The sequence below is a fragment of the Choloepus didactylus genome, chromosome 8 (assembly GCF_015220235.1).
Source record: "Choloepus didactylus isolate mChoDid1 chromosome 8, mChoDid1.pri, whole genome shotgun sequence".
NCBI lineage: Eukaryota > Metazoa > Chordata > Mammalia > Pilosa > Megalonychidae > Choloepus > Choloepus didactylus.
This window is the reverse complement of record NC_051314.1, coordinates 124,495,308-124,567,396: the sequence shown is the minus strand read 5'-3', so window position 1 is coordinate 124,567,396 and position 72,089 is coordinate 124,495,308. Positions and strand designations below refer to the sequence as shown.

General features: G+C 41.4%; 3 protein-coding genes across 9 annotated transcripts in view; 1 reads left to right on the top strand and 2 right to left on the bottom strand.

Moving 5' to 3' along the window:
* Positions 1 to 1,787, bottom strand: part of NECAP1 (NECAP endocytosis associated 1) — a 12,247-nt gene extending 10,460 nt beyond the window's left edge. Inside the window, exon 1 of the mRNA XM_037845101.1 lies at positions 1,397 to 1,787. Coding sequence (XP_037701029.1) covers positions 1,397 to 1,491 — 95 coding nt within the window. The 5' untranslated portion in view covers positions 1,492 to 1,787. The remainder of the gene's footprint in view (positions 1 to 1,396) is intronic.
* Positions 1,788 to 16,501: 14,714 nt separating this feature from the next.
* Positions 16,502 to 48,937, top strand: C3AR1 (complement C3a receptor 1). Of its 7 annotated transcripts, XM_037845100.1 has the most exons (4): positions 38,208 to 38,346; positions 42,625 to 42,758; positions 45,561 to 47,085; positions 48,000 to 48,937. In XM_037845100.1, the coding sequence occupies exon 3, from the start codon at positions 45,571 to 45,573 to the stop codon at positions 47,047 to 47,049; it is 1,479 nt and encodes a 492-aa protein (XP_037701028.1). In that variant the 5' UTR covers positions 38,208 to 38,346; positions 42,625 to 42,758; positions 45,561 to 45,570; the 3' UTR covers positions 47,050 to 47,085; positions 48,000 to 48,937. The 7 variants fall into 7 exon arrangements, with proteins under 7 accessions (XP_037701025.1, XP_037701027.1, XP_037701026.1 ...); XM_037845097.1 differs by lacking the exon at positions 38,208 to 38,346 and adding an exon at positions 16,502 to 16,707 and having other exon boundaries at positions 45,561 to 48,937; XM_037845099.1 differs by lacking the exons at positions 38,208 to 38,346; positions 42,625 to 42,758 and adding exons at positions 16,502 to 16,707; positions 16,868 to 16,960 and having other exon boundaries at positions 45,561 to 48,937.
* Positions 48,938 to 49,647: 710 nt separating this feature from the next.
* Positions 49,648 to 67,893, bottom strand: FOXJ2 (forkhead box J2). Its single transcript, XM_037845093.1, has 11 exons — positions 66,762 to 67,893; positions 60,686 to 61,032; positions 59,420 to 59,494; positions 58,605 to 58,673; positions 58,278 to 58,418; positions 57,620 to 57,818; positions 55,550 to 55,960; positions 54,762 to 54,863; positions 53,985 to 54,194; positions 53,281 to 53,379; positions 49,648 to 52,409 (listed from the first exon to the last, which is right to left on the bottom strand). The coding sequence occupies exons 2-11, from the start codon at positions 61,016 to 61,018 to the stop codon at positions 52,321 to 52,323; spliced, it is 1,728 nt and encodes a 575-aa protein (XP_037701021.1). The 5' UTR covers positions 61,019 to 61,032; positions 66,762 to 67,893; the 3' UTR covers positions 49,648 to 52,320.
* Positions 67,894 to 72,089: the final 4,196 nt, after the last annotated feature.

Sequence of the window (72,089 nt, the reverse complement as noted above, 5' to 3'; positions counted from 1 at the left end):
GAAAACAGAATGAAGGACGCTGTGATAGGGACAAGCATAGGGTGCTATGGAAGCACACAAAGAGGATACCTAAGCCAGAATGGAAAGGCAAGGAAGGGCTTCCCAAAGAAGGTGATGTCTAAAGTGAGTCATTCGTAGATAGTGCCTGTGTTGACCATCAAAAATCATGTTGATCCCTATTCATGGTCAATTTGGGGTCTGATAGAAAGCTTCTTGAAAGTAGGACCAACTCTCTGCCAAAAGGTACAACCCATGGGTCTAGTGCACATCCACAAGCTCAAAAACAGTGATTCATGATAAATGAACTTCCTGTAAGGAGGCATAATACTGGACATTGGGAAAGGAGAACTTTTAAGCCAAGGAAATGATACATGCCAAGAAGAAAATCAGAGAGGAATTAGAATGCTATCTTATAGTTTACATACTGTTTTAGAATTTCCCAAATCCTTTCACATACATTATATGATTTCATTTAACTCTCCAAAAACCCCTAAGAGGTACATAAGTAAAGCAAGTTTTATTATCATTAATTTTTTCCCCTATTTTACAGATGGGAAAACTGAGGCTTGGAACGGTTAAGAGGTTTGCCCAAAATCAGACAGCTGTTAGGTGGCCAGGGTCCATGCCCATTTCTTTTAATATATAACCCTGTGAGTGCTCTTTTGACCATGTGATATCATCCTAAGGCCCTCACAGATCATTAGATTACAAGGTGGTTAGGTCATACAGAGAAAATGTGCCTTAACTCTGGAGATAATGGTTATAGGAGAGGGGAATAGGAGTGGAATGAAGGAAGGCAGAAAGATACTACATAATCATCAAGAAAATACGATGAAAAGAAACAGAACTGACAACCACTAGAAAAATTATGATCATTGGCAAAATCACTGAAAGGAAAACTAAAAGATGGATGATGATGCTTGGTGGCGAAACTAACAACAGTGCAAAAGACAAATTAGATCGTTCAGAGTGGCCGATCACAATGATTACCCACAAGTGTGCACGTGGTATTCGCAGTGTGTGTTGAGAGAGAAAGAGGGGTGAGGAGGATGAAGATAACAAGCTGAAGGACGCAGGGAAGAGCGAACCGAAGGTGACTGACGACGGAGCAGAAACGACTGAATGTGGATGAATGAGTAGTGTAAGGGTGACACAGAAGGGTAATGGGGGGGGGGGGCGAAGGGAGGAGGCAGGATGGTACTAAAACAAGGGACAGAAACAAGGATGATAATCAGAGTGGCAGAAGAGCAGGGAGACCGGGTGATGACAACCCAGGTGGAAAGGCTAGCAGGGTGATAACCCAGAGATGGCAGTGGAAGGGATGGACAGCGTGCTCCCGAAGAAACTGTCAAGCCCGACCGGGAACACGTGTGCTGCAGTGCCTCGGAGTTCGTACCTGTAGCCGCGGTTGGAGGCCCGAGGCGGAATACGGTAGACGCTGACATCTGGCTTCACACACAGGACGGACTCATACTCGGATTCAGCCGCCATCTTGCTCCGCTCTCCGCGCCACCGGGGGTGGAGCGTAGCTCAGGGGCGGAGCGTAGTCCGGGGGCGGAACACAGGACCGAAACACAGGGCCGAAACACGGAGTCGTGGAATTGCATTCGCAACAACTTCCTATACGCCACTTCCGGTTCGTACATCCTGTACGCCACTTCCGGTTTGTACAGGAAGTTAGTTCTTGAGATTTACCTTAGTTCTTGAGATTAACCTCTTCTGTGGCGCAGGTAGTGGGGGCCATATTGAAACCTGGAAACGATGAAGTTGCTTTCCACGCCATCTTGGGTAATGGCAAAGATCCCATCCCTTTGCGCAACGCACCGTTATGAAAATTCCTGTTTCCCCCGAGGCATTGAGGCTTGAAAGCGCCATGTTGCAGGTGACGAAACCTAGGGGGTGATAAAACTCAAACTTGTCGAGTTTTCTTTTTCAGAGTCACTTCTTAATCGTGGTTTCCTGGCAAAAAAGAGGCTGTCGTCAGTCAATAATCCCAAACTGGGTACCTACAAGAAATGTAATGATCCAGACATAAACACGGCGGATTTTAGCTCCCCAGAATCTAAACATTAAAAATGCCCAGCCCATTGCCTAATAGCATCTTTTTATGTCGGATTTTCCAGAATGGCACCTCTTCTGCTGCCCTTTCAGCGTGTATTCCTATTGTTTTTTGTTTTTGATTTTCTTTGTTTGTCTGGAAATTTTGGTCCTGTTAAACTTTAAATGGGATGAACCCAATTCCTGGTATTCAGGAAGCATAATGAACTATTTAATGGCCGCTAATTGCTTCTGCTTCTATTATAATATAAATCCTACTGAACTCTCCCCATAAATATGTAAACTCGTCATACCCCCTATTTAAGGACGATTTAATTAGCACAGATATCAAGTAGCAACACCGAGATATGAACTCGAACTCGTTTACTTGATTACAGTGGTGTTCTTTACTTAATTATATTGACTTGTTGAAAACCCTGTCTCTACTTTATTTGCTGTACCTGTCAAAGTTGCATCTTAAAATTTAAAAATAACGGTAGTATCTAACCCTGCTGAGGATATAGGGAGTTGTCTTCTCTTGTACACTGTCAGCAGGAATGTAAATTGTTACAGCGTTATAGAAGAAAAATTTAGCAGAATCTATCAAAATATTAATTATGCATAACCTTCAATTTAGCAATTCCATTAATAGCTATTTTAGAGAAATACATGCACAAAGAAGTGTGTAAAATATTACAGCAATGTGTGTAATACTGAAAAATAGAAACGACATGAATGTCTATCAAAAAGAAATGGTAGTAAAAAAAAAAAAAAGAAATGGTAGTGGCATATTCATTACTATGGGATACTTTGCACTAGTTACAGATAGATCTATATAGAGAGGTAGATATTAAGACCATAGAAAGAGATCCAAGATTTAAAAAAAAAAAAAAGGACAAATGCAAAAAACACATAAAGCATTGTCAAGTTATGTGAAAGTACCCAAAAATTATATATATGTGGGTATGTCAGTGACTAGAAAAGGATCTGGAAGGATAATAGGGCTGGGCTCAGGGGAAGAAACTGATATTTTCTGCAGAATGTATGTCACTTTTTAAGATTTTGTAACAAAAATATATTTATTGCTGATGTCATTACTAAATACATGTAAAAAGAGAAGTAAAGACAGAAAAATTGCCTCTTGTTCCATATTTTTGACCCTATAATTTCAGCTGAAGCCTAGGCCATGTGTCTAAACCACGCTGTACCCCATTTCTTCCCTATTGTGTGTGAACATCACTGGCAACCATTTATTTAGGTCTCTGGTTCCTGGTTCATCTTCTTGCTGGTTTACACTCTTTCCTGCTGAATCTTGCCATCATCCTAGAACCTTCAAAGTCCATGTAAGTTAACCCATCCTAGCCATACAGGTCCTTGACCTAAATCTGTACTTCCATTTGATCTCATCCCTCCCTGCCCCTCACAGGACCTTTCATTACCCAAAATAACTCTACTTCTGAAATTTTGGGCTCTTAAATCTAGCTTATCACAAACTCTTATCCTGACAGTTTCTCACTATGATATTTCCTATTACACCTATTTATTCATCATGTTCTCCAAACATACTAGCCTTTCTTTCATCTTTATTCTTCCTCCCACTCCCTGTTTCAATTGTTCTCTTGTGAGCATCCTCAAACAACGCTTTCCTTTTTATCTTTCCATCACAGCCAACTCAAAAGACTCCCTTATTTCCCAAGAGCAAATCAAACAATTATAAAGATTGTTTTCACTAAAAGTTTATGGCTTTTGAATCTCAGCTTTGCTGTTAATAACCACCTTTACTCTAGCTAGTTTTTGTTCTCATTTCCTTCAATGTTTGTTCCAAACATTGCTGATCTTTTCAGTTCTTCAACTCTAAGCCTTCCTCTCTTTTTCCTTAGCAGATAACCATCTTAATATTTCCGTAAGAAAATTAAGTCTAAGTGTTCACTCTCTCAACATAGTGCCACTTTATTCACAGTTTTATTTACATCTTCACCTGTGCTTATCTCCTATCCACTTCTGTGTGTTCTGAATTCTCTTCTGCCCAACCTCTTCAGAGACCTGGCTCTATCAGTTAATTTTCCTGTATCTTAAAAGTCCCATTTTCCATTGACCTCTTTCCTTCAGCATATAAACATATTCGAGTCCTTTCTATCTTTAAAAAAATAAAAAAATAAAAAAATAATCCCTTACTTAACTATCCCATTTCTTCATACAAATTTCATGTTCTCTTACCTCACCATCTCTTAGTACAAATTTAAAGTTCTTCACCTCTCACAGCCAATCGCCTATTAAAAGTAGTCCATGTTTCAAATAAGGTTCCAGGGGCTGAGAGATCTCAAATGGAGTCCAGAGGTTACTCAGAAGGGTATTCTTATGCAATATATAGATATCACTTTTCAGTTTTTAGTGTGTTGTTATGGCTAGGGGGAAATACCTGAAGCTGTCGAACTGCAACCCAGTGATCTTGATTCTTGAAGACAGTTGTATAACTATGTAGCTTGCACAGTGTGACTGTGTGATTGTGAAAACCTTGTGGCTTGCACTCCCTTTATGCAGTGTATGGACAGGTGAGTGGGAAAATGGGGACAAAAATCAGAGGAAGAAAAGGTGGGATGGAGGGAATGGAAAGTTGTGGTTCTTTTTTGCTTTTATTTTGGAGTAAGGAAAAGCTTCAAAAATTGATTCTGGTGATGAACGCACAATTGTATGATGGTGCTGTGAATAACATTGTACACTGTGGATGACTGTAGGGTGTGTGAATATATCTCAATTAAACTACTTTTTAAAAAGTAAATGAACAATGAGGAAGAGGAGGAGACTGGGATGTTTTGGATGTTCTTTTATATTTTAATTTTTATTTTATTTTTTGGAGTAATGAAAATGTTCAAAGATTGTGGTGATGAATGCACAACTATATGATGATACTATGAATAACTGTACACTTTGGATGATTGTATGTTTTGTGAACATATCTCAATAAAATTGCACTTAAAGTCAACAGGTTCAGACCTAATGGACCTGTTCCTAATGGATTCCACTCACAGACCATGTGCAGAAACCATAGTGATAATTGCTGTAATGCTTAATGTTATTTTGGGTAGAGAATAAAGAGGTGAGAAAATTTGAAAAATAATAAAAAATAAAAATAAAAAGTCCATGTTTCAACTTGCTCAATAGCAAGTGCTGGCAAGGGTAAGAAGTAAGCATATGGGACAACTAATGCATTACTGGTGGGAAGTTAAAATGATACAATCATTTTAATATACATTCAGTGGAATATTATTTGACCATAAAAAGCAATGTAATTCTGATACATGTGACAACATGAATGAACTTTGAAGAAACTAGGTTGATTGAAATCAGCCAGACACAAAAGGACAAATATTGTATGATCTCACTTATAAGAAGTAATTAGAATAAGCAAATTCATAGTCACAAACTAGAATACAGGTTCCCAGGGGCTGGGGTGGGGGTAGGAAATGGAGAGTTAATGTTTAATTGGTACAGAGTTGCTGTCTGGGATGATGGAAAAGTTCTGGTAATAGATGGTGATGATGGTAACACAACACTCTGAATGTAATTAACACCACTGAATTGTATATTTGATGTGAAATTTTAGGTTGATACATGTTTCTAGAATAAAAATTTTTAGAAACCATAGTACTGTATAACACGAACAGTGAACCCTAATCTAAACTATGGTCTATAGTTCATAGTATAATTGTAATAATATTGTTCCATCAGTTGTAACAAAGTTACCACACTAATGCAAAGTGTTAATAATAGGGAAAACTGGGGGGCAGGGGCATTGGGAACTCTATACTTTCTGCATGATTTTTTTGTATACCTACAACATCTTTAAATAAATAAGTATAGTACAACCATTTTGGAAAACAGTTTTAAAACTGTTCTTATAAGTTAAACATACATTTATCATATGGCCCAGCATTCCACTCTGAGATATTTCCCCAAGGAGAAATGAAAACATAAACATATATTGACAAAAAGACATTTATGGTTGTGGGAGCAAAACCAACACCTGGCTCCAAGTAGCAGCAGTAGCAGCAGCCGCCGCTGCTGCAACCAATGAGGGGTTTCCCTGGCCAGTGTTGATTACACCAGTCTACAAGCAGGGAGAATCTTTTTGCTGAACTCTTCAATGGCCTTTTTGGCAAAAAAAAGAAACGCACATTCTCATGGTTGGACCAGATGCCACAGGAAAGACTACTATTTTGTACAAACTGAAACTTGGTGAAATAGTAACTACTTTTCCCACTGTAGGTTTCAATGTGGAAAGTGTAGAGTACAAAAACATCTGCTTCCTCATGTGGTACATGGGTGGCCAGGATAAGATCTGGCCCCCATGGCGCCACTACTTCCAGAACACAAAAGGTCTGATCTTTGTTGTCAACAGCAATGACCCAGAACACATGAATGAGGCCCATGAATAGCTCATGAGGATGTTAGCAGAAGATGAGCTCAGGGATGCTGTCTTACTCATGTTCACTAACAAGCAGGATCTTCCCAATGCCAAGAATGCTGCTGAAATCACAAACTGGGATTGCATTCTCTGTTCCACATAAATTGGTAAATTCAGGCCACCTGTGCCACCAGTGAGACGAACTTTAGAAGGACTGGTCTGGCTGTCCAATCAGCTTGGAAATCAGAGTGAACCAAAAATGTATCCTCCTTCCTCTCTTTCTCCTCTCCCTCATTCTTCTTTCTCCTCACCCTAGGCTTTATTCTCACGTGGCAACTGTGCTACTCTGTGGTATTGATCACCAGAGATTTCAGTCAGAGTTTATATTGCACCATGCTGTAAAGGTGGCAGATGTAGTCTGCAAACCTGTTTTTTATTTAATATAAATAGTTTTGGTTTCTAATGAGGCAGTTCCTGGTACCCTTATGCAAAATTACTCACTTTTTTATTGTTAAAAAAAAGAGAGGAAAATCAACTCACTGTTTAGTAGTGAGAAGGGATCTCAGTACTATGCACTGGCACCTGGGCTTCCAGGAGTTACTGTATTAGAAGAGCCATGAGTGCAACCTCTTGGCTTTAGATCTGTTTTGAGATCCATTTTGGTGGTTGGTTTTTAACCTAAACTCAGTGCATTTTTTAAGGTACTTAAAAATAAAAGATAAGAACACTTGAACACACAGAAGGTGTAGGTTTTGCAATAACAACCTGAATACTTGTCTATCTGATCATCTGTGTTTTCCTTTGGGGACATGAGAGAAGATGAAAATCAAACCCATGATCTAATTTTGCATGGTCACAATAGAGACCCCTGTAATTATGCTTTATCTTTGGATGATCCTGGATTTCATAGAGTTTGTGCTTGTACTTGTGCTCGCACGGTTATCTAGGAAACAAGCCTTGAGTCTGTGGTGTGGCCCCAGCCACCCTCTGAGACCAGCAGCCCTTCTACCAGACCACTGGTGTCGGGCAGCTCAGGGATCCACAAGAGGGCCTGTGCATCTGGCCTTGGGCATCAGCGGCAGCCTTTGGCCCTCGGTTTAGAAGATAGCAAGGAACCACCAGCCTTTTATTTTGGTCAGATGCTTTTGTTTGAAACCACTTGCCGGAGCAGAGAGCCTCTGTTATTCCCAGAGTTTACTCAGAGCAGATCTTTCAGGAAGCCCTAGGGTCTCACCAACAGAAACCCATGCAAGTTTAGAGAGTCTTTCCACTCTAAAATGCACAACCCATTTGGAAGCATCCCTGTCTGTATATGTGTGAAGTAGCTTTCACTTTCTCCTCCTGCAAGAGTCAGATTTGCCATCAGAAAAAGATGACCTCTATTCTTTTTTCTTTTGTATTTCGATAAATACTGAAGAAGCTGGAGCTGTTAAACTTTATGTTGGGGGAAAACAACCTCAGAACTGGTTTATTTGGCGCTGTGGAGCATCTTACCACTTTCAATACACAATAATTTAAAAAAAAAATTCATGTAGATGTTCATAGCAGTTTGGTTTACAGAAGCCAAAAACTGGAAACAGCATCAAATGTCTATCAAGAGGTGAATGGAGAAACAAATAGTGTTGTACCATATAATAGAATACAATTGTATTGACATATAATAGTAATAAAATAATAGGAGAACAATAAGGAAAATCAAACTATTAATATTCAGTAATAGCAAAAAAAAAAAAAAAAAAGATCAAACTACTGATACCTGTATTAGCATGGATGAATCTTAAAAACATTACACTGAACAAAAGAAGTCAGGCACATTCCCTCAAACATTGAGGACTGCCAGTTTAGTGGGCCGAGCCCTCAATCTGGGGGCTTTCCTCTGTAAGGCTAGTTGCTGCAAGGGAGAGGTTAAGCCCACTCGGCAGGTGAACTCAACTGCCCTCTCCCCTGCGTGGGACATGACTCCCAGAGGTGTGAATTCCCCTGGCAACGCAGGAAATGACTCCTGGAGATGAGAGTGGACCCAGCAGTGTGGGATTGAGAGGATCTTCTTCCCCCAAAAGAGGGAAGAGAGGTGAAACAAAATAAGATTCCAGTGGCTAAGAGATTTCAAATGGAGTCAACAGGTCACTCTGGAGGGTATTCTTATGCGCTATATAGATATCACTTTTAGTCTTTAGTGTGTTGAAATAGCTAGGGGGAAATACCTGAAGACGTCAAACTGCAACCCAGTGACCTTGATTCTTGAGGACGATTGTGTAACTATGTAGATTACACAGTATGACTGTGTGATTGTGAAACCTTGTAGCTTTCACTCCCTTTATACAGGGTATGGCCAGATGAGTGGGAAAATGGGGACAAAGATTAGATGAAGAATAGGGTGGGATGGAGGGGATGGGAAGTTTTGGGTGATCTTGTTTGCTTTTATTTTTATCTTGGAGTAAAGAAAAAGTTCAAAAGTTGATTCTGGTGATGAACGCACATTTGTATGATGGTGCTGTGAATGATTGTACAATAGGGGTGAGGGGACTGGGATGTTTTGGATATTCTTTTTTGTTTTAATTTTTATTTTATTTTTTGGAGTAATGAAAATGTTCAAAGTTTGATTGTGATGAAAGCATGTGGTGATGAAAGCACAACTATATGACGATACTGTGAACAACTGATTGTACCCTTTGAATGATTGTATGTTATGTGATTATATCTCAATAAAATTAAAAAAAAGAAGCCAGGCCCAAAAGAGTACATACAGTATGACTCCATATTTACGAAACTGTTAGAAAAGACATATCGAATCTATTGTAACAGAAACCAGGTAAGTGGTTGTTTGGTACTGGGAATGGTGGGGGGTTGAATAGAAAGAAAAGCTATTTGGGGGACTGTTCTATATCTTGATTATGGTATTGGTTACACAGATTGTAAGCATTAGTCAAGACTCAACAAAGTATACACTTAAAATGTATGTACTGTATTGTATGCAAGCTATAACTCAATAAAGTTTATTTAAAAATTTTAAAAGCCTACCTGCCTACTCCTCAAGACTCATAGCCTTTTTATTCTCCATAGAATTAACCACTGTAAATAATTTTTTCTGTATTCTTTCCTGGCATTTTCTATGCACTATGCACTTACAAGCATGTGCATGTACCTGGGGTGTATAATTTTGCACAAATGGAATCATACTAAACATAGTGTATACCTTTGCTTTTTATACATTAAGATGCATTCTATGCCAGTACATATAGATGAACATCAAACTTTTTAGTGTTCACAAATTCCATTGAAAGACTACTTCTAGAATTTTTCAAACTTCCTGCAGATTAAATTAATAAGGTCTACTTCTTAAGAATCAGCTAGTAAGAATAGAATTTTTTTATTAGGGAAGATTTTTATAGATTATTTAGTATGGTCCTTTCCAAATCTTTTTTTTTTTTAATATGTCCCGCAGTAAGAATACACTTCGTATCAGAACCCAGTGTACCCAAACATTTGTGAATATGTATCACTAAAACAAAAGTTTCCCCAAATAATACCCTTATTAAATGTGATGGCACTTTTTTGTACTTTTTATTCTGTTCTATTTTTTGTTGCTGGTCTGAACCCACAAAATTAGTTGTTGTTTTTTTTTTTTTGTATGAATTCTTCTAGGAATAATTTGTGAAAATCACCTGTGAAGCCATCTGGTCCTGGGCATTTTTTGTTGGGAGGTTTTTGATGTCTGATCCAATCTCTTTACTTGTAATTGGTCTGCTGAGGTGCTCTGTTTCTTGTAGAGTTAGTGTGAGTTGTTTATATGTTTCTAGGAGTTTGTCCATTTCATCTACATTGTCTAATTTGTTGGTATACAATTGTTCATGGTATCCTCTTATGATCCTTTTTATTTCTCTGGGGTCAGTAATAATGTCCCTCCTCTCATTTCTCATTTTATTTATTTGCATCTTCTCTCTTTTTTTTCTTTGATAGTCTAGCTAAGGGTTTGCCAATTCTATTGATCTTTTCAAAGTACCAACTTTTGGTATTGTTAATTCTCTCTATTGTTTTGTTTTGTTTTTAATTCTAAATTTCATTTATTATTGCCCAAATCTTTTTATTTTCATTCTGCTTTCTTTGGGCACAAAATTGATTTTAATGCACTCTAATTTATCTTGACCCATAATTTATTTTAAAAATCCCATACTGCCCACTATTTTGCAGGTAAGGAAGCCAAGTAATGAAGACAGATCAAGAGTATTTCTAAGGATTAGAAATACTCTAAGATCATTATATTCTTTGTATTCTGCTTTTTGAAAAACTATTCCTATAAGCTCTCTAATCTCCTTATAAGAGTCTTCATTCTCTGACCCCAACTTTTCCTTCCTGGCTCACCTAAAGCCACTTCCCTGCACCCTCTTCCTCACCCCAAACATTCTTAACCACACAATTGTTACTGTGGTGATCGAGTGATTCCATGGCCATAATTTTCCAAACATACCAGGTTTGTTCATGCTGAACTTATTTGCACAGGCTGAAATACCCTTACTATACATTCCTTGGAAAAAATCTTCAGACCTAGTTTAAATATCAATTTCTCTGGGAAGCTTTCCTCAACTTCCCTAAATAAAACTAGTTAACTCCTTTCTATGCTTCCTCAACATTTCTCGTACTTGAGTTATTATAATTCAGTTCCTAACATATTGCATTCAATTGTTTATTGGCATGTCCATTTCCTTTATTACAAAGCACTTTCAAGGGCAAGAAACACATTTGTATTCCCCAGCCCTTAGCACAGTTTCCAGAATATAGTAAGAACTCAGTACATTTTTTTATTAAAAGAATGATAATTTCAGTTTCCCTTGACAGGGGTGATTTGTTCTTTATCAATCAAGAAAATTAAGAATGTCATGGCTGGAATTCACCTCTGCCCCCAGCTGTGGAATAGTAGCTACCCAACTCTTTGAGGTTCTGGACTAGAGAATAGATTAACTGTGTTGGAAATCAAGCTAATTTTCTCATGTGTGACTTTCCAAGTACATGTGATATAGTCAAATTTAACAAAGCACTTTTGTTGGAATGATGGAGGACTCACCCATCTTGAACCTTGAATATTTTTAGGCTTAATTTAAGCATGAAAATGAAATTCATGACTTCATTGACATTTCCCCACCAGTAAACATATTTCCTTGCTCTTCCCCCTTAGCCAAACACAAAAGCTATGTATTATAGTTCTTTTGATTATGACTAATTTAAACTTTGCTCAGTGTACTGTTATCAATCATAAAATGTTACTTGTTAAGCGTAATTTTCCTAACTCCTGAAGTTGCTCCAGATGCAGTGATAATAAGAACTGTAATGAGATTTGATAATAATTAACAGATTTTCTTATCTAAAATGACCTTACTGACCTTGTAGTTTAAATACATTTTAGATATAGAGACTTGAATCCTGAGCATATTTAGTGATTTGTTCAAAGACACAGTTGGTGATGCAATCATATTGGAGCCTCATGTCTCATGATTTATGAACTAGTGCTTTTTTCACTATACCACACTATCCAATACAAGAAGCAGCCAAGGTATTGGTTCAAAAATAGTACAATTGTGCAGTTTTTCAAGCACATCTATATTTTTATTTAGTATGAACTATAGATATGCAAAGATATGTGGAATATTTATTGCAGTGTTTTTGTAATAAAAATGGATATGATGTAAAAGTCCATCAGTCTGAAACTGATAAAATAAATTATGGTATCTCTGTCAAAGAACTATGTACCTGTTAAAAACTGAGATTGATCTATATTTGCTGATATGGAAAGATACATTATTAAGTGAAAAATGCAAGCTGTATGTTACTGCAAAGGAGAGGCTAACTCTGCTTATAATTGGGCCTACGAGTCTCCCCCTGAGTGCTTCTTTGTTGCTGAGATGTGGCCCTCTCTCTCTCTAACTGAGCCACCTCAGCAGGTGAACTACTGCCCTTTTCCCTATGTGGGACCTGACTCCCAGGGGCATAAATCTCCCTGGCAACGCAGGACATGACTTCCGGGGATGAATCTGGACCCAGCATTGTAGGATTGAGAACATCTTCTTGACCAAAAGGGGGATATGAAATGAAACGAAATAAAGCTTCAGTGACTGAGATTCCAAATGGAGTCGAGAGATCACTCTGGTGGACAGTCTTACGCACCATATAGATAACACTTTTAAGTTCTAATGTATTGAAATACATAGAAGTAAATACCTGAAACTAATAAACTCCAACCCAGTAGCCTTGACTCTTGAAGACGTTTGTATAACAATGCAGCTTACAAGGGGTGACACTGTGATTGTGAAAACCTTGTGGACCGCATGCCCTTTATCCAGTGTTTGGGTGGATGAGTACAAAAATGGGGACAAAAGCTAAATGAGAAATGGATGGGGGGATGATTTGGGTGTTCTTTTTTACTTTTATTTCTTATTCTGATTCTTTCTGGTGTAAGGAAAATGTTCAAAAATAGATTGGGGTGATGAATGTATAACTATACAATGGTACTGTGAAGAGTTGATTGTACACCATAGATGATTGTATGCTATATGAATATATCTCAATAAAACTGAATTTAATTTGGAAAAAAAAACACTAAGGGAAGAATTCTAAGACTAGTCTTATAGCAGATAGACAGTCAATCAATGTTTACTACTCAGTATTAACTGTGTCTTTTCCTAGTTGAATAAATGTAAGCAAGTCTTTTAACATCACTGGGTCTCCCTCAGTTCACTATAAATATAGGAATCTGTACTCCAGACTCAAAGGTCTCAAAGGTCTCTTCCACCCACAATATTTATGATCCTATAACTTTTTTATGGAAATATTCTTTAAAAAAATCTATGGTATTGGCAATAATAAACTTTGGAGACCCAGGGGGGAAAAATGCAAGCTATAGATAAAAAGATAATATATCAAATCATTTGTGTGAAAGTGAATATAAAATATATAGGCTTGTGTTCTACTTTGCTAATGCTGCTGGGATGCAAGATACCAGAAACGGATTGGCTCTTATAAAAGGGGGTTTATTTAGTTACACAGTTACAGTCTGTGTTACAGCCGTAAAGGTAAAGCATCAAGAATTGGGTACGTTCACTGGAGGATAGCCAATGGCATCTGGAAAACCTCTGTTAGCTAAGGAGGCACATAGCTGGCATCTGCTCCAAGTTCTGGTTTCAAAATGGTTTTCTCCCAGGATGTTCCTCTTCTAGGCTGCAGTTCCCCAAATATGTCACTCTTAGTTGCTCTTGGGGTGTTTGTCCTCTCTTAGCTTCTCCAGAGCAAGAGTCTGCTTTCAATGGCCATCTTCACAATGTCTCTGTAAACTGCAGTTCCTCTCTCAGCTCCTGTGCATTCTTCAAAGTGTCCCTCTTGGCTGTGGCAAGCTCCCTCCTTCTGTCTGAGCTTATACAGTGCTCCAGTGAACTAATCAAGGCCCATGCTGAATGGACGGGGCCACACCTCCATGGAAATTATCCAGTGAAAGATCTCACCCACAGCTGAGTGATCACATCTCCATGGAAACATCCAATCAAAAGTCTCCAACCCAATCAACACCAGTACTTTCCTGCCCACACAAGACTGCATCAAAGATAATGGTATTTTGGGAGACATAATACATCCAAACCAGCACAGCTTGCTAGGCAGAAAATAATTGTAGAACTATATCTGAAACACTTAAGAGAGACTGTCACTTCTGAAAAATGGAAAGGAGGAAGGAAGGGAAACTCTTTTCCATTTTATACCCTTTTTTACGCTACTCTTATAATACTGGTAATAACAACTTTTAAAAGTAAATCAAGAATCATTCATATAAAAATTTTAAACATGCAAAATAAAATGATATATTGTTTATGAATGAGTTTATACATAATAAAAGTATAAAAACATGTTTGGGAAGAAAAGTGATTATCTCTGGGGAAGGAGGGAGATGAAAGATGTGGAAAGGAGTATACCAGAAATTTCTACTCTATTATGATGTTTCATATCTTTAAAAGATACCCAAAGCAAACATAGGAAAATACTAAGATCTTGATAAAGCTGATTAATTACAACTTGATAAAGATGATGTTAATTACATTATTTTGTACGCTTATTTGTTTTAAATATTTCATAATAATAAAATGGAGAATGGGAGACCAGGAATTTAAAAAATAAATAAATAACAAAGAATGGCCTGTTATATTATTGAGAAATAAAAGTGAGTTGCAAAATTATATGTATAGATTAAAATGGGTATTCAAAAACACACAACATACACCCATATGTACACAGAAAAGTTTTGAAAAGGATGCACACCTTGCAAGCAGTTAATAGCAATCACCTCCTACTAAACAGAATTGTGGAGGAGGAAGTAGAAAAAGAATTTTAACTTTTTTACTCTATACGTATCTGCATGATATTTTTAAAATGAGCATGTATTAGTTTTGTAATTCAAAAAAATAAAGATTTTTAAAAGTTAGAAACACTATAGTGGTCTTACCATGATGGCATAAACTTTTAATTAAACGGTAAATAAAGTCAGCCATCCTAAATTTTGCCATCCCTGCTCCTTGCCCTCCGGTGTGGTGTCTGTAGCTTCTGCATCAGCTTAAACTGGCCCAGCTTGTAAATTTGACAATCTTCAAATCTGAGGGATAATGAATTCTAACTTTGTCTGCTTCATTTATTGCTGTATCCCCAACACCTTGAACAGTGCCTGGCACATTGCAGGTGTTCAATCAATATTTGCAGTTTGAATTAACAATGACCTAGAGATAGATCTAAAGACAAAAAAGTCTGAGAGAGTACAGGACTTGGGATCAGAGTCATCTGCTCACCTGTGGGAAAGTTTCTATCAGGGCCTACATCCCTGAAAAGCAAAATAAATGTCTCACTTGGAGACCCCCTCTTGAAGTTCTAAGGCAGGCTAGAATAGAGCACTCTGGGCAGGCCAGGGGCATCGGTCAGTTCAAATGGAAGGTCAGCATCAAGCTATGGTCGAGATAGCCAGATGGAGAGCAGGAAGGAGAGGCCGAGCAAAAGGAAAACCAAACCCTATCAGCTGACAGGCAGATAGACAGGCTGAGGGAGAAAGGAGGGGCTGGGTGAAAGGAGAAGCCCTAATTCCTAGAATCAGCTGAGATAGCCAGATGGAGGAAAAGGAGGGGTTAAGCTAGGGTGAGAAGAGAATGGGAATGTCCACCCCCAACCCTGGTCTAAAGCATAGCAACAGGCTAACATATAAAACCTGGGCATACCTCTCTCTCTCTAAACTGAGCCATCTCAACAGGTGAACTCGCTGCCCTCCCCCCTACGTGGGACCCAACTCCCAGGGCTGAAAATCTCCCTGGCAACGCAGAGTATGACTCCCGGGGATGAATGTGGACCCGGCATCGTGGGACTGAGAGTATCTTCTTGACCAAAAGGGGGATGCAAAATGAGACGAAATAGTTTCAGTGGCTGAGAGATTCCAAATGGAGTCGAGAGGTCACTCTGGTGGACATTCTTATGCATTATATAGATAACACCTCTTAGGCTTTAATGTATTGGAACAGCTAGAAGTAAATACCTGAAACTACCAAACTCCAACCCAGCAGTCTGGACTCCTGAAGACAAGTATATAATAATGTAGATTACAAGGGGTGACAGTGTGATTGTGAAGACCTTGTGGATCACACCCCCTTTATCTAGTGTATGGATGAGTGGAGGAATGGGGATAAAAACTAAAGGACAAATGGGGTGGGATGTGGGGATGATTTGGATGTTTTTTCTTCACTTTTATTTTTTATTCTTGTTCTGGTTCTTTCTGATGTAAGGAAAATGTTCAGAGATAGATTGTGGTGATGAATGCATAACTATGTTATCATACTGTGGACAGTGGATTGTATATCATGGATGATTGTATGGTGTGTGAATGTATTTCAATAAAACTGAATTTAATAAAAAAAAAAAAAAAAAAAAAAAAAAAAAACGAGAAAACCTGGGCATAGCTCAACCCGGTGCATCCCTTCCCTTGGGGCACACCCACGCTGTCCTCTCAAGCATGTATTTCTTCTTACCAAACCTTTGCTATTTCCTGTGTGTGCCAGCTTTTCAAATAAACTTTACTGCTTGCTACTTTTCTTCTTGTCCCTGAATTCTTTCTTGAGCCAAGAAAACGAGACTGCACCGGAGCTCACCTTGGGTTCCAACCGGGCTCCAGCAACATCTTTCTAGTGGCCGTGGCAGGACTCGAAAAGAAGTCATCCTCCTCACGGGAGGGCACCTGCCCACTGAAACTGCGCTTCGTAAGTCATGTCCCTTGGCACAGATTCGTGCTGTGCTACGTGGTCTTTCGTCCTTACTCTTCTCCTAGCTGCTGCTCTCTTTATTCTGGCGGCCTTTTGCTTTTCCTCAGGGATTGGGTTTGACCTGCCCTAGACCTCCTGTTCCCTTCCCTATCCCCAGAGGAAATTCTTCAGACTAGTCCTGTTCAACCCAGGAGACCATCTCTGGCCAGGAGCCCATCTTTGCTGACTGAGAGTGAGAAGACAGCCTGAGGTATGCCTGTCAACACGGACACTTGCCAAACTGCTGGGCCATGTCTCCTAATCCTTCTCCTTGGCACTGTACCCCTCTTAGTTCTTGCTATTCTTACAGGCATTTGCTTGACTCTTGGGCCACTCCAAACTGCAAGTATTTGCCTCCCTATTCTCCCTGATATATGGACAGACCTCATAGTCCACAGGCAGAGAAAGCATCTTCCCTTGTTATTGACCATCTTCCTCCTCTCTGACCAAAGTTTAACCCTTAGAAAGACAGAAGAGTTCTCTCTCCTTACCCTCTGTCTATGAGGGGTTTTCAAATAAGGTTTCCAGAAAGTGTCCTGCCCCTAGGAGGGATGAGAGCTGAGAGTCTGGCTGGGGACAGTCCCATTGTGCTGTAAGTTCTTAGCTGCTGTAGAATGTAACTGCCTGCTCTTTATTACCCAAATCCTAAAAAGTGAAAGGTTTAGCACCCTTATCTTCCTCCTACTCCAATTTCTCTACTGAGTTCCTTCACACACATACCTTAACTTCCTTTTAATCCAGTATGTTTACCCCATCTGTCTTGTTTTCTGACCCCTGGTGGGAACACCAGCTCCAGATTTTTGTGCTATGGGTCTTTCCATCTCTCTGCTCCCTCCTTGCTCCAAGCAACTCCTTTTGTTTGCACTCATCTGTATACCTTCCCACCCTGCCTTAAACCACTGCCTTGGAAAGAGTAGTTGTTGGGTTTGAGTTTGGTTTGTGGATAGGGAGCCCTACACTTGACCGTGACACATTATATGCCCTCTTCCAGGGCCTGAAGACTATTTAAGGAGCCTCCTCAGTCATTTTTTATTCTGCTACTGGCCTTTTCCAGGGCATTCTCCCCCTCTGGGGAGCTAGATACCTTTTAAAAACCTTTCTTCCATGACAAGTAACTCAGGCAATTAAAAGGAAAGTTTCTCCTGTCTTTAGTAAGTCCTCTCTACTCTTGTCAGTTACCCATCTGTTCCGGTTTGCTAATGCTGCCAGAATGTAAAGCATCAGAAATGGATTGACTTTTATAAAAAGGGGTTTATTTGGTTACAAAGTTACAGTCTTAAGGCCATAAAGTTCCAAGGTAAGGCATCAAGAATCGGGTACCTTCTGTGGAGTATGGTTAATGGCATCCAGAAAACCTCTGTTGGCTGGGAAGGCACATGGCTGGCATCTGCTCCGGAGTTCTGGTTTCAAAATGACTTTCTCCCAGGTCATTCCTCTCTAGGCTGCAGCAAGCTCCTTCTGTCTGAGCTCTTACATAGTGCTCTAGTAAACTAATCAATGCCCACACTGAATGGGTGGGACCTCACCTCCATGGAAATTAATCAGAGTTATCACCTACAGTTGAGTGAGTCACATCTCCATGGTAACAACCTAATCCAAAGATTCCAATCTAATCAACACTAATAAGTCTGCCTTCACAAGATTGCATCAAAGAACATGGCTTTTTCTGGGGGACATAATATAGCCAAACCAACACACCATCCCTACAGGACCCTTCTCATACTCAGTTTTCTTTGCAAAAAACCTCCCAACTTCTCTTCCTAAGAGAGTTTAAAATAATATGTGGAAAGGAAAAAGGAAAATTCCTGCCCTAGAGTTGGAGAAGAAGCAGAGAGATTTGGCTCAGAGCAGCTGGGGTGAGATATCTGGCTCACCAGCCCTCTGGGTCTGGCTCAGGAGTCAAAGGGTGAAACCAGCCCCATCTCCTTGAGTCTATGGTTTTCTTCCCTGTGGGGACACCTGGGGATAGAAGGTATGGCATGGTGAGGGTACTACTCAGCAGCAGACACAGGACACCAGCTACAATGAGTAAGTATCCTCTATCTCTCCTTTCAGAATATGGGCAGTGCATCCAGCATCCTGATTGATAGTCCCCTGGGTTGCATCCTGTATTGCAACTATGCCTGACCCCAGTACAAATTGGAAGGGAGAGAAGAGTGGCCACAAAATGGCACTCTTGGCTTTAACACCTTATGCCAATTAGATTTTTTTTTTTTACAAAAGAGAAGTAAGTGTCTGAAATTCCATAAGTCCAACTTTTCATGATCTTCTATCAGGGCAAGACTATGAAGGGGGCTTGTAAAGTATGTTATCTTAAAGAGGAAATAAGAGATAAATCCTTTTTGTCTCAGAAAGAGAAGGAAGCAGATATTTTAAATGACCTGTTGTTAGTCAGGCCTCCACAACTTGAGGCATCAAAAAGGCTCAGGAATAAAAATCCCCTAAACCTAGCTTTGAGCCCACCAGAACTGAGGCTCCTGTTGACCCTCCTCCTTTACAGGGAAAGGCTTCCAGGCCCACTGGACACACCCCTCCCCCCTTATTCAAGTCCAGCCAGACACACTGCAGTGGAACCCCCCAAAGAAGGAGGAAGAAGGTTCAGAAGGACATGGAATATATCCTCTCTGGGAAGTAGCCAGTGGGGATATGGGAACTATAAGGGTCCATGTCCCTTTTTCTATGACAGATTTAACACACTGTAAGAGACAATTGGGGAAATTTTCTGAGGACCCCTCCAAATTAATAGAGGTGATCAAAAATCTAGTCTTAACTTATGAGTTTATTTGGGGAGACATTCAAGTTAGTCTTTCCTCCTGCTGCACTCCTGAGGAAAAGTGGAGGATCTGGGCAGAGGCCCAAGGACATGCAGATAAACTGCAAGGGGAACAGCCCACATGGTATAGGGCTGGGACTCAAGTTGTCCCTAGCACAGACCCTCTCTGGAACTACCAGAGGGGACAATGGGGTCTGGAGGCAAGGGACCATATGATTGCTTGCTTAATAGAAGGTATGAAAAAATGTGTTATTAAGCCTATAAATTACAACATGCTTCAGAGCATAACCCAAGGACCATACGATTGCTTGCTTAATAGAAGGTATGAAAAAATGTGTTATTAAGCCTGTAAATTACAACATGCTTCAGAGTATAACCCAAGAGGATAAGGAAAACTCTGCTTTGTTTCAGGGAAGGCTAGTAGAAGCTATGAAAAAGTATACCAACGTAGACCCAGACTCTGAGGAAGGATAAGTTACGTTAAAAACCTACTTTGTAGGACAGTCAGCTGCAGACATAAGGAGAAAACTGCAAAAAATATCCTCAGGACCTCAAACACCTATGAATGACTTTATGAATACTGCCTTTTCTGTCTTTAATAATTGAGACTGGACTGCAGAGGAGGAGAGAGAGGAGGGGCCAGAATAAGGCACGGCTCATAGCTTTAGCTGTAAACAGTAAGAAGCCACCTCAGGGCCACTTGGGACAGAAGCCACCAGGAATCTGTCATCAATGTGGAGAGACAAGGTACTGGAAACGAGAGTGCACCCAAGGATGGAAGGAGCCCCGAGGATGAAGAGAGCTTCCATGGCCCTGTCCACGATGTGGGAAGGCAAGACACTGAGAACAAGAGTGCGTCAAGTCCCAAAGCGGGAGTGAGACCTCTCCAAAAGCCCTGTTGGCCACCCCTGACCAGGAATGAAGGGGCCTGGGGCAAATGGTTCCCTGGATCTTGCTAAAGAACATCAAGATCATTGAGCACTGGGTGTCTCTTGATGTGGCGGGTAAGACCGTTAATTTTTTAAATTGATATGGGAGCCACCTCTTCTGTCTTAACCTCTCACTCTGGCCCTCTTTCCTCTAAAATCTGTCCCATAGTGAGTGTAGATGGAAAGTCTTGGGCTTGAGCCTTCACTCCATCTCTCCCTTGTGAATTGGTAGTATTTTTCTGAGTCTTCAGTTTTTAGTAATACCATAATGCCCCACTCCACTTCTAGAAAGAGATCTACTGAAAGCTTTAGATGCCCAAATCCAAGTAATAGACTGTCTGCCAAAACAAGAAACTGAGGCTCCCATTGACAGTATAGTAGCATTAAATACAGTATTAATTGGGACTGAGAGCACTCTAGAATACTCCCCTCAAAGTTAAGAAATCAAGTGGATCCCAAAGTCTGGAAACAGACCTTCCAGGGAAAGCAATTCAGGTCCCTCCTATTGTAATTCAGCACAGGAGAGAATTACAATTTCTTTCCCTAGAAAGAGACAGTAACCCCTTAAGAAGGAGGACATTAAAGGTATTCAATCCCTTTTCCAAAAATTTCTAAAAGCAGGCCTACTTAATCCCTGCCAGTCTCCTTGCAAAACTCCCATTCTACTCATTAAAAAGTCAAATGGGACTTACCAGCTAGTACAAGATCTTTGGGCCACAAGCCAGTTTGTCATTCCCCTCCAACCCATAGTTCCTAATCCTTACACCTTCCTCAATAAAATCCTGAGCTCCACCATGTGGTACTCAGTTCTTGGTCTAAAGGATGCCTTCTTCTGCATACGTTTACAACCAGATTCCCAGTTTCTATTTGCCTTTGAAGGGCAAGGGTGCAGGGAGGAAACCTTCACCCAGCTCACCTAGACAGTCCTACCCCACAGATTCAGGGACAGTCCTCATCTTTTGGGGAATGCACTAGCCCAAGATTTGGCTCTCCTGCATTTAGAATCTAGCTCTCTCCTTCAGTACTTGGATGATTTGCTAATTTGCAGTCCTACAAGGGAAACCTCCCTTAGGGACACTATTACTACCCTTAATTTCCTAGCTGAATGTGGGTATTGAGTTTCAGCTTCAAAAGCTCAGATTATCTTGCAAAAATTTCTTTATCTTGGGTTTATTCTTACCCCAGGGGAGCGCTATTTATCATCCAAGAGAATTCAAGCTATGCTCTCAGTACCACCCCCTGAAACCAAGAAACAATTAAGAGCCTTTCTAGGAGTGGCAGGATATTGCAGAATATGGATACCCCGATTTGGAGAAATTGCCTGGCCTCTGTATGAGGCCATCAGGGGACTAAATAATGCCCCCTTAGAGTGGGGAGCAGAGCAGGCTACTGCCTTCAACACCCTCAAAAGTGCTCTCACCAGCTTGCCTGCCCTAGGCCTGTCAAATTTAGATAAGCCCTTTTTCCTATATGTGACTTAAAAGAAAGGAGTAGCATTGGAACCTGTGGCATGCTTTTCAAAAATGTTAGATGCTACAGCTCAGGGCTGGCCACCTTGTCTCAGAGCAGTGGGGGCCGCTGCCTTACTTATAGAACAAACAACCAAGTTAATGTGGGGACAAACTCTAACAGCATATACACCCTACCAAGTCAGGGACATTCTAGAAGCACAAGGGCATCAGAGGCTTTCAAATAGTAGGCTCCTGAAGTATCAAGCCCAGCTCTTAGACATGCCAGAGGTTCAAATCCAAGTGTGTACCAACCTGAACCTGGCCACTCTATTGCCAATAACCAAGAAAGTGCAACCCTCAAGCACTCATGCACAGAGACACTAGCTCAGAATTATTCTAGCAGCCCAGACCTAAAAGACCAGCCCTTAGATAACTCAGAGTTAGCGTGGTTTACAGACAGAAGTAGCTTTGTAAAAGAGGGAAACAGAAAAGCAGGATATGCTATTGTCTCTCTGCAGGAAGTCATAGAAGCAAAGCCTCTTTCCCCTGGGACTTCGGCCCAAAAGGCCAAACTCATAGCCCTTACTAGGGGACTAACAGTAGCAGCCAGGAATAGAGTTAACCTCTACACTGACTCTAAGTATGCTTTTCTCATGCTGCATGCTCACTCTGCTATCTGGAGGGAAAGAGGACTGCTCACTAATGAGAAGTCTCCTGTCAAACACAGACAAGAAATTCTTAACCTGCTAGAAGCTGTGCTGCTTCCCTTGGAAGTTGCGGTAATCCACTGCCCGAGGCACCGGAAGTCTGACTCTCTGGTAGCCAAAGGAAATGACAGAGCAGACAAAGCTGCTAAAGCAGCTGCCCAAGACCCTATTTCTGTGCTAGCGTTAGTCCGTGACCTCTCTACTACTCCTGTCTACACCCAGGAAGAAGAAAAACTAGCTAAAGAAACAGGGTATGTGTATGAGGCAAATGGATGGCTTGTCAAAGAAGGGAGAACTTTCCTGCCCAGTGAAGTGCAGTGGAAGGACATTCAAGTCCTCCACCAGGCTACCTATCTGGGCAGGGATGCCCTCACCACTCTAGCATGGAAAATACTTGAAGGAAAAAATTAAGCCAAAACCATTAAGAAAGTTACTCAGAGTTGTGCTCTATGTGCTATTAACAACCCAAATTCCAACATCCTCACCCAGCCACCAGCACTAACACCCCCAGTGCTGAGACAGGGAACATACCCAGGAGAGGACTGGCAATCAACTACACCCATTTGTCACTTTGTCAAGAATTTAAGTACTTACTAGTCTTTGCAGTTACCTTTCCAGGGTGGATAGAAGCATTTCCTACTCGAACAGAAACTGCTTAAACTGTTTCTAAGCTCCTCCTTAAGGAAATTTTCCCTAGATTTGGGTTGCCTGTTTCCATCCAAAGCAATAATGGCCGGCCTTTGTTAGCCAAATAACTCAAGGGGTGGCTCCAGCTCTTGGAATAAAGTATCACCTGCACTGTGCCTAGAGACCTCAGTCCTCCAGGAAAGTAAAAAGAGCCAACCAAACATTAAAACAAACTTTGGCAAAACTGTGCCAAGAAAACCATACACAGTGGGTACCAAATCTTCCCTTAGCATGCCTCAAAACATGCTTAGCTCCAAAAGACCAGCTCCTGTTAAGCCCTTTTGAGATGATGTATGGGAGACCATTCTTAACCCCAGATTTAATATTAAACCCAGAAATCCATAATCTAACTAAGTACTTTACTTCCCTAGGAGTTACCCAAAAGCTACTACAGGACTTAGGGGCCCAGTTCCTTCTGCCCCAGGACCAGGCTTGCCCCTTCCTAAAGAAAAACATGGGAACTCTGTCTTGGTCAAAACCTGACAGAAAAAGAGGCCTGTTTCCCAGCTGACGCCCAAATGGAAAGGACCTTACTCAGTAATTCTTGTCACTCCCACAGCAGTTAAAGTCAGTGGAAATCTCCAGCTGGATTCAGCTGTCCCAGGATCAAGCTCCCCTGCCAGATTTCCATGGGCACTCCTGACCAGAGGGAATCCCACAACTGCCCATAACAACAGGAAGAAGCTCCAGAAGACTGACCTTCACCCCTCAGCTCCCCCTTAAGATTAAGGGTGTATTACTCTTTCAGGGGGAACTGAAGCAGGCTAGAATAGGGCACTCTGGACAGGCCAGGGGCATCAGTCAGTTCAAATGGAGGGTCAGCATCAAGCCATAGTTGAGATAGCCAGATGGAGAGCAGGAAGGAGGGGGCCAAGCAAAAGGAAAACCAAACCCTTGTTCTTAGAATCAGCTGACAGGTGGATAGACAGGCAGAGGAAGAAAGGAGAGGCTGGGTGAAAGGAGAACCCCTAAATCCTAGAATCAGCTGAGACAGCCAGATGGAGGAAAAGGAGGGGTTAAGCTAGGGTGAGGGGAGAATGGGAATGTCCACCCCCAACCCTGGTCTAAAGCATAGCAACAGGCTAACATATAAAACTTGGACATAGCTTAACTTGGTGTGTCCCCTCCCTTGGGGTATGTATTCCTTCTTGCCAACCTTCGCTATTACCTGTGTGTGACTATTTTTCAAATAAACTTTACTGCTTGCTACTATTCCTCTTGTCCCTGAATTCTTTCTTGAGACAGGAAAAATGAGCCTGCCCCAGAGCTCAACTTGGGTGCCATCCAGGCTCCAGCAACAGGTCCAGGTGAGAACTGTGAGTTAAGATTCTGTTTCCTGTTGATTTAAGGAAAATATACTTTCCTCCTAGGTGTTCCTAGGACAGCTACAAAACATGATGATGATGATTTGGCTCCAGGGAGGTCTGAGGCAGTGACTCATTGTTTGAGAATCTCCATTCCATCCTGGGGACATGAGGCATGTGGCAGGTGCTGGATGCATTTAGAAGAATCAGACACTAAAGCTTTCCCCCCAGCTATGTGGTCCCTGCTACACCACCAAACATAAAGCCAACAGGACGAATTTCTACTCCCTGCTGTAGTTTGATCAGAGTCTGCATTTAATTTACTAAGGAAATGCCTGATTTTCAGAATGATCTCTTTATTCAATAAAGAGCCTTGGAGGACATTTCTCACACCTCAGATTATCAAAAACAAAATTTTTTTTTAATCTATCAATATCCAGTGCTGGTAAACATGTGAGGCAATGGGAACTGGTGGGAGTTTGACAGTGCTTCATAAAGTTGAACGTCTGTACCCTATCACCCAGGAGTTCCCCACCAAGGTAGAAACAGTAGAGCAACTACATACACTAAGGAAAATGCAAGAGAATTTTCATTGCAGCCTACTCTTTATATTTAAATGTTCTCATGTATTATTAGCATTTCTGTGCTTATGATTGAATTATAGTAATGACTAACATTTATTAAGTATTGACTATTGAGTACTGTCCTGCATGCTTAAATGCATTATAGCATTAATTCTCATTAGAGTTAGGGCTATCATTTTCATGCTCATTTTGCAGGTGAAGAAACTAATGCTTACAATGTGATTTAGTAAATTGTCCACCATCACAAGTAGCAGACATAGATCTAATTATCTCCAAGCCCAGTCCTTAGCCAATATGCAATTCTGCCTCAATAGTTAGTTTCTTCTCCCCACCAACCACTCAACCTGGAAATCAGACAGAATATACACTCCCAGTGGCTAAGAGCATGGCTCTGAAGGCTAACTACCTGGTCCTAATTCTGCCATTTACATAGTGGTGTAAACTTGGACAGGACAACCCATTAGTCTCTTTGCATCTCAGTGCTCTTTTTGACATTACGATACTAATATTAGTGCCTATCTCAACATAGAGGTGCAGTGGAAGTTAAATAAAATTGGGCCAATAAAGTGCTTAGCACAGGGCCTGGTAGCTTTGTCCTCAATGTGTAAGCTATTGCTATTATTATACTAATTTACATTGAAACAATATTTACCATATTTGTTTAGGTAATTGTAAATATTAGCACTTATTGAGTTTTAGTATTTCAGAAGCTAATCAACAGAGATCATAATAACTACAATGTAGTTACAAACACCTTTTCTCCCTAAATGACTGGCAAATGCACCCAGTGTGGTACAATCTGAAGAGTCAGAAGGAGCATTTCATCTGAAATGGGTGTGTTTATATGTCATTGCCTTTTTTTTTTTTTTTTTTTTTGACCCACATTCTAGTATTCTAGTGCAAATGAAATGGAGAAAAAAAGTCAAAGGAGAAATGAAACAGTGAAGACATTTCCTAAATAATGCACAAATAGGATAGTCAACCTAAAAATCCATCAAAATTTACTTAAAAATTTATCTAGCTCTACATTCATGAAAGCCATTTACTCCTTAATAGCCCTGTGTCTTGTGCCCCAGAAGCTCTTCCTATTGCTACTTGTTAGATTAGTTGAAGCTTTGTCCACTTTAGGATTCAGTAAACTGAAGTTAACAAGGGGTGTTACTAAAAGATATGCCTACACTCAGTTCATTTCCCCTTCAGTCCCTCCTTGTCTGTCCAGACACATACTATAATAGAAAACCAATAATCAATAATCAATAGAAAAAGCAAATCTTCTTAAATTTTCTTTGAAACCCTCAGATTTGGTTGATTTCTTTCAAGACCCAGGTATACGTATATAGGTGCACCAAATATTTGTTATTATGATAGGATTAATTGTTGCTTTTTTGTTGTTGTTGTTGTTGTTAACTTTCCAGTGGAACTATTTTAATTCCTGGGTGACTTTCTTCTTCTATTTGTGTCCCTACTTGTTTTGTTTTGTTTTTTTTTTACTACTACCATGTGCTTAATTCTAATTATATAGGGAAGAGAGACCTCCCTATGGGGTCTACATCCTTGAGGGCCATGAATGGGGATTTGATTGACAGAAAGGATGGGATTTATCATGGGGGAGGAAACAATTCTATCCATTACTTGCTACATGTCTAAGATGGGAGAATGGTTATGATCTAATAGGCAACTAGAAGCCACCTTAGTTTTTGACATGATAATGGCTAACATGGTATTTAATTACAAGGATTTGATTACAAAAGTGTTGGGAAGACTAGAGGAATAAAAGGGAAACAGATGGTGTTATTCGTATATCAAAAACTGCAGGATCCATAAACACATGAAAAGAGGCTAAAAGTCAACAGCGTCAAGGAAATGCAAATTGGAACCACAATGAGATAGCATTTCACACCCACTAAAATGGCTACTATTTTCAAAACAGAAAATAAGTGTTGGAGAGGATGTGGAGAAATAGAAAGCCTGGTACATCGCTGATGGGAAGGTAAAATGGTGCAGTCACTGTTGCAATCAGTTTGGAGTTTCCTCAGAAAGGTAAGTATAGAATTACCATATGACCCAGAAAACTCACTTGTAGATAAATATCCCAAAGAACTACAAACAGGGACTAGAACAGATATTTGCACAGCAATGTTCAAAATGGCATCAACAGACAGTTGCCAAAAGATGGAAGCAACCCAAGTGTCCATCAAATGGAATATTGGAATTTTGTTTGGCTTTAAAAAGATGGATGAAGCTTGAAGACATCATGTTAAGTGAAATATGCTAGATACAAAAGGACAAATATTTTATGATCTCACTTATATGAAAAAAAGAATATGTGAATTCATAAAGGCAGAAACTGGAATACAGGTTACCAGGGTCAGGTTGGAGTGGGGAATGGGGAGTTAATGCTTAATCGCTACGGAGTTTCTGTTTGGAATGATGGAAAAGTTTTGGCAATGGATGGTGGTGATGGAGGTACAACTTTGTGAATATAATTAACACCACCAAATTGTATATATGAAAGTAGATAAAATGGGAAATTTTAGGCTTTATATGTTACCAGACTTTAAAAAAAAACAAACCATAAAACTATACAACACAAAGCATGAACCCTAATGTAAACTATGGGCTACAGTTAATAGCACAATTACAATAACATCATTTCATCAATTGTAGCAAAGTTACCACACTAGGACAAAATGTTAGTAATAGAGAAAACTGTGTGTGTGAGGGGTGGGGTATATGGGAACTCTACTTTCTGCATGATTTTTCGGTAAACCTACAACTGCTCTAATTAAAAAAGCAAAAACAAAACTGCAAGGGTCAGTTTTTCCAACTCCTTAGAGTTGGAAGAGAAAAATGGAAAGGAACATTACCCAGAATGGACAAGTGTGCATTTGTTTCTGAGGCTGGGAGCGCTTGCTGCTGCTTAGCAGGAATTGGGTTATCCACAGGCCTGCTGCCGCCACTGGAAACAATAATCCATTGGAATCTGCAGTTGTGAGTAGCTGCCACTGTGAACCTGCCATCCCCATTGCAGGAGACAGCCAGAGTTGCCTGCTGCTGCCAGAGCCAGAAGCTAAATGCTTCTCCCTCCTCTTCCCTGTCCAATCTCACACGAGCATCTCCTTCTGGCACAGCCTACTCAGAGCCCAGGTGGTGAGGAAGTCCAGGAAATGTAGGACCTAGGCTTCCAATCTGCCATGACAAAGAGATAATAAGGAAGGGTGGAAATGGGCTTGAGTATCAATAAATAATGCCTGACACATCCCCCTTTTGCAGGTGAGGAAATGGAAACACAGAGTTTGAATAACTTCTGTAGAGTCACAGATTAGTAAGTGGCAGAGCTGAGATTCAAACCTAGGCTTTCTACTTAACATTTTTATTTTATTTTATTTTATTTTATTATTTTATTTTATTTTATTTTTTTAATCATCCACTGCTCTTTAGCATGACCTTTTTACTCCAGCCAAACAACGTCACTTGTGTCATTTGCTCATGGTGGACTCACCTCCACCTCAATATGTTTCCTTTTATTTTTCTCCTGCGTGAAATGCCCTCTTAGCTTCTCTCTTCCTCTTCAAGTGAGATAATTATAGACTGTTAGATATAAAAGAAATCTTAAATATCATCCAATCCAATGCTTATTTTTTTGCCAAGTTTTTTTGTTTCAATATTTTTAAAATTTATTTCTTGAGGACATATGTTTAATTACATATACACAACAAAAAATTGCCATTTTAACCATTTTTAAGTGTACAATTCATTGGCATTAATTACATTTACCATAACCACCATCTAGAACTGAAACTTTTCATCGCCTCAGAAAAATTCTTTATCCATTAAGCAATAATGCTCCATTTCCTCTCCCTGTAGCATGTATAAGAACTTCATTTCTTTTTATGGCTGACTAGTATTCCATTGTATGTATAAACCACATTTTGTTTATCTGTTCATCTCTTGGACACTTGAGTTGCTTCCACCTTTTGGCTATTGTGAATAAGCTGTGATGAACCATGGTGTACCAGTATCTGTTGAGTCCCTGTTTTTAATTCTTTGGGGTATATACCTAAGAGTGAAATTGCTGGATCATATGGTAATTCTATTCTATGTTTAACTTTTTTGAGGAACAACCAAACTATTTTCCTCAGTGGCTATACCATTTTACATTCCCACCAGCAATGCATAAGACAGTTCCAATTCTTCCACATCCTCACCAACACTTTATATTTTCCATTTAAAAAATAATATCCATGCACAACTATTAACAACTGATTGTGCACTTTGAAGAATTGTATGTTGTGCAAATATATCCCAATAAAATTGCATTTAAAAATTAATAATAATAATGTCCATCCAATGGGTCAACTCTTTAATGTTACAGCTGGAAAAAAAAAAAGCCATTTTTAGATCAATTGGCTAGCCTAAGATCAAGCAGTTATTACGAAAAATGGAACTTAAACCCATGTTTCCTAATTCCTAATCTCTTTTCACACCAAGAACCTTTTCTTCCAGTTGGATGTTAAAACATGGGAATGTATAGCACGGTGAATCTTGGGGTGGACAACATCCATGATTAACTGTACAGATATTAAAAAGTTCTTTCATGAACTGGAGCAAATCTGTGACACTATCACAAGGAGTTAATAATAGAAGGATATATGGGGGAAAATGTAAATATTGCAAACTATGGACTATAGTTAACAGTAATATTTTTATACTCTTTCATCAACAGTAACAAATGTACTACACCACTACTATGGGTCAATAATAGAGGAGAATAAGGGGTATGGGAGGACTTGTGTTTTCTTTTTTATTTTTATTTCTTTTCTGAAGTAACGAAATGTTCTAAAATTGATCATGAGGTTGCATGCACAATTATGTGATGATACTGTGAGCCAGTGATTGTATAATTTGGGTGGTTTGTACGGTGTGTGAATATATCTCAATAAAACTTCATTTAAAAAAAAGCTGCATTAAAATTTAAAAAAACCTTTTCTTCCACGAAATTTTATCCAGATAATTCTAACCACCACAATCTTGTCCTTTGCTGAGCAAAGCATTTGTATGTGTCATTGTTTCTGGCACTTAAATTTAATTTAGAGTTTAATTTATTATATCTGATCTACTAATGGCTCTAATCATTTTTCATCAAAGTTCTTTAAGGATAATAACTTTGTCATAAATTTATTTATAATTGTCTCAGACAAAACAGGTTAGAGATTCTGTGATGCTAAAATTTTTATATTGGCCAAATGAACTCTAATACAAATCTCATCATTGAAAATGTAGAATTAATCAGTGACTCATAGAAGGTTTTAATATGGCTGTCTTTGAAATACATATTCAAAATTGAATTTTTCCAAAGCTTTAGGTTTCTGCTTGGAAATTTATATCTATATATTCAAAAAGGAACAAAATAGAAATGAACCACATAAATTTCCCAGAATTTTCCCAATTAGACCACAAAACAACTAGTACTTTATAAGAAGGAACAAAATGATCCAGAAACAGGAACACTATTCACAAGATGATGTTTTCAGTAAGTTCCTTCCTGATTTGAGAATACAGCTGGAAATTCTCATACTGATTTGAATTGTTTGATAGTCTTTAGAGGCAGATGAATCAGTGAAAGTAAATCTACACCAGATACAGTTTTAAGGACTCAAATTAACTCCTTGAATTATATTCAAAAATCAACACCCTTTCAGCCAAACATTCATTTACTCATTTATTAATGCCCCAAACATTGTTGTATCAGTCGCAGTAGCAGACACTGGAGATATAACGATATTCATGTTCTAGTGGTGCAGAAGACAAATAGTCAAATTATTTTATGGCATTATTGGTGCCTGTCAAACTTCTACCCATCCTTAAAGCCCAGCACAAGTACTACTTCTTCAGGGCATCATCTTCCTATTTGCTTCTATGAGAATTAGCCTTTCCCTCTTCCCAAGGTGTTTTGTGCCCTCTCAGCAGCCCTTCTCTACTATAGCTAGATATGTCTCTCATTGTACATCTTTCTTCTACAGTACAAAGCATGGTATTTCTAGTAGGAGACAGTATATAGTTATAATATTGAACTGAGTGGTAAAGACCTCACCTTTTGCAAGTGGAAACAGACACTTGCACCACTGTTGATGGGAGTGTAAATTAGTGGAGTCTTTCTAAAGGGAAATTCAGTATCTTTCAAAAATTTAAATCCACATGTTCTTTTATTTAGCAATTCCAATTCTTGTCATCTATTTTACAGAAATGTTCGCAGATGTGTAAAATACAAAAGTTCTCATTGAAGTATTGTTTATAACAGTTTAAAATTGGATAAAAATTGAATATTTATCAAGAGAGGAATAACTTATTAGATGGAATAATATGGAGCAATGTTCTAGTTTGCTAATGCTGCAGAATGCAAAACACCAGAGATGGATTGGCTTTTATAAAAAGGGGGTTTGTTTGGCTATACAGTTACAGTCTTAAGGCCATAAAGTATCCAAAGTAACACATCCGTAATTGGGTACCTTCACTGGAGGATGGTCAATGGCGTCCGGAAAACCTCTGTTAGCTGGGAAGGCACGTGGCTGGCATCTGCTCCAAAGTTCTGGTTTCAAAATGGCTTTCTCCCAGGACATTCCTCTCTAGCAAGCTTGCTCATCTTCAAAACGTCACTCACAGCTGCACTCCGTTTCATCTCTGAGTCAGCATGTTTATATGGCTTCACTGATCAAGGCCCACCCTGAATGGGTGGGGTCACACCTCCATGGGAGTATCCCACCAAAGTCACCACCCACAGCTGGGTGGGGCACATTCCAAGCAAATCTAACCAGCACCAAAACGTCTGTCCCAAAAGACCACAAAGATAATGGCATTTGGGGAACACAATACATTCAAACCGGCACATTCCACCCCCTGGACCCCAAAATGACATTATCTTTCCAAATACAAAATACATTCATTTCATCACAATATCACAAAAACTTAAACCATTTCAGTAACAAAAGTTAAGTACAAGATCCCATCAAAATCAATTACAGGTGGGTCCTAAGGCACAATTCTCCTTTAGCTTTGGATCTGTGGACTTAGAACAAGTTATATGCTTCCAATATACAAAGGAGGGACATTCATAGGATAAACATTTCCATTGCCATAGGGAGAAACAGTAAGGAAAACAGGGTTAACAGGACCAAAACAGTTCCTAAAACCTGCAGGATAAACTCCATTAGATCTCAAAGTCTGAGAGTCATTTACAGAACGACGTTGCATCCTTGGGGCTTGAGAGAGTGGAAGCCTAACACTTCCTAAGGGCCTTTTCGGCAGCCCTTTCCTCTCCAAACGCTTAGGTGAGTGCTCCAACATACCCACACATTGGGGAGACCACCTTCTCGGCCCCACCCTCCTCAAACCCCGGGGCTGCTCCCGGATTCCCTTCCATCTCCGGGGCACACGCTCAACCCCTTCAGAACAGTGTGGTGGCAGCCAGGCTCTCCCCAATTCCCTGGGAATGTGATCCACCCTCTTTGGGACCTCAGGTGGCAAAACTCTTCCAGAGCATCGAGGTGGAATGCCCACCCTCGACCTCCGGGGCAAACTCACCCTTTCCATGCATGTGGGCTGCTCCACTCTCCCAGCCCAAGGCCTCTTGACTCCAGACCTCAACCTCCATGGCTCTGTGTTTGAAGAAATTTTTCCTGCAATTTGTTCCTTGTCTGTCTCCTCCAGTCCAGACTGGTAGCGGCTCTGTCTATAAAGTTCTCGCAAAAATTCTGTTGGCTTTGCATGAAGCACACAGGGGTCAAAGCCATCAGACAATAGGAGTTTCCACAAATCCTTTCTGGATAATTCCATCTCCAATCTTGGCTTGTACTGAAATGGTGGCTGGGTTCCACGTTCAGTTACATCCTCACGTTGGGCTGTAGCTTCTGGTATTCCACCCCCTGGAAGCTTGTAATTTTCAGCTTCTGGTCTCTTTGAACCCAAGAGTTCAGTTCCAAGTTTATCTCTTTCTGCTCGCATTTTAATATAAGCTGCAAGGAGAAGCCAGGTTACGTCCTCCACACGTAGTCTGGAGATCTCCTCAGCTAAGTACTCCAGGTTGTCACTTTTAAATTCTTCCTTCCATCTGACACCAGGACTCAATTTTGCCAAATTCTCTGCCACTTTAAAACAAGGATCACCTTTCTTCCAGTTTGCAACAAAACATTCATCATTTCTGTTCAAGGCCTCATCAGAAGTATCTTTAGAGTCCATATTTCCACTGACAGTCTCTTTAAAGCAGTTTTGGCCTTTTCTATCAAGCTCCTCACAACTCTTCCAGAAACTCCCCATTATCCATTTAAAAAGCCGTTCCAACATGTTTGGTATTTGCAAACTCAGCAGCAAAAGCACCCCACTCCTCTGGTACCAAAATCTGTTCTAGTTTGCTAATGCTGCAGAATGCAAAACACCAGAGATGGATTGGCTTTTATAAAAAGGGGGTTTGTTTGGCTATACAGTTACAGTCTTAAGGCCATAAAGTATCCAAAGTAACACATCCGTAATTGGGTACCTTCACTGGAGGATGGTCAATGGCGTCCGGAAAACCTCTGTTAGCTGGGAAGGCACGTGGCTGGCATCTGCTCCAAAGTTCTGGTTTCAAAATGGCTTTCTCCCAGGACATTCCTCTCTAGCAAGCTTGCTCATCTTCAAAACGTCACTCACAGCTGCACTCCGTTTCATCTCTGAGTCAGCATGTTTATATGGCTTCACTGATCAAGGCCCACCCTGAATGGGTGGGGTCACACCTCCATGGGAGTATCCCACCAAAGTCACCACCCACAGCTGGGTGGGGCACATTCCAAGCAAATCTAACCAGCACCAAAACGTCTGTCCCAAAAGACCACAAAGATAATGGCATTTGGGGAACACAATACATTCAAACCGGCACAACCAACTTTTTAAAGTATGATGTGGACCAACATGTCCAGATATTGAAACGATAAGTAGAAAAAATAGAATGAAACAGAGTGTGTAATGGGATTGCATTTGTATTTAGGAAAGCAATGAAATCAGGGGAGCTAGGTTGTTTGGGGTTTTATTTTTATTTTTTTACTTCAATCCTTCTATATTAATTTTTTTTTTTACCATGGGAATGAATTGCTTTTATTACATGCACACAGTAATGCTGTCTCTTAGATGCTTTTGTGTGTCTGCTTTCTGAATAACCTTATTGGTAATGTTTCCAAATATTGGAGGCAGCGGTATTGAAAAGGAAATTTTACTTTTTTTACCCTTTATACTTCTATTTTGTTTCAATTTCCTTTTTTTAAACAGTAAATAGGCATGAATTTTTGTAATTAGACAGTGATAAATAAATAAATAAATAAATAAATAAATAAATAAATAAATAAAGGAAATACGGAAATAACTCAACCTTTGGCATTTTTTTTGGGTCTTTCTGCCCAATCACTATTTCATAGTGATTTAACTACAAACAAGGGGAACAGACATTGTTTGGATAAGTTGATTAATAGGGATCAGAGCCTCTGCCAGACACAGCAGTGTTCAACTACATCTGACCCAAATAACTTTATCACATATGCACACATGAATGGAAATTCCTTACAATGTATACTGCATCCTGCATGCTCCCACCTACCTGCCTTGTCTATGCTCCACTTACACAGTTTTTCACCTTTTCCACTATAGAAGTTCTATCATTCTTTAAAAACCTGCTCAATCTGATTCTACTTTAAGGCTTTCCTAGATTCTCTTAGGCTAAAATACCTATTCTACTATACCCACCATTCTACTATTTTACTTCTACCATAATAGAAGAAGGTTCTACTATTCTGCTACCGTATGCTCTACTCTTTTATTTCTTTTATTACTTCTACAATTATATTCTAAGTTGTTTTATAGTTTCTTGTGTATGGGTTCATATTTCTGAGAGATTATAAATCCCTGGAGATCAGAATATAGTCTAACTCATCCTCATTTAGACATTGTTCTAGTTTGCTAATGCTGCGGAATGCAAAACACCAGAGAAGGATTGGCTTTTATAAAAAGGGGGTTTATTTGGCTACACAGTTATAGTCTTAAGGCCATAAAGCGTCCAAGGTAACACATCAGTAATCAGGTACCTTCACTGGAGATGGTCAATGGCGTCTGGAAAACCTCTGTTAGCTGGGAAGGCACGTGGCTGGCGTCTGCTCCAAAGTTCTGCTTTCAAATGGCTTTCGCCCAGGACGTTCCTCTCTAGCAAGCTTGCTTCTCTTCAAAACGTCACTCACAGCTGCACTCAGTTCCTTTTCTTTGAGTCAGTTCATTTATATGGCTCCACTGATCAAGGCCCACCCTGAATGGGTGGGGCCACTCCTCCATGGAAACATCCCATCAGTTATCATCTACAGTTGGGTGGGGCGCATCTCCATGGAAATTATCCAGTCAGAGTCATCACCCACAGCTGGGTGGGGTGCATTCCAAAGCAGCACTCAAAGAATTACAATCTGATCAACACTGATAACGTCTGCCCACACAAGATTACATCAAAGAATATGGCTTTTTCTGGGGGACATAATACATTCAAACCGGCACATTCCACCCCCTGGACCCCAGAAAAACATATTCTTTCCAAATACAAAATACATTCATCCCACAATACCACAGAAACTTAGATCATTTCCGTAACAATAGTTAAGTACAAGATCCCATCGAAATCAATTATAGGCGTGGTCAGTCCTAATACAAAATTCCCCTCTATCTGTGAAACTTAGAACAAGTTATCTGCTTCCAATATACAAAGGAGGGACATTCATAGGATAAACATTTCCATTGCCATAAGGAGAAACAGTAAGGAAAACAGGGTTAACAGGAGCAAAACAGTTCCTAAAACCCGCAAGACAAACTCCATTAGATTTCAAAGTCTGAGAGTCCTTAACAGAACAACGTTGCATCCTTGGGGCTTGAGAGAGCAGGAGTGTAACCCTTCCCAAGGGCCTTTTTGGCAGCTGTTTCCTCTCCAAATGCTTGGGTGAGTGCTCCAACATATCCACACATTGGGGAGACCACCTTCTTGGCCCCACCCTCCTCAAACATCGGGGCAGCTCCCGGATTCCCTTCCATCTCCGGGGCACACGCTCAACCCCTTCAGAACAGTGTGGTGGCAGCCAGGCTCTCCCCAATTCCCTGGGAATGTGCTCCAACCTCTTTGGGACCTGAGGTGGCAAAACTCTTCAAGAGCATCGAGGTGGAATGCCCACCCTCGACCTCTGGGGCAAACTCACCTTTTCCATGCATGTGGGCTGCTCCGCTCTCCCAGCCCGAGACCTCCTTACTCCAGACCTCAACCTCCATGGCTCTGTCTTTGAAGATATTTTTCCTTTAATTTTTTCCTTGTCTGTCTCCTCCAGTCCAGACCGGCAACGGCTCTGTCTATAAAGATCTCGCAAAAATTCTGTTGGCTTTGCATGAAGCACACAGGGGTCAAAGCCATTAGACAATAGGACTTTCCACAAATCCCTTCTGCTTAACTCCTTTTTCAATCTTGGCTTGTACTGAAATGGCGGCTGGGTTCCATGTTTGGTTATGTCCTCACATTGGGCTGTAGCTTCTGGGATTCCACCCCCTAGAAGCTCGTAATTTTCCAAGCCATCAGCTTCTGGTTTCTTGGAACCCAAGAGTTCAGTTCTAAGTTTATCTCTCTCTGCTAGCATTTTACTATAAGCTGCAAGGAGAAGCCAGGATACATCCTCCACACATAGTCTGGAGATCTCCTCAGCTAAGTATCCCAGGTTGTTGCTTTCAAATTCCTCCTTCTATCTGACACCAGGACTCAATTTTGCCAAATTCTCTGCCACTTTAAAAGAAGGATCACCTTTCTTCCAGTTCGCAACAACACATTCATCATTTCTGTTCAAGTCCTCATCAGAAGTATCTTTAGAGTCCATATTTCCATAAACAGTCTCTTTAAAGCAGTTTAGGCCTTTTCTATCAAGCTCCTCACAGTTCTTCCAGAATCTTCCCCTTATCCATTTAAAAAGCCGTTCCAACATGTTTGGTATTTGCAAACTCAGCAGCAAAAGCACCCCACTCCTGGTACCAAAATCTGTTCTAGTTTGCTAATGCTGCGGAATGCAAAACACCAGAGATGGATTGGTTTTTATAAAAAGGGGGTTTATTTGGCTGCACAGTTACAGTCTTAAGGCCATAAAGAGTCCAAGGTAACACATCAGTAATCGGGTACCTTCACTGGAGGATGGCCAATGGCATCCAGAAAACCTCTGTTAGCTGGGAAGGCACGTGGCTGGCGTCTGCTCCAAAGTTCTGCTTTCAAAATGGCTTTCTCCCAGGACGTTCCTCTCTAGCAAGCTTGCTCCTCTTCAAAACGTCACTCACAGCTGCACTCAGTTCCTTTTCTTTGAGTCAGTTCATTTACATGGCTCCACTGATCAAGGCTCACCCTGAATGGGTGGGGCCACTCCTCCATGGAAACATCCCATCAGTTATCATCTACAGTTGGGTGGGGCGCATCTCCATGGAAATTATCCAATCAGAGTCATCACCCACAGCTGGGTGGGGTGCATTCCAAAGCAGCACTCAAAGAATTACAATCTGATCAACACTGATAACGTCTGCCCACACAAGATTACATCAAAGAATATGGCTTTTTCTGGGGGACATAATACATTGAAACTGGCACAGACATGGTACTATTCTTTACACATATAAAGTACTTAAGAGATGTTATGTGAGATGGATGAAATGGATTTGCACAGATCATTCCTCCCCCCAACCCTCACATACCATGAGGGCTTTATTTTTTCATTTCAAAAACAAAAGAAAAACAAACTTATAAAGTGAGAAGTTTGTGCACGGAAGCTCTTTCTCCCTGTTTTCTATATGCTGCAGAAAATCTTCCAGAATTAGACCCTCCTACTTCTGTTTTTCTGCTTTTCTTATCTAAGCATGGTTGCCAAATTTAGAAATGACTCATTCTGAAACTTTTCTGGCGAAATCAGATAACAGTAAAGAGCATGGGGCTTAAGTCAGGGGAGAGGAAGGGCAAGAGGGACAGTTCAGCAAGTTTCCTAAACCTACCTCATGACTTGACTGTTGGTCAGTGTGGAGACCAGACAGGACCCTGGAGGAAACCTCCAGTTTGATGCTGAAACCTTGAGCTACTCTCTCAGTTTTTTTGGTAAGAAAACTTAGATTCACTTAATTTCTTGTGCCTTGCCTGCTTTGTTCATTATAGATAGTACTTTCAAGGTGATTATCTTGCATTTCCTCCTACTGCTTCTCCAGTTTTTATTTCCCTTGTCTCATTCCAATATCCACCTGTATTTTTCTCAGTATTCAACATTTTATTCATCTTTGCTCTAGATTTTTCATTCTGGAATGAAAACTGAAATTGAATTTTTACATCTTCTTTTCCCCTCACTTAAATTGGCAGTGTTCCTCCTTCTGACCTTCGATTCCATCTTTCCCCTTTACTTTTGTTTCTCAAACCTTGTCTAGTTTTTCTTATTATATATTTTCTCATTCTATTTCCCTCTTCTTTTCTTTACTCTTTTGCTCATTTCTCATTGCAGCTTAGACTCAGTCATCCTATCATTAGCATTGGATTCTGGGATTTACTTTTCTTTCCCTATCATAGTTGAATTTTAGTTTCAGGATTTTATTTTTCTTTTTAAATGCTGTGGACCATTTCAATATTGAAAACTGAAAAGTATTTCCCTACCAATGTTAAACATAGAGTTGTTGAGCCAAAACAACTTGGAGAAATGTAAAATTGATCTAAGTTCTGAAGGCATTTAAGACCCTGACTCATATTTGCTTTCATTTTAAGACAGATAATGTGTTATTTAAAATATAGCCAATTTACAAATATATAGCATTGTGGAAAATGCAAAAATACAGAGATAGTAAAACAATCAGCAGTTGCTGTGTGTTCAGCAGGTGTGGAGGAGAAAGGTGAATAGATAGAGCACAGGGCATTTTTAGGGCAGTGGAACTATTTTGTTTGATATGGTAATGGTGGATATACAACATTATGCATTTTCCAAAACCCATGGAACTTACACACAAAGAATTATCCCTAATGTAAGCTATGGGTTTTAGTTACTAATGATGTTCCAATCAGTTCATTGATTGTAACAAATGTACCATACTAATGCAAGAAGTTAATAAAAGGAGAGACTATGCATGCAGGGTGGGGGTGGGAGTTTATGGGAAATCCATACTTTCTGTACAGTTTTCCTGTAAACCTAAAACTGTTCCAGCTTACTTGACTTCTTTAAACTGTTATTTCGCTTTTTCAGCATTATGTCAACTCTCGCAGCTCTCACGGTCTTCCCTCTTTTTAGCAATACCTTAGGCTTTCCCACACAGTTATGCAATTCTTTCTTGTGTAAAGAGTATTGGCCTGAGGGTCTCTGGACTTGGGGGCCGACCTCCTTTCTGATTGTGAAAATTAATTTTCTGAGTTTCAGTGTCAAGAACTGAAAAATAACAACAGGGAGAAGGAGAGATGGCCACTAAGTTCCCTTTCAGTTCTAGCCTTCCATATAACTCTATTCTGTACTCAATACTTTATGGCTCTAAGCATGTGTGTTAGAGTGGGACAGTGGGTGGCTGCTGTGCACAACAGGGGGAAGGATCCTGGTACGACTTAAATATTTGGATAGCTAAGGCCACAAAATAGGGAATGGAGTCATTTCTTCTGTTTTATTATTTTGTTGACTCAGTTATTTTAACTTCTGCTAATCTCAAAAGACCCTGTGGCAACATTTGGTCAACTCAGCAGAACTACTTCCAAGTCACAGAGCTATTTTGGACCTCTATTAAAATAAACAGAAAATGCTATTAAATTCAATAAGAATTAGGAACTGAAAAATGGAAAGGAAGTTGCCCACAGACTGGAGCAAAGCCACAGATGAACCACAGCATAAGAATTAATGAGACAGTCTAGGTAAGGTAAGGAGTAAATTAAAAAGAATAAGAATTTTAAATTTCATTGAAAAAAAAAAGAGTTGTTCCAGTTTGCTAATGCTGCCCTTTTGCAAAACACCAGAAATGGATTGGCTTTTACAAAGGGGGTTTATTTGGTTACAAAGTTACAGTCTTAAGGCCATAAAGTGTCCAAGATAAGGCATCAACAAAGAGTACCTTCACTGGAGAAAGGCCATTGACATCTGGAAAACCTCTGTTAGCTGGGAAGGCACGTGGCTGGCATCTGCTTGCTTCCTGGTTGCATTTCAAAATGGCGTTCTCCAAAACATCAGTGTCAGCTTCCAACGGCTGTCTTCAAAATGTGTCTCTTAGCTGCAGTTCTTAAATTCTTCCATTTGTAAGCCCCTTTATAAGACTCTAGTGAACTAATCAAGGCCCATGCTTAATGGGTGTGGCCATGCCTCCATGGAAATTATCTAATCAGAGTTAACACCTACAGTTGGGTGGGTCACATCTCCATGGAAACAACCTAATCCAAAGGTTCCAACTTAATCAACACTAATATGTCTGCTCCCACAAGACTGCATTAAAGAATATGGCTTTTTCTGGGGGACATAATATATGCAAAGCAGCACAAGAGTCAACCTCCCTGCCCCTACCCCAAATGATCATTCATCCATTCAAGTAATCTCTAACCCTTATATCCTATAAGGCACTGTGCTATATTCTGTGGCTCACGTATTAATGAGCAAGAGTCATTTTTTACTTACCATGAAATTTAAAGTGTGAATGATAGACAAGACAGCCAAAATAATAATTATAATACAAGACAAAATGGGGCATTTCACAGAGGATATGAAAGGAGGCTCAAACACACACACACAATTTAAGAGGCTGAAGAGCTAATTTCTAATTGGGATCATTAGAGAAGGTTTCAAGGAAGATACAATATTTGAGCTGGATCTTGAAGATTGGGTAGGATTTCAACAGGTGGAGATTAGAGATGGAGGAAAGAGGAGTTTAAGTGAAGGATATAACCATGATAGAAATAAATAGCCTTAGCCAAGGCATAGATAATGGTGTTAACTTGGAATAGGGAGTTGTTTGGATAGCTATAAAGAAGAGTTCATTTATAGGACTGTTCAGAATTAGGGATGGGTAATGTTAGAAGCTGAGAGAAGATGGCATGTAGGAGTCAGTGCAACAAATGATGCATATCAGATTGAGGAGGATGAGGAAAGAGAAAAAGATGTTTAGATTTGCTATTTAGGAGTAATTTTAGCAAGAGTGATGAGAAGAAGGTAAATTGCAAAGGGTTAGGGAGTGGTCAGAACAAGAAGCTCCTAAACAAGCCATTATCTTTAAAAAGAGGAACTATGCTAAATTAACATTTAAGAGACAACGCCTGATGCAAAGTGTGGTCTTAGACTGGCTAACGTTCTAGACAAACTAACTATAAAATATATTTTTGGGGACAGTCAGAAAATAGTTGGATAAGGACTAGGTATCCATTAAGGTATAATATTACTGTGTAGTGGGGGGCTGCTAACTGAAAAAAGAGAAAGAATTTTATAAAACCATATGCATAGTAGAATCTAATTTTGTCAAATTTGGCATAACAAAAAAATAGACACACACATACATATATGCATATGCTTATATGCACATAGAGTTACATAGCAGAAAAAATCCAGAAGAATGTAAATTAAAGTGTTAAAAGTAGTAATCATTGGCTGGTGGATAGATGATGTTTTTATTTTCTTATTTTTGTTTGTCTATATTTTCTAGTTTCTTCATGTATATATTCTGCTTCTGTAATAGTAAGGTTATTTTTCCCAAATTAAATTCATAAAAAAAAAAACAGAAAGCAATGAAGGGTGGTGAGGAACTTAATGCAACGAGGATAAACAACTCTTGAAAAATTGGGGGTTGAAAGGAGCAGACAGGTCGGATTTAAAAGACGTAACTTACTCTAGAGCATCCATTTCTGTGGTGATGAGTCTCTGAAAATCTGATGGAGGACATGGACAGAACTTCTACTCTCAGAAAAGTGAAAATGAAGACATGTAAAGTTAAAATTCTACTTATTAGGTTGCTTGGGGAGTAATGTTCATAGTTGTTCTCTGCCCACAGAGCACTGGCCCAGTAATTGACTAGGATCTCCCACCCACCCCCAATCCAGGAGATGCCAGAGCCCTTCGTCAGTGTGCTAAACAGAAATCTGGGATAAAAATTAGAGAGCTGAAGGAGAATCAGGTGGGAAATGGAGAAACAGTTGACCCTACTACTGTCCCATGTTAACAAGAATTATAGCCACCCAATGCCCATTACTGAGCGTGTGATTGCCTCTGTATAGGGCACTTAAAAAAGAAAGAATTCAGTCCCTTCTGGTCACATGCTCCAAGTTTTGATTCTGCTTCAAAGGATGTTTGCTCACCTTCCATCTCCAGAGCCCTCGGACATCAAGTCAGCTGAGAAACTGCTCAATTCCCAAGGATATCACGTTCTCCATTGCTCTCTCTAGATTTGGACAAGGAGGCTAATGAACAGAAAGGAACTCTCTGAGGACAGAGAAAAGATTCATGGAGAAGAATGAACTCGTGAGCCACTTCTAGAACTGTAACCTGAGTCCCAGCAAGGAACATTACCAACCTATGAGTAAGGAACCTCATAATAGTTTCCCAGTGAAGTGCAAGATTCTATAGCCCAGTGACTTCTGGGTGCTTTCCATTCTCCACCTTTCCGAATGGGATGCTGTACCTCATTTATATTAGTGTGTACAGGGACAGAAAACTTATCTTTTTAGTTCATGTGTTTCTGAATCAAGAGGAGCTATCCCTGGATCTCATGTAGAGACTATCACTAGATCACAGACTTCAAGTCCGAAAGCATGTTTGGATGAAATTTGGAGGGGTAACTTCCTTGGGGGAAAGAAATAGAATATTTTGCAAACAGAAAGAAGAGAAGTAAACGTTTGTGATCAAGAGAGCAGTCTTTGATGGATTGCATTATTTTTCACAATTATTCACTTCTCCTTCCCCATAAAAGGATCATACTTGCTTACCTATGACTGTGGTACTTGCAAGTGCCTCCCGTGGGGAGAGTTTGGTCACATAGCATTCTTTGGATAATGGTTTTTGAGCCAACTTAACGTACTCCTCACCTAATCAGACGCTCTTAGAGGCCTGCCAAATTCCTGCCTGCCTCCTTCTATTCTGTCATCTGGCATGAAAATGTACATGGCCCACATGGGAGATGCTCCTTCAGCTTGGATACCAGAATAGGAATACTCAAAAGGCAAAGGAAAACAAACAAACAAGCAAACAAACAAAGGGCACCCAGTGTTCCTTTTTACTTTAATTGCTCTTTTCCACTTTAATTTTTATTCTTGTTACTTGTGTGTGTGTGATAATGAAGGTGTCAGGGATTGATTTTGGTGATGAATGCACAACTATGTAATGGTACTGTGAACAACTGAATGTATGCTTAGTTTTGTATGACTGCTTGGTGTGTGAATATATATCAATAAAATGAATTTAAAAAAAAAAAAGAAAAAAAGGCAGAGGTTGAAGTATACCCGCACACTGGAGCACAGCCCACATGTCAGTGGAATAAAAAATAAGCATTTTGTTCTGTAAGCTACAAAAAAATGAAAATGCTCCCACCACAAAACCACCATTTCCCCTTCATATCTTAACAGAAAGCATGATTTTTCCAGACCCACCCTTTCTAAGGAAAGGAGTTTGCACTATTTGAAATACACATGCACTTACTTATAATTTGTAATATAATCCAGGATACATATCTTGTGTTTTATGCAGGAGCAGAAAATAGGGCTCTACCTCTCAACCTTATATTCAGTACCACAAGCACAACCTTTTGAAAAATATTTTTTTACTTATTTTTTTTTAACTCAATTCCATTGAAATATAGTCACACACCATGCAGCCATACAAAGCACACACTCAACCATTTACAGCATCACCACAGTTGTGCGTTCACCACCAAAATCAACCACCAAACATTTTCATTTCCACACACACAAAAACAGAATAAAAATTAAAGTGAAAACGAACAATCAAAGCAAAAAAAGAACACTGGGTGCCCCTTTTCCTTTTCTTTTCCTTTTTGCCCCTATTCCTCCACCCATCCATCCATACACGGGACAAATGGGAGCGCGGTCCACACGGCCCTCCCAACCACACTGTCACGCCCAGAAGCTAAACCTCTATACAATCGTCTTAAAGACCTAAGGGCCCGGGGCCGCAGCTTGGCAGTCCCAGGCATTCACTGCAAGCCATCAGAACCCAAAAAGGGCCATCTACACTGTGCACAAGAATGCCCACCGGAGTGACCCCCCAGCTCCCCCTGCCACTGAAGCCTACCTCACCTCCCTTCACATCCCCCTTTTGGCCAAAAAGACGCCCCCGCTCCCATGACGCCGGGTCCAGACTCCTCCCCGGGAGTGACAGTCCACGCTGCCAGGGAGATCCGCACCCCTGGGTGTCAGATCCCACGCAGCAGGGAGGGCAGTGATTTCACCTGCCAAGCCAGCTCAGCTAGAGAGAGAGGGCCACATCTGAGCAGCAGAGGCGCCCGGGGGGAGACTTCCAGGCACAACCATAGGCAAGCCCAGCCTCTCCCCCGCTGCAACAGTCCCCGCAAGGGCAAGTCCCGCGGCAGAGGGCCCAGCCCGCCAAACCACCAGTCCCCCGTGTCTGCAAGCACAGCAGCAGCCACCGAGGTGGGGAAGCCCAACACCCTTTTACTTATTATTTTACGTGGTTATGAACCTTCTTAATGTCCTTTCATAGACATTGGGTTGAAAACCTTCAGTCTAGAAGTTTTGTTTATTTGGTCATTTAAGCTTATTTGTTTTTAATGAAGGGCATTAGATGAGGAAAGGAATCAGTAGACAATAAGAAATTGAAAACGCAAGAAAGAAGGGAAATTTAAGCCGAAATGAAGTTATTATTTTGGAACACACTTAAATCAAATACATTAAATTTTCAAGTGTCTGTCAGAGAATGCTTTTGTGTGATCCAGTGTGAAGCCAAGGAATACAAACTAAGTGTGCAGGAAAAAAAAAAAAAAATCAAGTTAGTGAGTGGACTGTGCCTTTCCACAAATATATAGCTTTTCAAAAACTTAATTGGGGTTGAAATAGAAAATATTTGAGGTTTGCTATTCTAGTTCCTTCTAGTAAATGCCTATCAATGTTATTCAGAAATTATAACCTGTAGAACTTAACATTTTATACTTACTTGTAAATAAAGATATGTAATAATTTTTTCAAAAGAAAAAAAAACAAAAATAAATAGAATAAATAAATAAAACAGTGTGCTGTCCTTCTGGCTTTGTAGTTCTATCATCACTACATGGGAAAAAAAGATTAGAATTCTAAGAATAGGCATTTTTAAGTGCTGTTAGTTTTAACTTTTTTCTTTCATCTTTTTGCAGAAACTTAGCAATGGAGGAGTCTTTCCCTGCTGAAACCAACTCAACAGATTTATTCTCACAGTCCTTGAATGAACCCCACATAATTTTCTCCATGGTCATTCTCAGCCTCACTTTCCTATTGGGATTGCCAGCCAATGGGCTAGTGCTGTGGATAGCAGGCCTAAAGATGCAGCGGACTGTGAACACAGTTTGGTTTCTCCACCTCACCGTGGCAGACTTTCTCTGCTGCCTCTCCCTGCCCTTCTCCCTGGTTAATTTGGCTCTCCAGGGACACTGGCCCTATGGCTGGTTCCTCTGCAAGCTCATCCCCTCAGTCATCATCCTCAACATGTTTGCCAGTGTTTTCCTGCTCACTGCCATTAGCCTGGACCGCTGTCTTGTGGTACTCAAGCCCATCTGGTGCCAGAATCATCGCGATGTGAAGACAGCATTTGCTATCTGTGGATGTATCTGGGTGGTAGCTTTTTTAATGTGTATACCTGTGTTCTTGTACCGTAAAACATACACTGAATACAGGCATAGTAAGTGTGGGTACAGGTTTGATTTCTATAGTTCATTAGATTATCAATACTTCACCGATGATCTACTGGAAAATGAATTTCTTGACAACTCCATTGATCAGCTGCCTGGGGAAATGGAGGATAGCTTAGATTCTTCTTCCCAAACAAATGATCACCCTTGGACAGCCACCACAATAAATCCATTGACAACTTTCAATGTTCTTCATTCTCAAATATTTCGAAGACCTTCTGAAGATTCACTCCCTACGGATGTAGCCAGATTATCTAGTCAAGATACCGACAATAATCTTTTTAAACCTGCTGATATGGTTTCACCTAGAATCCCCAGTGGTTTGCCTGGGTTTCCAAGTGAAGAAAACAGGACTGACCCACTGGATCCTTCTGATGCTCTTCACTCTACTGGTTTAGTGCTTTCCCCCAGTGATTCTAGCTATTTCTTCAACACAGATGAGCTCCCACAAGGTTACCAGAATTTAGACCAATTCACATACCACAATCAAGTGTCAACACCCTCAGGGATAGTAACCATTACAAGGCTAGTGATGGGTTTCCTGCTGCCTTTCATCATCATAGTGGTCTGTTATACCCTCATCATCCTCCGAATGCGACGGAGCCGCTTTACCAAGCCTCGGGGCAAAACCTTGAGAGTGACCATGGTGGTGGTGCTTGTCTTTCTTCTCTGCTGGACTCCGTACCACTTTGTTGGAGTCCTGTTATTGTTTACTGAACGAGAAACTCCCTTTGGGAGAGCTCTGTTGTCCTGGGACCACGTGGCCATTGCTCTAGCATCTGCCAATAGCTGCTTCAATCCTTTCCTCTACGCCCTCCTGGGAAAAGCTTTTAGGAAGAAAGCAAGACAGTCCATGCAGGGGATTCTGGAGGCCGCCTTCAGTGAGGAGCTCACACGCTCTACCAGCTGTCCTCCAAACAAAGTCATTTTGGATGAAAATATCAGTACAACTGTGTGAAAATATGGAGCTGCCAACCCAAGCAGAGGTTCTTAGGTATTCACCCAGTGCAGCATGTTTCTAAAAGGATGATACAGTGAGCAGGGTACTTCAGAAACCATCAAAGAGTCATAAGGAACATTTCAGTCCTAGTGGTTCTCAAAGTGGGGTGGGTCCCTCACTGGTAGCATCAGCATCACGTGGAGACTTGTTAGAAATGCAGATTTGGGAGTCCCACCCCAGACTTGCTGAACCCAAGTCTCTTGGGCGGGGGTCCCAGCAAGTGTCTTAACAAGTCCTCATTTCTGATGTACCCTAAATTTAAGAATCTTTGTAAAAATTAGTCTATTTCTGTCCCAGACTAAGCCAAGTGAGATAAATGAGAATCTGGTCTATTTTTAAATGATATTTCTATCATTAACCTTTTTTCTTTAGTATTATCTAAATCCCCTTCCAGAATGCATTTAAACCCATTATTCTAGTTCTACATGAGTGAAAGGTAATGATTTGTCCTAGGGCTTTGCAGTGGTGATGGTGGTGGTGGTAGTGGTGGTGGTTTTTAAATAAAAAGAAGGTGCAAAATGTAAAAAGTCTATAAAAATAAGGAATTATTGTGAGACTCAGTATAATGTCAGATGCTTTTTCCCTGGAATACCCCTGGTACAGGACATAGGAATTACGAGGTTGCCATCATTACAACTAAATAAGCACCTATTGTGTGAAGACAGACTACTAATGCATGTAAAAACTTATTCATGAAATGTTATGAAAGCTGGGTTTGGGGGTGTTCTCTATTTGTTTACTCTGTTTGCTTACTGATGGAGTCAACTGTCTTCCATTCCTTTTCTTAAACTCCTTAATTCCTTTATTCCTCCCCAGCTTCTAAATATATTCTACCATGTCAGACTTTTTACCTCAAATAACTTCTAATTTCTTAGGATGTTAATTACTTCCCTCTTCTTCCTAATCAGTAGTTTCCAAGAAACTCATCCCAAGTGAGAAAGAAGGTGGAAGATGGAACAGCAATTCTTTAATCCACTGCAAAATGACTGAATACCCTTGCTGGGAAGATACTCAAACTTTAAAAACATGACTATAAGTATGCATCTTTCATGACAAAATTACCAGGTACATCTTTTGTGCTTCTTTAAAATTAATCTTTTTGAATTGAACCCAAAGGCTGATAATGAAATATAAGAATTCTCCTGCCCCATTCTACTTAAGCACGTCCCTCTTGCAGCAATTTTGGATGTTTCTTCTGGTATTTACCATGATGTTTCTAAATCATGTGTTTATGTTGCTGTTTATTTTTTTAAACATGATAAAATGACTTCTTGTTCTGAAAGATGAATATTTTCATCCAAACACCTTTATATTTTTAATTGTTTATCCAGCATACCCAATACTTATTAATAACCATCATATTTTAATTTTTTCATGCCCAGGTTCCTATCTCCCCCTTAGATCATCCATTTTTCTCCTACTTTGCCTATATATTCTAACCATTTATATAGCTTTCCTTCTGTCCTCTCATTTTAAAAAAAAACATTATCCAATTCCCCATCACTTTTTCATTTTTCTCTGTTTAAATTTTTAAGTGTTAAATCTCTGAGATTTCAGGCTTCTCTGTACAGTCATATAGCCTCATCAAAGCTAATTAATACAATGACAATCTAAAAAATAGAAAACGATATGTGCTTTAGATTTGAAAGTCACTATTATTTGTTGGGATTAGCATCTGGACTACAAATTTGTTATAAGATTACCAGGCAGAAAAATTTCAAGTTGCTAAGAATTCTTTGAGTTGTAAGGTCATAATGTCTGACATGATGTAAGATTTGTAATATTACATTTCCAATTTCATTCCTTAGATATTTTATGGGAATAAATACCTTTTTTCACATGGTTCCTTGCAAGGCTAAGATTCGTGGATTCTTTTAATTGTTTGACACAGAATGCGTCATAACTTCTAAGTATGCAGCAAATAAATCTCATAGTGGGTAACTGTAAGCCACTATAAAGGCCATTAGCCAGGATTCTGAAAACCCCACATATGACACAAGATTATGGGTGTAAATGCCAAACTCCTGAGGTTAATATATAGGAAGAATACTCTTGGCACAGTTGTAAAGAGTCAACGCACAATGAATAGTTGGTATTTCTGGACTTTTTGAGTGCTCCATTTATCTTGGAAATATATTCTGAAGAAAGTCCTACAATTGGAATTCCCTTATTTCTAAGAAAAACTGGTGAGTACCTGGAATTATTTTGTAGTCTCTTCTCTAGAAAGTTCCAGATCAGGACCCCAAAAGGTAATATCTTAAATCTTTAAAATATCCCAGAATACAAGTAAGGTGGCTCTGGTCTACATACCAAGCTGACTTTCCCAACAACATTCCACCGTATTTAATTGCATTTGAAAAGAGGAATGTTAAAGGGATACTGTACCTTTAATTCTTTCCCATCAGTCTTTCAAAAAAGCTCAGGATCAACGAATCAATCCCAGTGCTGGGGGGACAGCGGGCTGGAGGAGGGAACTAAAGGGCAACTGAAACCAAATGCTTCCCTGTTTCTCCTTTCTTACCCGACAAAGAGAAACTTAACACAGCACCAGTAAGATAAAACTGTAAACATTCTTTTTTTTTTTTATTAAGAAAGCATGCAAAAAACAACAACTTGTGAGACCATATACCCCCTTCCCAGCCTGCACCAATGCAAAGCATTATGGGTGGTATGAAGGACTCAACAAATCAGAAACATGGGGGTTGAGGAGAGGAAGGCAGAGAGGGGTAGATCTACACCAAATACTTGCTTCTTCTGACCCTCTCTTCCACTTTCTCCCTTATTTCCTCTCGTAGGCAGTGAGCTCCTGCAATTTTGCACACATCACCCAATACAACAACAATGACTATACTTCATGTCCAGCAAGGGCTGGACAAAAAAGAAAAAGTAATATTTTTTCCATTTCACGGAGGGGAGAGGAAACTGAGACCCAAAGAAAGTTGGGATTCTTCCTGTGCCATTTACATTTAGCAGGCTGAGCTTGGCAGAGAGAGGAGTTGGAATCCCAGGAGGTCTGCTGGGCAATCTACAAACCTGGCTCAAAACTGCAGTTACTCTGACTGGTTACCAGGGTTCTTAGTGAAATTAGTTTTCAGAAGACAAAGGTGAATTAAAACAAGGGGCATTTTCCTATATGACTCAGTCTACCCTTGCAAATGCTGTTTGGATCTGAGCAGGAAAGGGGTTTACAAAACAGGAGTGGTAATTTGTAGAGAGAAGAATCTTGGAGAGAACTGATGAGAAGTTTTGTGTAGGAGGCACCTTGAATGGAAGGAATAAGGAAGAGATGGGGAAAACAAGAACACTGGGCAAAGGCATTCTGCCATTCTCTAAAAGCAACTCTCCTTTCCCCAATGGGAAATATTATGTTATCCTTCAACCCCACCAACTGCCCTCCAACACAATGGGGGATTCAAGCCATTCCAACCCCATTTCTTTCTTACAAAGGCTTCAAAGAAATAAAGTGCTCTTTAGTTACCTGCTCTTTCTTGCCCCTTTACTTCAGCCTCACTGGACTTTTTCAATAAACTCTCACATATAACCCCCTTCCAAAGAAAGAGGTGGATGAAGGGTAAAAAAGGGGAGTAGAAAGCCAAATCTCTTGGAAATCATAGGTAAATGAAAGAATCTGAACAAAAAATCCCAAATAGACTTCAGAGAGAGAAGCCTTGTTCATTCCATCCATTTTGTCCTGTAGCATCCAAAAAGTGAAAATTTAGTGAAAACAGAAATATAATTATTCTTCTCTCTCATAACTAATATTCAACAATTAACATTAAATATACACTGAGTACTTTGCAGCAATAAGTTATGGCTACCTCTTTTATAGGAGCTAAATTATCCTACACCTTTTTCTGGGAATCAACTTTGACCTTCATTGGATTCTTGCCTCTAGAAATTATTCCCTTCTACCAATTCTCTTCACCACTCAAAAACCTAATTGCAAAACCTTCAGCCTCAATGATCTGGATTCCAAGACAAGCATTTGTCTATACAGTTAAATAACTGAAATATCCCCTCCCTGTGTCTAAGCCAGCTCCCTTTTCTTCTCCCCACCCTCCTACCACCAATACCACAGATTTGATTCTGTCATGATAGGTGGAAAGAGATTCTCATCATGTTCTAGAACCTGATGAATGAAAGTGAGTTATTTTTCTTTCTTGAGAATCCCAGAAAATGGGGGAAGAAAATAAGATGGATGGAAGATTTGGCCAAAAAACTAAAGAAGAACAAAATAAAATTTGCTGAATGGGAAAAGGAGAGGGATGATAATTTATAAATACAAATGAGAGCCACAGTTAATTTCAAGAGAAAACTAGTTTTAAAAAAGCTAAAATGGGTAAGTTGAAAACATCTCCAAGAAGCTGAACCTATATTGATTAAGTTGTCTTCATGCCCTACCATAGAAGCAGAGTTCTGGCTAAGATTAACCCTATGTCTCGGAGAAAATGGCTAAGAGTAAGTCATTGGAAGCTCATTTCACATGGCAGTATATACCCAGTTCAGACTGATTTATAAACGAGCACCTCTCTGTGACATTCTACTCAACCAACCCAGGCCTCTTATTTCATTAGGATTTTATTGTCACCCTCCTCCACCGCCAGCATCACTGTTACCCTTGATGGGGAATGGGAATTGGCAGAAGTAAGGATTGAAGTATGAAGGGACAGGAAAGAGCTCAGAGGACAGAATTAGCACCATTGAGTAAAACTTGCACTTTAAGGTTGCCAGGCAGTGTTTCAGACCCTTCTACTCGGTATGTGGCCTCTCCAGTCCTGGACTGAAATTGACAGGAATAGAAAATAATTAAGGGCCGAGATGAGCATTGCATTTCTCAAAGAGAAAGCTAAGTCAGGGTTTGAACCTTTCTCATTAGCTATCATGGCCTCACCTTCTTGCCTGATGATTTTAAATTAGCAAGGGGTGGACATGGTCCATGGTGTAAGGCAGGTCAGGAGAATGGGGACAGCACAAGACCAATAATAATAATATAATAAGAATAATAATAAAAGAATTAGGGAAATACAGGAAGGAAGAGAGGAGAGTGAGGAAGGAAAGAAGGGGTTATCTTCGGCAGCATCTTGCGGTGGCTTCTCTAACAGAGAAAGAAAAAAAAAGAAGATATATATCTATACACAGGCAAGGGTGGAAGGGATGGGCTGGGCTGCCCTTTCCCACTGCCAGACTTCACTGCCCGGCCCTGGGCTGATGTCCACGCTCGATGACACATTAAGTGATCAAGTCCCAGTCAAAGTCATCGGGGATCTCCTCGCTGGCACCAGGAGGTGGGACTGGTGGCCGAGGGACCATATGGTGTGCTGTTAGGAAGAAAGGAAGAGATTAAAAGGAAAGTGGATGGGTTGGTGCTCAGCCCCAAATAATACCATGTAAAGCAACTGTCCTTATCAGTCCAGAGTTATTTTTGTTGCAAGCCACCATTTCAGTGAAGTCTCAGATGTAAACTAGCGTCAGTGCTCACATGGCAATAAAACATTATGGAGCCAATAAAATTATATTTATGAAGACTATGTAATGATGAAAAACACACAGGATGTTCTCTTATATGAAACAGCAATATAGACATTTGCATTTATATTACATTGACAAGGAGTCAGATGTCACCCCCCCCAAAAAAATTTGAAAATACTGTGGTTCAGTAGGCTAATAATAGTGATTTTTCTAAAATGTATTTAAATGTGAAGGATCTGTTTGTTTTGTACTATTTATGTAAATTTGGGGTCTCCCTCTTCCCAGTATTAGAGACATTTGGATCCTAGACTCCTGATACTAGAAGTCAGGTGACAAGAAAGCAGACACTGGCCCAAAGCTTGTAGGTTTGTGTAAGAAATTCATTTTACTTGCCTGAGTACAACCTCCATCTAGATCCAAAGCTAGACATAAATGTACTTTATTATCTATTTTTTGCTTTATATTTTGCTTTTACTTTCTTTCATTTTCACAGATACAAGCTAATTTTCAAGTTAATCTGTCTTCTTTACTTCCTCCCTGACACACACCTCCCCAGCAGGTGGCCCACCCTCCAACCCCGGGAACTGTGAAGGGCTGCCCCCTACTGGCAGGTTCAGGCAGAAGGGCAGAGAATACAGGCACAGAGCCAGAGGAAAGTGAAACAAGGTGTCAGGGAAGAGGGTGCTCCGGCAGGGGGAGAAGCAGCTTCCTGACTCTTACCCGGGCGATTGTATCCTGCTGAGTCCTGGGTAGGGAGTGGGTACATCGGTGACGGGCCAGGGTAGAGGTGGGGGACCTGGGGGTGCCCATAAGAGTTCACTGCCAAAGCAAGACGAGATTTACTTGAGTGGGGGATTTTACACAATGAAGCAAGATCCCAACAGAGAGGGGAAAAACACACCTTTCCTCTCCTTGATCTCCTTCTCCCTTCCCTGCCCTGTTCTGTACTTCCTGCACACACAAAGGCTTTCTGCAGAAGCTATAGATTTTCACCGCTTGGGGTAAAAGGGGGCTGGATGCTAGAACTGTGAAATATCAAAGATATTAGAAGGATGACAACCATGGAAACATGAGTACCAAAACCTTCTCATTTCATTGGTTTGCAGATCATACAAACAGAGAATCATCACTCCATCTGATATGAGGTAAGAGTTACTGAGACACAGATTTGGGATGGGGGCTTTCCCTGACATATCTCCCAAATCAAATTCTAAATAGGAATCCAATGGCCTAGTTCTTTTGTATTTTTCAGTATAGGACCCTACTCATTCTTAGATATTCCATCAGTGTGGCTGACAAACTAGTCCAACTGCTCAGTTTGGATCAGTGCTCCTGACACGACTTTTCTCAATTCTCTTTTGCCCTTCCTTTAACCTTCCCTTTTCATCGCAGTCTCCTCCTCGACAACTTGCTTTGTGCAGTACCTTGATTCATGGCTGGCTCCTGTTTGCCACTGGTGAGAGCACAGGAGTCAGCCATTCGGGCAGGGGCTGGCGGCCGATGGGAGCCCCCCTGGGGGGGCACGTGACCAGTCTGAGTAAGGAAGTGGTTGAGGGAGTCACACAGATTGGCGATGTGATGCTGGTCGAGGCTCCAGTTCTTCTGCTCTGCCTGTCGTAGGCTCTCCATCAGTTCTACAAATGGAAGAAAGTCGATGCCAACCTTGCAGAGGCATCAGAATCCCTCCCAGACCTCCCTTGATTTCCCCATCTCAACCACATCACCAGTCAACACCACTGACAACAGGCATTAACAAGAATAGTTTACATTTCTCAGAATTCTACATTTTCAAATTCTTGTTCTGTTTCCTTCTTACTAAGTTTTTATATTATTTATGCCTTACTGATGAATAAAACAAAATTTCAAAGAGATGGAGAGAATTAGCCTGGGTCACACTGTCAGTAAATGGTGACAAAATAGAAAACCATGGTCTTAGCATAGAACCCAGGGTTTCTGAATTCCTGAGAACTCTGCCTCTCCCAAAGCTAACAATGATAGGGAAAAACTACTTGCCATATTTTAAGTTAAGGCAAAATTAAATTGAAAATAATATTAGTATTATCCATCTTGGATAATATGGAGGAGAAATAATGAACTCCTCAGTCCCCAAACGTTACTAAACCCCTCTGGTTCTAATTTCTACTGAGTTTTTCACTTACAGTGTAACTCTCTTTTTCTCCAGACATCCTCTGATCACTAACCTGAGAGCTGTGACTGCTCTATGCTGGACCAATTAAGCCGATTCACCATCTTGAAGCTTTCCTTTAAGGAGTCAATATTGGAGCACCAGTCAGGAGGAAACACTGTACAGAGGAGGGGAAAGTGAGTAATAGATAGAGTGAAGTATGAGAGAGCAGTCAACTGATAGCAGTCTGACTAATATGCAAAATCCTTGCATCTACGCACTCCCTTTATCCAGTGTATGGATGGATGAGTAGAAAAATGGGGACAAAAACTAAATGAAAAATAGGGTGGGATGGGAGGGATGATTTAGGTGTTCCTTTTTACTTTTATTTTTTATTCTTATTCTTATTCTTTCTGGTGTGAGGAAAATGTTCAAAAATAGACTGGGGTGATGAATGCACAACTATACGATGGTACTGTGAACAGTTGATTATACACCATGGATAACTGTATGGTATGTGAATATATCTCAATAAAACTGAATTAAATTTAAAAAAATCCTTGCATCTATACAAGTTATTGGTTGCATTACTAAGATAATTTTGCAGTCTAAAGCAATCTAAAACTATCTATGCTTTAGGGACTATCCAGCCCATAGGCAGGAGAATGTGTAAAACAATCCTAATTTGACCAAGAATCCTATAATCCAGGGCTCTAAGTAGCAACTTCCATTTGCTCAGAAGAGCTCTCAAGGGGGAGCGAGGCTAAAAGACCCATTATGAACCTCCTAACCAACCGCACCTCTGCACCAGAGTCAGAATAAGGGGTTCATTTCGTTCTGTCCCATCCCACCCTCCTCACTCACCAAAACCAGCACTGCTGATAGGAGCCTGGCCTGGTGCCTGCTGCTGTGGTGGTGGTGGTGGCTGCTGGGCAGGGTGGGAGTGGGGGTGGTGCTGATGAGGGTGGTAGCCTCCATGCTGCATGGGGGGTGGGTGCATGGCCATCACAGGGGGAGGCCCATAGCCTTCAGTACCAGCTTGCTTTCCCCCTGCTGGGGTACAACCATCTGGGCTTGCGGTGTGCAGTGGGGGAGCACCCCCTACAGCTGAGGGGCCCTGGGCTGAAGACGGCTGCGGTGGGGGCTGCGGCTGTGACTGCTGAGGAGGTGGCTGCGGCGGCTGCTGCTGCTGCTGCTGTGGAGGTGGCGGCGGCTGCTGCTGGTACATGTAGTAGTTGTTAGAGGGCGGCATGTCCCCCAGGAGAGTTGAGAAGCCTGCAGGGTGAGGAGGAAGCAGGCAAGTGACTTGGGCAACACATCTTTCACTAAACAGGATTTTCACTGGGTTGAGATAGGCAGTGTCAGAAATACCCCAGTTAAAAGGACAAGAGTGTTCTGTGACAGAAAGGATGCCTGTGGCCCTCCTAGCAGGTGTTAAGGACAGGAGAGTAGTCAGGTTGGGTGAAAGCCCTGATACTGTGGTGGCTGCTAAAATTTCAGTAAACAGATCAGTGCATCCCTTTTTATGTTACTTTTCAGTGATTTTAGCATAGACCTGGAATCACAATTTCAAAAGAAATCAGACAGCAGGTGAAGTTTAAAAAATAAATTATAAGTTAAACAAATCTCCTCTTCCTTATTATCTCTATACTGCCCTCCCCTTATCTCCTCCTTCTATTTCCTATCATCAGATGGAGCTTGGGTAAAGGGTGGAGCAGGGATTGATTCGTTTCTCAAGTCAATTGGGCAGGGAAGAACTAGAGACACAGGCTAGGGGCTTTCAGTCGTAATTAAAGTTAAGTGAACCCTTGGCTGTCCTCACTCAATCTAACCTTTTACATTGTTTCTGGAAGTCCCTCTTTGTTCCCAGCCTCTGATCAACTAACCTTCTGAGCTGGATTCATTCCTCAAGCAAGTCCTACAATCTTGGAACCCAACCCTAGGTATTGATCCCCTGGTACATAAGAGAAGAAATTCAGGACAATTAATGTAAGTTTTCCAAAAGGTGACTCCTAACCATGTTTTATTATTCCACTTGGCTCCTGCTGCCTACACAGCCACTGCAGAAAGCAAGAAGATCTGATGTCTCACCTAGGTCTTAACCTCACCTAACTCTAATTTCTTAAAAGAAAAAAAAAAATAGAGGAATTGCATAGGGATGAACCACATGATCTCTCAAAGAGCTTTCCAATAAGGATGTTAAATCATTCTGACAGAATAATTAGGGAAATTTAAATATGTCCAAGATATTAGCTGATATTAAAGAACTACTGTATTAAGAGTGATGATGGCTTGATGGATAGCTAAAAGAAAAGTCTTTATCATTTATGGATGCATACTGAAATAGTATTTAAGGGTGGAATGATGTGATGTCTGGGAATTGCTTTAAAATTTTGCAACTTTTTTTTTAAAAATTGGGTGGTGGTGGTGGTGATATATGAAAGAAGTTTAACAAAATATTGGTAAGTTGGGTGATAGGTACATGGGGGCATATTTTAATATTCCATCTACTTTTGAATCTATATGAAATTTTTTATGATAAAAATAACAAACATAAATATGCTAAACAAAATCATAATAAACTGTTCTCACACTGAAAGAGGGATTCTTGGGTAGAGGGAACTGGTGCTGTCCCCTGGTGGCCATCTTCTAAATGACTTGCTCTCAGCCATAAGATCACTGCTCCCAGTCTAAAAGGGGTTCCTCCAACTCGCTTTCTGAAGATAAAACCCAGCCCAGCCCTGAAATAGCTGCCCTCCAGAACTAAGACACAAGAGCTCGACTCCAAACAAGTTCAGTTCAAGACATGTTCCTCTGACCACGGATCAACGTCTGCTTGGGTCAAAAAAATAAGAAAGAAGGGATAGAAGAGAATGTCACCATTTGTCCAAAAACACAAGGACGTCCGGTCCTCCATCCCGACTCCAGACTCACCGTGCTGAGAGGAGGAAGAGGATTTCTCCAGCATGGATTTGTAGAGGTTGCGGAAGGACCAGCTTAGATCCTGAAAGTTGATCTCTGAGTACGAGAATTTGAAGTCATGGTTGGTATTATAGAGGGGAGGGGGACCCTCAGCACTTTCTCGGCCTGAAGCCCCTGCTGCCACCGCTCCACCATCCACAGATCCTGTGCCCTGCAAAAAGAAGTAAGAAAGACCTAATCCACATCCTAAATGAGGGACAAATGCAGCCCTTCCATGGTCCCCAAGCCCTTCTGACTGTCCGCTTCACCCTTTACTGCCATCTCTTCAACGATCCCAGCATCATTTTCTCCTCCTTTTCTCCTTGCTCTAACCTCTCTCTCTCATCCCTCTCTGCTTCTTTAGATATCCTTTCCCTATGTGACATCAGTGCCCTTCTTTCCCTTCTCATAACCCTTTCAGCTCCTCTTCTTTTTGTCTCACCACTACTTTTTTTTTTTTTCTGATCATTCTCAAAGTTCTGTTAAGCCTTTTCTCTCTCTTGGTTTCCCCTTCTCCCCCATCTTATCTACCTAATATATCACAGATATTCAATGCATCATTTTGAATGGGAAGATACATGATGCTATTCTCCCACCCATCTGCCCACCTGCTGCCCCCTCTGCGTCCCACCTGGCTGTAGCTGGCGATGGGTGTGGGACTCTGGAGTGGCATCTGGGGGTTCCCCTCAGGAGACAGCGAGGCTTCTCCACTCCCTGGAATGCCTCCCCGTGGGCTCTTGCTCACCTCCTGTTCCGGTGAGTCTTGGGATAACTGAGGGTTGTGAAGGGAGAGAAATCTATATGCAGAGGCTATATATCCTCCTGATGCCCAGGGTTTCACCTCTGCTGGCATTTCCCTTCTTTACCCAAAATATAGGAAAGGGCTGAAAAGGCTGGCAAGGAGGTAGAAGGTGCAGCTGGCTCAGAAATAGCACCTCCTCATGAGGTGGACACTCACGTCATCATCCGGAGGGTGTCTTCTCTTTCGGGAGATGTCAGGGCAGGTGTCGATTGTCCAGTAGGAGCCCTGGAAGAAGAATCCATCCCCATAGAGAACAAAATTATTATATATAATAGTCCCTGCCTTTGGAAAAGTAGATATTTGGGAAGACTTTCACACAAAATAACAGTCATTGGAGATTTGCGCAGACTCTTGAGAAGAACAATTTGTCCTAAAAGCTCAGAGTATGGCAGAGAGGCACCCTGTGGTACAAATACAGGCCTTGATTGTTACTGAGGGGCAAAGAAAAAAATGGTATCTAATTCAAAAGGCTGGAAATGTCCAGATACAATCCTTCCCTTCCCTGTGTGACCTGAGGTGTGACCCCCTTAAACCTTGATATCTACATCTGCCAGATGGAGAGAATGATTCTTCCCTTTTCCCTTTCGAAGGTTTCAGGTTCTGAGGTAAAACTCATGGGATTTGGGTAGAGAAAAGTTCCTACAAAAGTTACATCCATCTCTTTACGTCTCAAGTAACACACACACATGCACGCGTGCACACACACACACACACAAAAGCCTCAAAGTCAACGTTATCATAAATATTTCTATTGAATAATATATTTCACAGTCCTCCTTAGTCACCCATTCTAGTGGGAGCCCACAAGCTTGGCAACCAAGCTCTTCCTTTGAGGAAAAATAGAGCTGCTTCTCTAATTAACATGATTTCCTCTTCCGGGTAATTAAAACAGCCGCATGCACGACTCTGGACTCTCAAGTAATTCTCTCTCCTTCCTGCTCCTCCCTTTGGCACCTACAGCAGTATCTCACCTTCCCAGGGTCATCCCGAGGTCTGGGCACCTTCCGGAAACACTTGTTGAGAGAAAGGTTATGCCGAATTGAGTTCTGGAGAAGCAGAGAAGGAAGTTAGAGCTAAGCATTGTGCAAAGCAGAAATTTTTCCAACAGGACACAGAGGGGCAAAAGAATATAACATACAATAAGGTTCAAGGGTCAGGGCAAACTTAGCACGTCTTAACTATATTGATAGAGGAAATTACCTATGCTAGGGCAAGACAATGAAATAAGAAAAATGCAGATATTAAATTGATGGGAGGTAATGGCTATAGATTTGATAACCCCGTACTATTGGAAAGCTGATTATACAGTTTTTCAGCCTTTCCAATCAACTGACAACAGGTATACATAAATGCCTCAAAATCACATCTGCCCTGTTCCTTGATCCACTCTATTACAAACGAACAATGTTCTAAAACTTTATAAATTATGAGATCTCCTTTGTTTTCTCAATAGCCTATAGAATGGTCACATCTCAGGGAAAGAAATACTGTTGTGCTCATGTTTTGGGCAGAGGTGGTTGTGGTGGCCGGGAGGGATATATTTACAAAGGAAAAGCTGAATGTTCTCAACAGTGGCAGGCTCATCACAGGGTCTGTATGTCAACGGGTGATTGAGAGAACTACATTAAATCCCCATTCCTAGGCAACAATTGGCAAATGAGTTGCTATTTCAAAAGACTGAGAACATCAGTCTTCTTTGTTTGCTGGAAGAGGGGCTCCCTTCTTCCTTCACCTCCAGCCAAACAATTTATCCTCTTATTTCTTGTTTGGTGGATCTATTGGTGAAAGACCTAATTACATTATTCTTCTTGGTATACAATTTTTCCAAAGATAATAACTATGTGCAATGGAGGTTATGGAGATCTGATGAGATTCCTATTTCTACGTAGGAAGGAGCAATGTCATACCTTGCCCAGTAACTTGAACATAGTAGAGTGGCAATAAATATTTGCAAAATGAATGCATCCTTTTTTGAAGAATCAGAAGACAAGAGGATATGATAAGCAACAGTATTGTGCCATACCCATGACTATATTTAGTGGCTTGGCATCACTCAAGTTTCCCTGACATAGCTTATGAAAGTTATTCAATTCTGAAAAAACGGTAGGGGATGGGAGGTATGAGATTTTAAGTTCACACATCAAGACAGATCAGAGTGAACCCAGGTTGGTTACAGGAAGAAACAAAAATAGAGAAAGCTTGTCAAAGGCTAAACATCATTATGGAGGCAGTCCCACCTTCCAGCCAATGCCAGCATTCTTGTAATAGGGGAAGTTGTCACAGATCCAGCGGTAAATCTCACTGAGGGTCATCTTCTTGGCTGGAGAGGAGTTGATGGCATAGGTGATGAGGGTGGCATAGCTGTACCGTGGCTTGCCGTCCTGGTGGACTGCTGCTTCATCTTTGCTCAGGGTGGCATTTGGATCTGTGGGTGAGCCTGGCGAGCACTTGCGGCCACCCCCTGGAGGCCCAGCCTGAGAGGCGCTCCCTAGCTTCTCAATGGTAGCCCGGAGGGTCAGCTGGGGGAGCCAGTCTATGGAGGTGAGGCTACTCTCCAGGTCAGAAGCCATGGTTCTTTTGGGTTCTGCAGAGAAGAGGACAAAGAGGAGAGGGAAACAGAATTCTGAGAGGGATGTTATCTCTGGTTCCTGGGGCAAGTAATACTCAAGTCCTTGTCCTTTAAGTGAAGTAAACTTTCTTCCCACTGTAATTCCAGTAGGAAACTCTTCTCATGAGACAGCCTTCAACCAGCTGTCCCTGGAACTCCCAATCTGATACACCACCAATCATCTACCAGATAATGGACTGGAACCTACCCTACATCTCAACGTAGAACACGGCTAAAGGGCCTCTCCCCTCATGCAGGACTAAAGGAGAGCTCCAACCGCCCACCAAATTGCCCTATTTCCTCCATTCTCCTTACTAACTAATTTACTACAACATAATACTTTTAAACTGTGTAGAAATAATATACAAACACTTAGAGACCAGGTAAAATTAGCCAAGGTCTGTTCTCCAATTATGTGATGCTTGATATCATATTTATACACAACATCCACAGATAGACAGCATGTGTATATGTAAAAGAAACAGTCTGAGCAAACACAAATGTCCACAAATGCAGCACACATCAACACTTTTAAAGATATTTAATATTAGATGTATTATATTAAGAGCACTTGCTCTTTTTATCCTACACATATGTGCATGTATGGTATATGAGATTTAGCCCAAACATAAATTTAACATGACAACCAGCAAAGGACAGATACAAGACACACACATAAACAGTGGACCACACACAGAGATCACAATTGGATGTACAGCATACATTACCAACAGAGCACTAACTCACACACAGGTAACAGATCCTGAGCTCACAGCTACTCTTGTACCTTTAAAGCCACCCCTAGCATGCTTCAGCCCACAGACACCAACACCAGGAAGCATCATCAGCAAGGACCTCCCACCTTTCAGCCTGCTGGGCTTCACTGAGCCAGGGAGACAACCAGCTGTGTTAGCTCAGTAACAATCAGATAGCCTGGTTAAAAATAGCCACTCTGAGACTAGGAGCTGGCTCCCCTTCTCCCGCCCTCCTTCCTTCCTAGCCAGGCACACAGGCTCGCTGCACCTCCATGCAAACTCCTGGCACTGCCAGACCGCCCACGCCTGATGTTTGCACGCCCTGCTGCCACCCACACAGCCTGGGTGCTCTTGCTAACAGAGAGGTGCAGCTCAAGTGAAATCTTGGTGGGGAAAGATGAAGAGCTATGGGTGAGATCAGTATTGCAGGGTCTAGAAAGACTAGCAGGAACCACTTGATAGCCATTTGGCACTCCCCTAGAGCTGATGCCAGCAAGCCCCTAAGCACTTGCTGCCTAACAGGTTTGTACCTGCACCAACCCCCAGATTCCAACTAGCATTTCTTCTTCAACACCCCTGCTGACAGTCCCATAGGGCTAGGGCCTGAATGCCTTGGAGTTCAGAATCCTGGGCAGAAACCTACTTATGTAGAGTATCTCTAAATCCACATCCAGGTATATGCACAAGCCTATACATACATATACATACAGAGCCACACATTTTGCAGTTAAAGGCTCAATCCCAAATACGACTGCCTTCCCCTCTCTCCCCCTTTCCCCCTCAATCCCAAATATGACTGATCCCAACACATCTCATCTCACAGCTGACTCTAGCTAATGGTCCTTCTCTCCTTGACACTTTCTCCTAAGGGTCAGCATTCTCACTAACTCTCCTCTCCCCTAAGGTCCTTGCCCAAGCAATCTTTGCATGTACACACAGGTCTCCTGTCAGCAACACACCCACTCCACAATGTTCAAGGAAACACCTAAGTGCCCCAGGGGCCTGAGCAGCAAGAGACACAGTTGCAACCCAAGAATTGCTTGACAGGAGAAAGAAAGAAAGAAAAAGGCCTGTTTATAAATAGAACCACGAAGGAGTTTTCCCTTTATCCTTAGCGCCTCTCCCCACCACCCTCTTTTTCAGCCCACCACCATTTAATCATTACAGAAAACCTTGGACAAGCTACCACTCTAAGTCAAAACACCACAACCTCTGCACTTGTAGAGGCCTCGCTGTCCTGTAGCCGGGGTATCCCAGCTGAACACTAAAATGCCAATGAGCAGGTTCTCCCAGGGTCCTTCCCAGAAGGAAAGGCCTGTAAAGAAGTTTTATCCTATTCCCTATTATCTCCTGCTAAAGATCCCTAGGAAAGCTCAACTTAAGAGCACAGAGGCCTTCTGTGGATATTTCATTTGAAACCCTCCCAACCCTGGACAAGGGCGTCAGAGTGGTTTTAAAGACTTTAGAGAGCTTACAGAACCCCCTGAGCACATGCCAATCACCATGAGTTCCTGAAAGGAAAGCTTCTCAGCCTTTTGTTGGTGTTCTATGCCCTTCCCCACCCTTTTCCCAGCACCAGGTTAGGATACCAGGGTTAAATTTACTCCTTCTCCAGCACCCTCCCAGGCAACCCTCCAGATCCTGCCCCAGCACTCAAAATATATTCCAATCTTACCAGCTACAAGAAGCTCGCAGCAGGCTGGTCCTTCTGATCTCACAGCCCCATTCTCCTTAAACCCATCCTACTTCCTGACTCCCTTCACTTCCCCATTCTTGAAGGGCAGAACCTCGGACACTGAGGTTCCTTGGTTGTGTTCCCAACCCTGACAATGACTCACCAAGGATCCCTAAATACCCCTTGCTCCCCAAAGTCTTGATGCTGCAGTTTCCCCCCTTCAATAAAAGGGATGAAGTCGTAAACCCTGCCAAAGCCTCATCTCCAGAGGGAAGTGAATGAAGCTTAATGAGCTCGTGGCTGCCACACATTCCATGCTCCCCAAAATAATGGCACAAGGCTAATAATGTTCAGGGCTATTATTAGAAGGACAAACGAGATACTTCCATTTCTCAGTCCAACCGACCTAGTTACTCAGACCTCTCTCAAGGTGGGCCTTGTGCCACTGGGCTTGGGCAGACCCTGAGACAAGCCACATTCTTCTCTACTATATGCTGCAAGACTGAAAGGAAATAACCATAAGAAACTGGGAAAGGCAGCCAAAGGGCAGACTCCATCACATCGACAGGACATCTACTGAAGACGACAGCACTGGGAGAAAGAGAGAAATGGATGGAAAGACATTCTATTGGAATGGAAGACTGATCCTTGATGATACATGTAAGATACAAAATAACAGGCATAGTTTTCTTCTCATTTTATCTGAAAGCCAGTAATTGTTCTAGTGTAAAGTGTCAAGGTTAGGTATTAAGGAGTGATAGCTTCCTGCCCGGTTACAAAATGCCAAAACTAACAGGGCAGAGGCTAAGTGTACCACGGAGAAGTCAAGCTGCCAGGGTTACAATCCTGACTCCATTACCTCCTGGCTGTGTAACTTGCAAGTCACTTAACCTCTCCATGTCTTAGTTTCTCCATCTGTAAAACGGAGTTGGTAACTGTATCTACATCATAGGGTTGCTGTGAGGATTGCCTTAATTTAATATTTGTAAAGCATGTGGGAAATATTATATAACTGTAGCTATTAGTTTTGAATGGGGAAAAAAGATCAAAATATTAGAAATTAAAAATTAGAAAACTGATGGACTAGAAGCAGCAAGCTTGCAGTGGTTTGCATTGAAAGCCTGCACTGAGTCTGCATGATCGTTTTCAGGACCTCAGAACCTCAAAGTTTTCCTTTGGAGATAATATCATCTGAGTACTGACCAATGCCAGGAATGGGAAAACTCCAAGGATGAAGGAATGCAGGAATATCATCATCTCTAATCTCTCCAGGGGAGCTATGTCTAGTCATAAACATGGTTTGGAAAATAGCACTTTCTAAATCACAGTTAAGCCAACCCAACAGCCACCTGCTTCTAACTGGTTCCACAGAGGCAAGGGGAGTTGGGAAAACACAATCCAAGCAGTGCCAGTTAAACTGTGTGGTGGTGGTATACCTGGAGGTATGGTGACATGGGTCACCCTGAGCCATTCAAGAAGCTGCATTCCAGCAGCTGGTAAAGTACTTTGTAAGAAACCACCTTCTGTTACATCAGGGCTCTCTCTTTTAAAAAAGGGTGGGGAGGGGCTTCTGGAGGGAAGCACCAAAGATCCCCATCGTTTTGAGATCCAAGGTATCAGACATGAAGCTCTCTTATTAGTGCTAGAAAAAGTGCTCCTAGCCTGAGGCTGCTGGGGATGACTGTCATGCAGCCAAACATGAAGGCTCTCACTGGCAAGAGGAGGCCAAGCCCTTCCTCTCAGCCGACATCCTTACCAGCACCCTCTCCAGGTCCTTGCTCAGGGGCACCTGCTTCTAGAGGCCACCAGAAGCACAAAATTCTAGGTCAGTGGAGGCTTAGTCTGAAAAGCACTCATGTACCTGTCTCCACACATACCCACTCCAAACACAGAGATGCAGCCACACTCATTTGAATTAAGAAACATATGCATGACGTTCTCTATCACAGCCATACAAACCTGTGGATTATAACCCTACCTCATATACCACTACTACTACTAACAGACAGCTTCCAGGACCAAGCGGATGTACTTACAGGCTTAGGCAGCCCACCCAGGGCCCAGATCAAAAGAGTAGGAGGAAACACAAAAGCCCAAGTAAGGTGAAGCCTCCCATTTGGCTTTGCTGCGGGGTACAACGCCCTTTGCAGAAGAAAAGGTATTTTCTAATGGCAAGACAGGAAGACAGGTACCCAGCTAGTGACCCAAGGTCAAAAGGTAAGGCTCTGCTAAAAGCACACCTGAGCTCAGAAAGAGGGATTTCCTGGCATCTCTTTCCTGCTGTTTAGGAAGGTTCTGGACTGTGATGATTCCTGTTACTATCTTACAAGGAAAGCTTAAACACAAAGTTCCAGGGACCCAGAACTGAACAAAAAATAGGAAGGGAGAGGATGAGACTACTAGGTAGTTTTCTGGAAGAAAGCTCTAATATAAAAGGCTCTTTAGAGGTCAACTTATTTAGACGGCAGTATGCTAGGAAGCTGGTGCAGCAACATTCCTTCCTTCCCATGCAGGATCTGATTTTCCTGAGGAACTGTCAGTGAGGACAGGAGCCGTGTGGGGCACCTGGGCAGTGGTAAAGGCATGACATTAGTGAAGAATTTCAACCAAGGAGATGGCATTCCCTGTTCCCTTTCAGTAGTCTCACCTTGGGACATTTTCCCTTTGGATTTTATGGGTAGGGGCATACACGCAGCCAGGAACGGGAATGTCATGAGGAGAGGCTTCGTGGTGTATGAAACGGGGTGAATGGGGAGCAGTAATCAAAGAGGGTGGGTTGAAAAGAAGAGCTCTGGTGGCCAGTAAGCTGACCTAGGGTTACACATAAGAAAAAGTAATCCCAGAGGAGGCCTAGATAAGGCCAGGGCATGAGATAACATCATGAGGGCCCACCTTCTGGGTCAGTGTGTCCAAGGATGAACTGTGGTGTGGCAGTCTGGCTGGGATGTGTCAATCATTATCCACAATATCCACCGAGGTCTGGAAATGCAACCGTTTTTGGATTCCCTTTGCCCTCAGCATGGAAACATCCACTTCCCTAGGGACCTCAGATGAATTCTATCCCCGTAGTCCTCAAACACTAAGAAACCCATTTCTCACAGCCTTTGCAGCAAGATGTGGGTTCTAATCCAAAAGCTTCCTCAGAACACTTTTCCCAGAGGATTCTCTGAGTTATCACTCTACTTTCCCCAGCAAGGAAACCCAAGAACCTCCTCAGCCTCCTACACCCACTAGCACCTAGAGATGTCAGAGAGAAGATGAAAGAAAGCACTAACCTGTCTCCAAGGCTCCCCCAGCAAAGGGAGGGAACCACCTGGTACTGGAGTTTGGGGTTGGAGGGATTCCCCTCTTCAGAGGCACAAGGCTGGTCTCATTCTCAGTGGCTCTTCCTGTACTCGGCTGAGCCTTCCAACCTGGGGAGGGGAACTGGGTCCCCTGAGGATGCAGAGCAGGATGCGGAGGTGGGGGAGGAGGAGAAGGAGGTCCTACCTGGGGAAGGTGGCACACCCCCCACACCCTGCCAGCTACCCTGGGGAGGAGGGGAGGAGCCTCTCCCAACCAGGAGTTGTCTCCTCCCCCTTGGGGGACTCCCCCTCCCCCCCCAAACTGGATCTCTCAGGGGTAGAGGGCTCTTTCTGTCTGCTGGAGATCTGAGCGGAGGGGCTCTGTCCTGTTCCACTGTCTGGGTACCAGGAAGTTCAGGAGGGAGGTCTTCCCCTCTCCTGAGTGGCTGAAAGCCGATTCCTCTTTCTTCCTTGGAGTGTCCCCTGCTTCTGAAAGTAAGGACACCTTTCTCCTGTGAGTACTGGGTAGGATGGAGGATGCCTACTCCATAGGCATGACCCCCTCTCTCTTTGCCTCAAAAGTTCTGAACTGCTGAGAGTGTGTGTTAGGAGGGGTGGCACGCTAGGGTGGTCTCACACTGCTTCCTTTAGGAAGGATCGCCCCTTTCTACTTCTGAGGGTCTCCTCCCGGGCCGGTCAGGGGGGTTTCCTCGCCTCCAGGAAGGAAAGACGGGTTCCCTATAGGGGTCTCTTCTTTCCCGAGCCCGTCTTAGGTAAGGGTCTTCTCTCCCTGTTCCAGTCCCCGCTCCCGCCTCCACTCCTGGGGTGCCCCGGAGGGTGGGGCTTTCCTACTCCCCTCTCCCTCAGCTGGCCTGGGCAGCAGGGTCCGGGAGGCCGCAGCTCCCGACTCCCGGCACTGGCTACTGTGACGGCAGCGCCTCCGCTAGTCCCGTCCCGTCCGGGCCGCTCCCTTCGGCGCGTGGGGCTCCCCGCGCTGCCACGTCTCGGGTTCCCGCCAGTCCCGGCTCCCGGGAGCCAAAAGGCGGACGGGCCGTGTCAGGGTTCGGCTCGGGCTCGGGCTCGGCTCGGCTCCGCTGCAGGCCCCGGCTCCTCCCCGGCCTCCGCGCCGCACTCCGCGCCCCTCCCCCTTCCCCCGCCCGCGGAGCCGCCGCCGCCGCTGCCGCCTCCGCCTCCCCGCGCGCGTTAAGAAGGAGCCGGGCGGCCGAGACACGGGCCTCGCCGCCGGGGTGCGCGCGCCGCCGATTGCCGCGCGCAGGCCGCCAGCTCCGAGGAGGACCCGCCGCCGCGCAGCCCGTAGTCCCGGGGCCGCGCGCCTCCCCTTGCTTCCCTCCCGCCACCGTCCGGCCGCTCTGCTCCGCGTGGCTCGCCGAGACATCCCGCCGCTCTCCATCGGGAGAGTCCCTCCTGCACACCATACAACTGTCACTCGGATTTTTTTGTTCTTCCTGCTGTATTCTATATGCAGATGAAAATTCCCAGAAGTTTTCTCAGGAATGTCTTTGACGGATTTCTGCCTCCCATCCGCTCCCCGCCTCACCCCAAACCCGCCTCCCAGGCAGCTCATACAGTGTTGTGGGGGCTGGGGCGAAGTTAATATATTACCCTGATCACCTCCTGGAGTTCATTAAGATCTTGCTGGATGAGTGAATGTATAAAGGGATAGATGAGCGTATAACGGAGAAAACTTTAGCAGGTCCCTTGTTTTCTGGAATCTTGGTCAAAGAAGAGGGGACCTTGAGTGCCGCCTGCTCAGTAAGGCTGTTGCAAGGATCAAATGAGATGATTTATGTGAAAATCCTTTTAAAACTGTACAACATACAAAATGCTTTTTAAACTGCACAATGTATAATAGATTGTTCACTTCTCTTTATCACAGAGTGTGAAATGTTCTCACGGCACATGCCTCGGCTCCAGACATTCCCTTACAGAATAATCCCCACTCAGACAGAAAAGGCCACCACATTTCCTCCTGAGATGATACTATTTCTCTGCAAATTCTTATATATTCCACTCTCTGGCCTATTAAACTTTTTTCCAACCACTCTATTTTCTATCACGTAAAATAATATGAGGGCAGCAATGTTGTCCATGAACTATTTGAATTGCTCAAAGACTGCATGCTCAAAATTACAGCTTGATGACATTTTACCTTTAGACAGTAAAATCTGTTGTCTTCTGGCTAAATATAGAATGCTATATTTTATTTAAATTATATGTATATATTATATTTACAATGTGCCAGGCATTGGGCTAAGCACTTTGTATTATTATCACTTTCAATTCCTATAAGGGACTATTTTATACCTATTGCTCAGATGAGAAAACCATGACTTACTCATTTATTGACTATATCAAGTTATTGACTATGTCCAAATTTTCCTAATTGAAAAATGACTCCAAAGCCCCAGTTCTTAACCTCTATACCATTGCCCAAAACTGTCAGAAGCAAAAGTCATCCTCAAACCTTAAAGCAGATAAAACCCAACTGAGTCTTTTCTTCCTGCCAATCTTTGCAATATCCAAGTTTAAAGCTGTACTTTTTCCCCTCTGTGAGGCATTAATTCATTTTCCCATGTGCTACTACAGAAAAATAATTTGGCAGTGAATGTTTCTTGCTGTGTGTTGGTTGTTTTGTTATGTTTCTTTTTTCAACCCTTTGGGCATTTTCTGTGTAAACTGACTTTGTGGGCAGGGGTAGAGAGAATGACTTATTAAACATGGGAAAGCTAGAGAAGGATTGGAATTCCTTTCCTGGACATTTGGAAAAATAAAAAGCTTAGAAACTTATTTGATATATACAAGATATTTGCTGCACCATTATTTATAATTGTGGACAATCTGAAACAATCTATATATCCAAAATAGAGTAACAAATTATGGGGGGGGGGGATGTGTGTATACATATAATATACTATGATTTAATTTTTAGAAGAATAATTAGTAAGGTAGAATTAGTGCAGACTCGCTTTTCTTTTTATATCTTTTTTACCATTTAGATATTTTGCAATGGATATGAATTATTTTAGATCTAACTTTTTTCATATATCTAAATATATTTCAGTGAGAAAATCATGTTAAACTGTATAATGAGCATATCGTTGCTTTTTAAAATATAAATGTATGTTTGCGTACATAGTGTGAAAAAAAGGTGAGATTAAAGATTTTTATTTACCTCATTTTATACTTTATATATACTTTATATATGTTTATATGGTTTTTGCTTATGTAATTTTTAAAATAGAAAATTTATAAGGATGATTTGGTTTGTTTTGTTTCTGCACTAAGAAAGGGGCATGCACTTGCATGCTTTCTCCCCTTCCTCTTTTAAGGAAGGTGATATGGAGCAGCGTAAAAATATAGTCACTGAAACATGCAAGAAATCAAAATATAATGATCCACCCTTTCTATAATGGAACATATAATTCTTCCTTAATAAAGCTCTTCAAAATATTGGTGACTAATATGCTACAATACACATTTTTGTAATGTTTATTAAAGAACTGTGTTTCATCTGACACATAGTATAGTGGATAAGAGTACATCCTACATGGATTCAAATACCAGCTTTGACCTTGGATAAGTCACTGAACTGCTCTGTGACTCAGTTTCATCATCAGTAAAAGGGGATAATAATAGTATAATCATACTATTATTGAGGGATTGTGTGACTTTATACCTCTAAAGCACTTCCATAAGTGCCTGAGGGAGAGGCAACCTAGTCTTTAAAAGAGGTTTGGAAGACACAGCAACTAAATGCAATATATATGATCCAAGAGACATCCATCAAATACAATATGCAGACTGTTTAGGAGATCCTGATTTGAACAAAACAACTAAAAAAATATTAAGACAATTGGTGAAATTTAGAAGGCCGAGTCCTTGGTCTTGGCACTAGCCCTTATGAAGCTTGTTAGTGCAAAGGAGAGGCTAACCCTACTTATAATCTTGCCTAAGAGTCACCGCCAGAGAAGCTCTTTTGTTGATCACATGTGGCCTCTCTCTCTAAGCCAGCTCTGCAGGTAAGCTCACTGCCCTTCCCCCCACGTGGGACATGACTTTCAAGAGGTGTAAATCTCCCTGGCAACATGGGACATGACTCCCATGGATGAGCCTGGACCCAGCATCATGGAATTGAGAAAGCCTTCTTGACCATAAAGGAGAAGAGAAATGAAACAAAATAAAAGTTTCAGCATTGAGAGATTTCAAATGGAGTCAATACGTCATTCTGGAGGTTATTCTTATGCATTATATAGATACCCCTTTTTAGTTATTAGTGTATTGGAATAGTTAGAAGGAAATACCTGAAACTGTTGAACTGCAACCCAGTAGTCTTGATTCTTAAAGATGACTCTGTTAACTATATAGCTTACATGGTGTGGCTGTGTCATTGTGAAAACCTTGTGTCTCACACTCCCTTTATCCAGTGTATGGACAAATGGGGACAAAAATTAAATGAATAATGGGGGGAGGGGATGTTTTGGGTTTTCTTTTTTACTTTTATTTTTATTCTTATGTTTATATTTGGAGTAATGAAAATGTTCAAAAATTGTGATGAATGCACAATTACATCATGGTACTGTGAACAACTGATTGTACACTTTGGATAACTGTATTGTAAGTGAATATCTCAATAAAATTGAATTTTTAAATAATTTTTGAATTTTAAAAAAAGACAATTTTAAAAAAACCCAATATTGATGGGTAATATTAAGGAATTATTGTTCTATTTTTGATGTATTAATGGTATTGGGTTATAATTTTTTAAGGATCTTTATCTTCTAGGGATGCATACTGAAGTATTTAGGGATGAAATGCCTGAAATTTGCCTCAAAATAATCGAGATGGGGGAGGGAGTGAAGAGACGAAAAAAGATTGCCCAGGTGTTTAATTATCACAAAACGGTTTTTTAAAAAAATACTATTCACTCTACTTTTTTATGTTTGAAATTTTACAAAATAAAGTTTTAAAAAATACTGTTTTAAAAAAAGGACTTATATAATCAAGCTAAAAGGACTATATAAATGTTTACAGTTATTATATGCTTTGTATGCATAATATTATCTTTTGTTTACACCTTTCAGATTACAAGTTGGGAAGAACCAGCTAGAATAGTGTTTGGGCTACTCTAGTTCTTTTGGTACTCACACTAAACCTATACAAGAGATATTATCCCCATTTTACAAAGGAGAAACTGAACCAGAGCCAAGATTGGAAGGCCGCACAAAGTACCACCTCCACTTTTCCATCTTCCTGGGGACCGGTGGTGAAGAGTAGGAGGCAATCCGCAGCACAGGGTCC

Coding starts and splice junctions, on each gene's coding strand:
- FOXJ2 (XM_037845093.1), bottom strand. CDS start 61,018: ATGGCTTCTGACCTGGAGAGTAGCCTCACCTCCATAGACTGGCTCCCC. Junction 55,961..57,619: donor CTCTTCCTCCTCTCAGCACG/GTGAGTCTGGAG, acceptor CTCACCCTGCAG/GCTTCTCAACTCTCCTGGGG. Junction 52,410..53,280: donor AGCAGGATACAATCGCCCGG/GTAAGAGTCAGG, acceptor TCTTCCTAACAG/CACACCATATGGTCCCTCGG.
- C3AR1 (XM_037845098.1), top strand. CDS start 45,571: ATGGAGGAGTCTTTCCCTGCTGAAACCAACTCAACAGATTTATTCTCA.